General features: G+C 33.8%; 3 protein-coding genes and 1 long non-coding RNA gene across 9 annotated transcripts; 2 read left to right on the top strand and 2 right to left on the bottom strand.

Moving 5' to 3' along the window:
- Window positions 1-4658: 4658 nt before the first annotated feature.
- On the bottom strand, window positions 4659-14254 carry LOC131001090 (TNF receptor-associated factor homolog 1b-like). 4 transcript variants are annotated; one of them, XM_057927296.1, is made up of 13 exons: window positions 13915-14254; window positions 13018-13249; window positions 12167-12278; window positions 11344-11432; window positions 11191-11259; window positions 10985-11114; window positions 10264-10422; window positions 9049-9397; window positions 8729-8841; window positions 8023-8167; window positions 7151-7614; window positions 6861-7068; window positions 4659-6460 (listed from the first exon to the last, which is right to left on the bottom strand). In XM_057927296.1, exons 2-13 carry the CDS (start codon window positions 13205-13207, stop codon window positions 4892-4894), a joined length of 3597 nt encoding a protein of 1198 aa, XP_057783279.1. In that variant the 5' UTR covers window positions 13208-13249; window positions 13915-14254; the 3' UTR covers window positions 4659-4891. The 4 variants fall into 4 exon arrangements, with proteins under 4 accessions (XP_057783279.1, XP_057783282.1, XP_057783281.1 ...); XM_057927299.1 differs by having other exon boundaries at window positions 6897-7068; window positions 13915-14119; XM_057927298.1 differs by having other exon boundaries at window positions 7151-7605; window positions 13915-14119.
- Window positions 14255-17256: 3002 nt separating this feature from the next.
- Window positions 17257-17920, top strand: LOC131001089 (uncharacterized). Its single transcript, XR_009093858.1, has 2 exons — window positions 17257-17512; window positions 17637-17920. It is a non-coding gene; the product is annotated as an uncharacterized LOC131001089 (long non-coding RNA).
- Window positions 17921-24403: 6483 nt separating this feature from the next.
- LOC130998089 (uncharacterized) lies at window positions 24404-25966 on the bottom strand. The gene has a single exon (XM_057923522.1). The coding sequence runs from the start codon at window positions 25964-25966 to the stop codon at window positions 24404-24406; it is 1563 nt and encodes a 520-aa protein (XP_057779505.1).
- Window positions 25967-35105: 9139 nt separating this feature from the next.
- Window positions 35106-40325, top strand: LOC131001088 (enoyl-CoA delta isomerase 2, peroxisomal-like). 3 transcript variants are annotated; one of them, XM_057927293.1, is made up of 2 exons: window positions 35106-36133; window positions 39776-40325. In XM_057927293.1, exon 1 carries the CDS (start codon window positions 35386-35388, stop codon window positions 36127-36129), a length of 744 nt encoding a protein of 247 aa, XP_057783276.1. In that variant the 5' UTR covers window positions 35106-35385; the 3' UTR covers window positions 36130-36133; window positions 39776-40325. The 3 variants fall into 3 exon arrangements, with proteins under 3 accessions (XP_057783276.1, XP_057783277.1, XP_057783275.1); XM_057927294.1 differs by having other exon boundaries at window positions 39772-40325; XM_057927292.1 differs by lacking the exon at window positions 39776-40325 and adding an exon at window positions 37077-37416.
- The last annotated feature ends 15009 nt before the right edge of the window (window positions 40326-55334 follow it).

Here is a 55334-nt window from a genome sequence, read left to right as displayed (position 1 = left end):
TCGTCGAACTACAATAAAGAATATAAGTGAAAATTAAATAATTATATATATATATAATTAAAATTAATGAGATATATATATAGATCTAGAGAGAGAGAGAGTTACCTGGGCGGTGGCGGTCGGCGGGTGGAGACCGGAAGCAGCAGCAGCAGGGGGAAGGGGGGTTCTGTTGGTGCAGCGCAAAACTAAAAAAAGAAGGGAATATATTACCGACGGCAATTGCCGTCGCTAATTAGCGACAACAAAATTGTCGTCGATAATTGTGTAAAATTAAATATTTAATGCAAATTATTAAATTACCCGGCGGCGATTTTGCCGTCGGTAATTAGCCGGTAATTTCGAATGTGCGGGTCGCCTGAAATGCCGCCGCCGTGCCGCCGGTAATTACCGACGGCAATATCGCCGCGGTAATTTTCGCCGCTATTTTCGCGTTTTTTTATAGTGCGAATAGTTCGCGAGCGGCTTGGTTTGTTTACAGTCCTAGGTGGGACAAGGTCACATGGGAGTATATTTTATTTGAAAATAATTGAATTGACTAAAACACCCTTCAAATCTTTTTAAGTCAGAAATTGTAGTGTTTTAAACTTGACGTCCTCCCACCCCATATAGCTATTGCTTCTACTTTTATTACTATTTGAAAATAGACATGTAAATAAGCAAACATGAGATTTATGTTTTTCGTTCCTTTTTTTGTTCTATTCAGTTGTGTGCATTTTACTACTTGTTCTTCTGATTTTTATTTTTATTTTTATTTTTATAGTTCCTCTATTTCTATTTCTAACATTCTAATTGAAAAAAGAGATGCTATTACATAGTATATATAGGGAGTGGATTATTATTATTATTATTATTATTATTATTATTATTTTAAAAAAATTGTTACAATCAAAGAAAGGAAAAAACCCCACTCACACTCTCGCTCCTAGGGTGACTCGAACCCCCGACCTATTGGTTGGAGGAGAAGCGTCTTACTAACAGACTGCGCTTTTCTATCTATGTCTATTTTTTTTTTTTTTTGAGATAAATATCTCTGTCTATGTTGGTTCTGAAAATATAGCATTGTTGGTTTGGTGCCATTCAATGCACGACCGTTGACTAGCTAGATTTATAATTTGAGGCAAATTTGATCCCAAGCCCCAAAATTCTTCCAAAACGGCAGCAGCCAAAGTATTTTTGGAGAGAAAATTTGGACTCGCGAAATCAAATGCATAAGTTTCAAATAAAATAAAATGTGTCATTTGCCATTTACACCTTCGTTTTCTTTCCTAATTCTTTTATTTTTTTTACCACTGCAGCTTCCATTCTGCTGCTGCAACTTCAACTCCACCGTCAATAAATTTTGGAAGAAGTCAATTTTGAGACGAAAACATTCAAACAAGAGAATTGAGAATGACAAAAATTCAAGTTCATATATAATGCCAAAACCTTCACCCGCTCCAACCATACTTCCACAATCAAATTATGCAAGAAATGGTTTTTTAGCATAAACAACAAGATGCAAAATTTTGTCTTACATGGGCAGCTATAAAAATTTTCATTTTTTTTTTTTTTAATTTCACGTCTGATCAAGTAAGTCCAATCAGAAAGTATTGGCCGGAAAATTGATCGGATGTTATTTTATTACGTGATGAAGACATTGGGTAATATATATATCTGTTATAGCTTATAACACACAAACATTGATAGTAAAACTATATATAGTAGAAGAATTTTACATACTATAATACAAGAATTTTGGTACCGCATGTTTTTGGTGCCCTACATGCATGATGGATCATGCATGTGTGTATGTACATTACATATTTCGATTGCTTGATCTTGTTCACTTGTAAAAGAGTTGTATACTCTTTAGAATTGGGATTGGATAATGAGTGCAAGTACTTTGCTCACGTACGTCAAGTTCATGTGTGTGGTGCACACATATAGCATTTTATTGTGGGCAGAGGTTTGGAAAGTTCTTAGGCTCAGTAAGTTCATGTCTTATTGTGTAAATTATTTGTAACTTATCTCTAGGTAGTGAAACGTTCTCCTTGGGTGAGACTCCCAGACGTAAATATTTTATGACCGAAATAACCATATAGTGTGTGCTTTTAATTAGTTGCATTTTCGTTTGCTTACATGTTGGTGTTTTTATTGTTACTTGTTACAATATCAGTGCTACTGACATTTGGTATTGTACATTGCATGATTACAAGGTTTAGTATATTTTGGGAACATTTAGAATTGTATTGAATGCTATCATAAATGTACAATATAGAAATATTATATAAATCAAATTGTTTACCGTTTATTATAATAATGGAGTCAAGTTTCCATGTAGTGTCGTGATACACAAGTATGAAATACTACTTACTAAGTTACCCTTTGTCCCCAGAATGTCATTTTCAAAAATGGGGGAAAAAGTAAAGAATATGCACCAAGTTGGAATTTGGAAATTGTCAACCCACACAGTAACTAACTCAATAAAATAACCTAAATCAAACAATTCAAAATACTAATTGCCATTCTTCATATTTCCCGCAAGACTTACTACTTTCAGTTTTAATTCAGTGTATTTCGTTTTAAATTCCGTAGAAAGTAGTGTTATTTTAATATATTTAGACTAGATCTATCATATCCCCTATACGTGTGGATTACCTTAGTAATAAAGCCTAATTCAACGTAGAATTTAATTATTATTTTTTCAGAAATGGATGGTGGTAGGATTCGGCAAATAGCCATCTCATCAAAAAATTTAAATTCTATATTTACAGAAATATATTTCTAACACTTTTATAAACATGGACTCAAAAAAAAAAACACTTTTACAAACATAATACAAGATCATAAAAAAATTAAACACAAGATTAAAACCATGGCAAATATATAATTAATGTCTCGGATCGGATATGATTTAGGTTTCCATAGTTTCCCTAATTCCACCCCTGCCCTCTTGACCACGCAATCTACACAGAAGTTGGTAAAACACTATTCCGATCTTCTGCCAACTTTTTCTTAATGATTTAATAATTCAATTCCAGTCAAAATCCACGTTTTAAAAAAATCAAAATCAAGACCACATGATATTCAAAAGTATACCATGCTTATTTATGTCGTAAGGAACAACATCACATAAACTAGGCCAAGTCAAAAATCTGAAAAAATTCCAATACAACGTGAATAATTTTCTTTGAAAATAGGCCTATAAATACTGCACGCACCCTCTTTGCTCTTCTCATTCACATAATCACATAATTCTTTTGTAACATGGGTTCATTCAGACTCAATATTTTCCTGATATTTCATATTTTTTGCATTGTATCAATATCTTTGAGTGGAGCAAATGCTGCAAGAATTCTGCCTATGGAGCAATGGCTAAAGAGCCAATTCCCATTGCTGGAGTCTCTGCCACGTGGGCCGGTGCCGCCCTCGGGCCCCTCTTCATGCACGTACGTCCCCGGCCAAGGCGGCCCTCCGTGCCCGTTGAACGAGAAGCATTTTGCCGGCCGCCTCCATGCACCACCAGCTACCCCCATGGAGAAGGGCTCAATTTCTTGAGCATTTCTTGTTGGGATCCAAAACATTTTTTTTTGTAGCATATTTTCATTTTCCATATTTTTGTCGGGATTAATTTTCATATTTTATTTTGGTAGTGTAGGTTGTATGTATAATGATCGAGCTGCGCTCGTACTATACATATAGCATACGTCTGAAATAAAATACTGAGATGAAAAGTAGAGGATCCCGTCCAGAAAAAAGTTTTTTCATTGTTTTATTTTTATATATTCTCCTTATTCGGAGCAACCAGTGAAGATATTCTTCTTGTATGTCCATTGACAAAATGTACAGATCATATTTATATACTAAATAAACTTGTATCTTTTTCAACTTATATCGCCTCGATTATACTTTATTTTTGCGAATTTGGATGCAACTTATCCATTATTTTTGCCTTAACTTATTTCAAATACATAAAATAAAATCTGAAATTGCAAGGCTAATTAAACTAGGGGCCGGGGTATGAAGCAGTCATAGTTCAATTCAAATTGCAGGTCAATTCTGATGTGCTATTCAAATAACTTGAATTTGTTTGGAAGAGTAGGTCAATTTAACTTGTAAACCCCCTGCTTTGATTATTTATTAGTTTCAATATATTGGAAAGCATACTTATTATTTCAATTTCAAATTCATGTTCTCGGATAATTAAATAATGATTTTTTAACCTTGAACTAAATGTGCATGATATAAGAAATGAGAGATTAGTATTTATTTGACCAATATGCTGTAATTTTTTATTGTTATTCTTTATAAGAACAAATTTCAAGATATACTGCATGGACTAAAGCCAGTTAGATTTAATTGACCAGACTAACTCATGTTTCTTCTTATTTAGGGGGAATTTATTTCAAATTTTTTGAATGTACTACCTGACGTGTACATGAGCTAAATTAATTAATACACGTCACCATTACCAAACATTAACCATGCCAATTTTTCACAACTGCATATTCAAATCATCTGAAATTTAAAAAATAGAAAAATTCCAACGACATCACGACGCAAAGATAAACACACCATATGTAATATTGGAATCCGATCGATCTCCAAACGCTTCAAGCGTTTCTTTCTCTCCCCTCAAAGATAATAAAGGGAAATTATAGAGATGGAAGAGTTTCAAATTCGAGAAAATGCTAAAATTGAGACCAACATTATTCAGGAACCTCAACATTTCAGAAAATAAGAAGAAAAGAAAAGCAGAAAAAAACCCTTTACAAGATGTAATCTTTGCCATAAAGGTTACAACCTCAACTTCAAATCTAAAAATCATCACTTCTTTTTTCCTCCCCTTGGATAAATTATTTCGTAGCATAACCTGAGTTTTAGGCCATCATCACGTTCTATTTCAAGCTTTTCAAAGTCCATTTGAAGGTCTGAATACTGTATAGCCATTGATACCAACACTGAGGTTCTGATACTCTGGTAAATGATAAGGATACCCATCACTGTCCATGTTCCTCAACAACGGCGGATCCGAACCCGCCATCTGCCACTGGCTGGCCATGTAACTATCGACCTGCCCATTTGCATACGGCCGCGAACTCCCTGGCGGGACCATATCCCTGAGGGTGTCGTAACTTCTCCCGGGCGCGCCGTAACCGTGTTGGTATCCGTCCTCGTGATAACTTCGCGTTCTGTCGAACCTGCACGCGCTTGCTGATGGGCCGGCTCCGCCCGACATGTTGGGGTCGCCAGGGAAGGTATACTGCCTGTTAATGTGATGTGGCGCGCTGCTGAACATTTGATAGTCGGAGTTCACTCTGGACGCCATCCCGACTCCGTGCCCGTCATCGAGCAGGTCATTGATGATGTCGAGGTGTGGGAATTCATCCGGCAGTACATGATGGTTTAGACGACCCGACGTGCAGGCCGGATACTCGGATGGCAGGTGTTCCTGAGATCTGCTGTGCATTGGACCGTTCAATTCGAGACCATGAAGCTCATTCGCCAGCGAATTATGATCAGTGTGTAGATTTCTACTACCGTCCACCCCCCTTTGAGGGCGATCCATCCACAGAGACCCATTCTGCAACATATTATCATGATGATTCAACATCCCAAACGAGAGGCTCGGCTTGGTCGGATTAGTATCCATCCTATCAGAGCTGTGTGGCGAAAACAGTGGCGCAGATACATGTGTCTGTGCTTGTGAGTACGAATGTGATGGATTTACCACTGAACTGGCAGAATGGTTCTGAGAATAGGTAGACGAACTTCCAGCAACAGGACCACCCATCATTGCATTTCGATAGGATTGTGGAACGTAACTCTGTGTTCCATATGCAGTACTTTCGGGGCCCAGCCGACCAGCAGCACTAACTGAGCGTGCCAGCACAGGTGCTGTTTGCACCATTGAAACCATGGAAACCGCAGGCCTAGGACCAGCTACTAGAGGGGCACTCAAGGGTCTTGACATAACAGGTATAGACGGAATGGAGGGCTTGTCAGACGTGACTGGCACTTCATGTGAGGGAAGCTTTTCAGTTGCAACGGGTTTCTGATATCCAGAGGGTTTCTCAGCAGGTTTTGATGCTGCAAACTTCTGCGGGGCAGGTTCAATCCCTTCCTGTATCAGAATCTTCTCATTTGCACCGTGCTTTTGATATCCAGCGGGTTTCTCAGCAGGTCTTAAGGTCACAAATTTTTGAGGTACAGCTTTCGATGTGGGAATATTTTCAGATGAATTTGCTGGAAGCACCGAGTTACTAGATTGTTTAGGACTATCAGAAGATGGTTTCTTGACCACGGATTGACCAACTGGAGCATTGCTCTTCGTATCAACCTTCACTGGACCAACTAACAGTGTTCCATTTGAAGGGCTCTTTGGCGAGGAAGTTACACGTGCACCACTGTCCCCACATGCTTCAGCATCGATGGCATCTTTAGTTTTTGAAAATTTAAGCAGGGAACCAGTTTCTTCAACCTATAACAAACAAAACCGAAAGATCAATTATATTAAAAAAGGTGGCAGAGAACAACTGAGTGAGTAAGCCCCCTGACATGCTAACAATTTTCTGAGAAATCACTAATTGGAGCGTAAAATTGACACATCATGCATCTGACTGAAGTATGATGGTCCCTAAGTGTCAAAACGTGGGCTTGAGGCATGTAATAATGCACTTTAATATCGTGTGGAATTATTTTAATATCTACTCGCTTAGATAGAGCAGGCAGCTGGTTTTGGCAAAGCATGACCAAAGGTAGACTTAAAATCGAGTAGGAAATGTGATCCACAAGATTCCAGTGCAACCTTCAGATATAATTTAATCTTCGCCTACTTGAAATTTGAAAAGATATACAATACTATAATGTAAGAAATGCACCTTTTTTCCTGCTTTCTGCACATTCCCATTTCTCACCTTCTCCTGCAAAGACCGACCAGCAGCCTGAGACAGATGTTCAACTGCAATCGGACTTCGAGATGTGTCGTTTGTATGCCTTGCATCCTGAACAGATTCAAATGGTTGACTAGGTTCTTCATTAACCCATTCACATGTGCCAGAAGTCTTCTTGCTGTGGTTGTTCCTCCCTCTGGAAATTCGAATTGGAAGATTTCACATCTACGCAATGTAATAGCAGTAAATACAGAAACCGAGTAGACAGAAATATTTACCTGCTAGGAGATTTTTGGTTTTTATCATAACAAGAATTGCCTTTCTGTGGCCCACTTCTAACAGAAAGCACTGAGTCAGAGGAACAAGTTGAAGAGCTATCATCTACGGCAGATAATGTTCTTCCTTCTGTGCCATTCTGCACAGCAGAAAGACCTCTAGTTGCACTGCCACTCGCTCCTATGGGAGGGTGCACTTCAGAAGTATCTGTATCCCAATTGACAGGACTGACATCTCTGTCGTCAGAATCTGGTAGGAGTATTTCAGGAACACCATCTACAGAATCAGATGCATCAGAAGCATCTTCAATTGCCTCGGGTTTTTCAAGTACAATTTCTGGCTCAGCAGTTATCTCTATTCTGTCAGCTGTAGAACTATCTTGCTCGATCTTGTCATGGACAGTGCAGCTGGTTTTTTCATCCTTTACTTTATCCTTTCCTTTGCGATTATTCTTTTTCTGTTTTCCCTGAAAATGTGTTGATGAGACAGAGAGTATGTCACAGTTCCTAACCTCGTTCTTAAGTTAGAATAACTTCAACATTCTCCCTACAATCCCTTATTATCTACCAAAAAAATCAAAAACGAATCGAAACAACCTTTTCATATATTTTAGAGGGCAACAAAAACAGCAGAAATGAAAGTCTAGAGTATCATGAAAACATAATTAACCCAAAATGTAAATACAAGAACAGTTAGCACGGCATATATATGAAGCAAGCCATAGAGAGGCACAGTATGAAGATTCATCTCCACTTTAATCGTCAATAAAGAGAATTATCCATCATTGAGTTTTCAACAAAACCAAAATTACTTCATGCATGCATTTTTGCCCTGAACTTCCTCAACATTCATGTACAACTGACTCTTAACAAACCTGTTTCTTTTTAGACTTCTTTTCTTTATCGACTCCTCGCCTGGTTTTTTGCTCAATTTCAGCAAGCCAAGCTGCCTCCTCTTCACGAATGAGTTCTTCTTGCTTCTTCAAGGCAACGGCCTCTTGGTATGCCACTTCAATTTTACTGTTATAGCAACAAGAAGAGCAAACAATTATCAAATGAAATAACAATATTGCTTGGTATTAATGTAAACTAGGCTTGAACTTAAAGATAAAAGTAGGAGATGAAATGCAAACTATGGCAACTGGCAAGTAAAGTAATGAAATAGCAAACAATCTAATTTGGGGAAGAAAAAAGTACAAACTAGCAGAAAAATGGTGAACTTTCTACTTGGTGCAGGAAAAAATTCCTTCTGGTAAACTATCAAGATACAACCTCCCAAATCCCAATCACATATTTTCTTGTCAATGACACATTTTCATCTCCCTCATTCTTCTTATAAAGTAAGAAGAGGCAGGTATGTACAATCCCGAGACCACCATTAATATAAACAAAATAACAGCTTCTCCCATGTCAAGTAGTTGACAAGAGAAATCAACGTACTAAAATCTACTAGAGCATATACCTTCAACAAAATATCAGATATTATTAGAGCTTTAAGCTCCTAATCTTATGTGTGACATTAACAGCTTCACATCTTTAATTATGTAGAATGACCAGAATAGCATAATCAAAATCGCTTACCTGAAGATGTGGGCTAGGACAAATATCTCAATAGTTCGGCGACCCAATTCAGTAAGTCTCCTCTCATCACGTTCGATAGAATCTTTGTTGAACTCCTCTCCTGCAGTCCCATCCTATAAATAAAAGAACTGCAAATCAGAATATGCCCATAAAGAGAGGTTGCAGACAATGTTTATCCAAAACAATTCAAAACCAAATGGAAATTGGCATTCCCAACATTCAGAATAGCAGCAGAGCCCATTCATGCAATTTACTAAAAAGAATTAGGAAATGGCTACGGATCAGAAAAATCACAAAGAGTTGGACAAGGAAAACCAGACCTTAGTACGATTTTGGGGACCTTTCTCATCCTTTGGAGGCAAAGGTTCCATAGCAGCCCGCTCAAGCAATAGCAATACATCATCCACCAAAATGAATGTATCTTTCTCAATGCCAACTATAGGAACCGGTAGTTCTTCTGCCTCTAAATACTTGCCCCTACTCTTCTTACCCTTATTCTGGCCTTCAAGAGCTTTCAAACCACTATACAAAGAATCCATGACAAGTGTAGATGTCACTTCCTTTTCTATGAAAAAATGCTTCACAACAACTTTCAGAATGGACTCTGACTTCTCTCGGGACATACGGCGCCGGGAACTTTGGTCCATACCCAACCAGAAAGCACAGAAACTGAAAATTTATTGGAAGATGTAAATATTTAGTTGGTATAGCACCACCGGACAGTGATTATCTGAATAGAAACTAGCTTGCAGAAATTGTCAGGTTAAGAACAAAATGTGAGTTGTCAATTTCAAAACAAATTATTGCAAGGTTACTGAGGCTTTCGTTCATTCCAGGTCCAGGGGGAATAAGGAATATCCCCCCCCTCCTGAATAGGGGCTCTCCTTTCGAGCATTTCAGATAGATCCTATGTTCTCAAGTCATTGTATCAGTTTACCTTTGGCTTTGAGCTAAGAGAAGAGGCCCACTTATCAAGCAAGTATGGATTTGGCATGTTCACAGACCCACAGGTAGGGGCTGCTATAGCAGTATTTCCCACTGTTTCTTATTCCGCGTCAAGGAAAGACACTGCCTTACATGGAATTTTCGTTTGATCTTAATACAATACTTCTAGATCAATGTCTTTCAGGTAATATTTACTTACAAATGCTAAGGACATCCACTTGTTCTCAACAGCCAAATTTTCATTTGCGTACGAGGATATTTGTCATGCACAGAGGACATGATCTTGAATGAATGCACCTTTCAAACATCTACTTTGAAAGAATGAATGCTACACTTAATAATCTGCAAGTGTCCGATAATATATCTCAAGCCTGATTGAGTAAAGTATAAGATTTGACGAGAAATAATATTTTAAGATAGCAGTAAGGTATTCCACAAATCTATGATGCCATTACAGAATTATCAACATAAATGAAGCAAAATACGGCTCCTGAACTATAAAGAAGCTTAATTTGAGAATATTTAAAATAGTGTGCTCCCAGAAACGAAGATGATGGAGAATAGCAAAGTCAGAAATATGCACACAATACCTGGACCATCTAGCTTTATCCTCTAATAGCTTTCCTAGTTTTGCCCTACGTTCTTCCACAAAACGCCGACAAATCTGCTCGACATTCGTTAAATACACTCTTACAAGTTCCCTCCGATACTGACAGTCAAGGCAACGAAAAGGTCGATCTGCTCTCTCCCTGCAAGAAACATTTAAGGTTTACAGTGGAAATGATTAACATAAGAAAAGAAGATAAAAGCAACTAGGTAGTGATCATGTTTTTTACGCAAGTCCAAATTTTATTTGAAAGCTTTTTTGAATTATAAGAAAGTACTGACTTTAAACCATATCCTCTTCATTTGTTTTCTTTAGTATTGGGAAAAAACATATCTAGTAATATTAAACTGACAGCTAAACCAAGAAGCAAGCCAGATTGGCTAGCTTGTTTTCAAATATCAACCAAATCCAACTTAATATTAATATCGTACTTTTGGAGTGTGACATCAATCAAAGAAAATGCTCACGTAGATAGTGAGTTATGCATAGTGTTATATTATCTTCCACTTAGCCTGAATTGTTGAAGGAACTCAAATCCTTGTGCTTTCAGAGAAGCAAAGTTCAAGAAACTGATATATTAACTATTCACACAAAAGGTGCTTACCAACAGAAAATGAGCGGATGGACTTTCAGCTCTCTAATTCTTATTAATCAAAAAATCGAAAATGCAATAAATGTTGACAGACGAGATATCTAAATTATACCTAATAACCTGAACTTGAGCTTTAATTATCAAAGTATCAGCATCAATAAACCCATCTAGCACCTTTGATAGCTCCATAAATTTCTTCCATCCCCAGTCATGTTCCTTCTTCCAAAAACGATGCAATGTATCTTCGAGTTTTGATAAAATGTGTAAATGTCAGGGTTGTGGTGATAAAGATGTAAATGATAATAATTGAATGAATACCAGAATATTTGGATTTTTTTGGATCTTTATTCACTACAGCAATTGTGAACTGGGCAAAATGACTCCACCCTGTTCATAGATGAAACCAAGTCATACAAGTTGCAAAACAACAAACTAATATTCTACCTGAATCACCATTGCAATGTGTCATACCTGGAAGAAGCTTGTCATGATTTGCAACACAAAGAAATAAAGAGAGATGATTGCAGACATCACAGCCTTGTGGATAAATCAAAATATACCTATCAACCGAAGTTCACAAAATCTATTAATCATGAGCATCGGGTTCCAAACTTAACTATTTCATTGTTTTACTTTACATATGCAGTGCACATTACAAGAAGCCCATTGCATTACATGAAATTAACATAAGTAGTTTTAGAGAAAGCATAATAGATCAGTTTGCTGGACTGACATTCCAAATGAACAATAATTTACTACGAATAGTGCAAACTAAATGGGTTGATAGCAAAATATAGGGATAATTACTAAGGACCAAAATGTTCAAATTTAATTGCTTGAGTGAATATTCAATATTTGAAGAACAGAAGAGGCATTAGCGATGGAACAAGCCAAACACATACTCATATCTGCCAAAGACTCTGGAAACACATTTGAACTCTCAAAAAGGAGTTTAAAATTATATAAATCAAAGAACAATCCCACAAAGAATCAGGATATTTAGCTATCTTTTTATTTAATATACGAACCAGAGGTGCATGTCTATAAAGGACATCAATCAAGTTTACCGACATAAACGAAGGTTTAGATGCGCCAAAATGGATTACTATAATTCATGTTTCAGAAAATTAAATAGTTTATTTTGCACTAGAGGTTAAAATCTAACCTGGTAGATAAATCAGCTTAAATAATAATCTCATAATAATGACTCTGAAGTTAACAGGTCAGATAATACAGCTGACTGAGAATCTTTATGCACTGCAGTGGCAGAAGGAAAATTGATAGAAGACCATACCATTTGTAGCCTCCAACTTCAAATGCATTGCTGCGAAGTTCTCTTTTGTTAATTTGAGAAAACTTATCAATCTTCCATGTATACTTTCCATATAAGTCAGATGGCTTGGGTCCTGCAGCACAATGATAGCCAAAATGAATGGTGCAAGGATATTAGACTTTTTATTGAATGATAATGATAATATCAGCATGCAAAAATCAAAAGTTCAACAGATTGCAGAGATAAACAGCTCAAATGATGCTGATGCAAAATCCTAAAGGAATGCTACGTGCCTTATAGCAAGAGATTTTTCTCCACACATGGTTGAAGTTAAAGTTAGAAACCAAAAACATTTCAAAAGCAATTAGAGAAAGAACTACCACCTTAACTCGGATATAATGCTAATTGGAGAGGCAGTTAATAAATATATGTATATCCCCACATCCACAATGAGAATAGCCGCATCCCAACCCAAGGAAGTTCAGGTTATCTCTGTGGTTCTTTTCTCTCTTTTTCTCCATGGGATGAAAATAGGAAGTGGATAAAAATATAAATATGAAAAAATTCTCTTGTATAAAAAGCTGTATAAACTTTTGGATTCTTCTTCCTTACATCTATCATGTAGCTTTAGATTCAATATATTTTCTCTCAAGGATTCATTAACGGTCTCCTTCAATCCCTGAGCTGCATTAAATGAATAGACTTCTGAAGCAAGAAACAGGAGAAATATAGAGATGCTACACACAGATATCAAACAGAATCTGCAATCTTCGACCAATATCATGCATTTGCAATGCATCAATCGCCAAGATCACACAACAAAGTTGATGAAAGTAACCAGGAAATCTACAAAGGGAAAAAAAATGGCACACCTCCATCATCGTCGTCGTCGTCACTGTCCCAGTAAGGGGGAGAAGTGGATGGACTCCCATTTTCAACCTGCTCTGAAGACCGCCATTCAGCTAATGCTTCCCCAGACTGACATCGCAGCTGCTGTTGCCCAGTTGAAACACCTTCAAATGATCGTCCAGCTCCAGCCTCCTCAGTTGCAACTCCAGCCATTTTCCCCACTCCGTAATACCCGGCACACTTCCTCTACGTCACCTGCTTCAATATACATTAAACCTCATTTTAGACCAGATAAGAGCTGTGTGCAAGATAAAATATATCAATTGGCAAGTCAAACAGTGATGATACGAAATTAAATACTCATTATAGAAACATGGACTACATTGACAAATGAAGCTTTTGATAATGCAATAAATCTGACGTATCAGAAGTACAATAATCAAACAAATAAATACAAGAATCAAACCAAAATTGCAATGGGCAGCACGACAAATTCCAATCCATGATATCCTTCTAAACTCCAAAAAATAACAAAAAAACAAATCAGATGAGGCAAGTCCCAATAAACCCTAATTCCTACAATCCAAACCAGACCAAAAACATTAACCAGAAACAGGAGAATCACCCCAAAATCTTCCAAAACAATATCCATTGTTCAAGACCCTAGTGATTTTTACCAATCCAGAAAAAATCCAGCAATCCTCGACTTCTAACTGAATACCCGATAAACTCACAACCCACCTCAGAAACCCATTAACATCCGGTAATACCCATATCAGTACCCCAAACCCTAATTCCAAATCCCCAAAAATAAAAAATAAAAAACCAAATCAAAAAAATGAAAAAAATAAAAATCAGTAAAATACACGCGAAAGAAGATAATAAAATTGTGCAATTCAGATCGAGCGGCATAAACAGACCTTAATTAAGAAAGAACGAAGCTTTGTTCAATAATTAGGCGAATGAGTAGTCAAGAGAGATTAGAGAGGTCGCAGGGAAAAGAAAAAAGCAGCAGCAGAAAGAGCAGAAGCGGAGGAAATAAAATTCTCGCAATTTTTATTACTTATTTATATATAATTTCATGTGTGTGTGTGTTGTGTGTGTTGTAATATAGTTTTGGAATAGGGTTTCACTTTTCATTTTACTGATATTACTATTAATATAGCCAATTGATCCACACGCAATAAAAAATAAAAATATTAACTTCAACAATTTATATGCAGATATGTGTTTCCTCACACTCTCTTGTTATATCTCTCTGCAATTTTACAATAAATATTTTGGATATATAGTCACTTTTTGAAAAGGAATGGGCCTTTTTTGGTTGGATTAAATAATTTGTTAAATTTGGACTTGTGAAAGTGGGACTCACATTTTAGGGTTTGTTTGATAAGTAAATCTATATAATATATAAAACACCAGTTTAACGTAAACTTTTTCCCACCAAATTTTCTCTTTCTTCATCTTTCTTTTTCAATTTTGCTTCTTTTTTAAAAATCATCAATTTTAATTCATTAAAATACTCCCTCCTATCCTTTTTGTTTGTCATTTTAGCATTCTCAATTATTTATGTTTTAATTGTCGTTTTGAAAATTTATCTCAATCTTAACCTTATTTAATATCTTGCATTAATCACAAGTAAAATGACTCTTCCTATTTCTTCTAATTTTTGTGATGGATGATCGGCTCTTTTTTCACCAAATAAATATTGGATTAATTAATACTCCACTAAAATAAGTGATGTTTAATAAGGTTATGTTGGGTATAATATTTTTTTATTAAAAAATGTGCTTGAGCTTGGGATGACAAACAAAAAGGATATGAGGGAGTATATTCAATATGGATGTTAAACTAAAGATAACGAAAAGATCTTTAATTTGATGTAAAAATTACAAAAAATAAATTTAAAATAAATAAGTTATTATCATTTAAAGTCATAAATTTATTTCTTTTTCTCTCTCCTCTCTCATCTATCATCTTCTCTCTCCTAAATCCATTCTTTTGAATTTCACGGTTATATCTTTTCCCTATTTCATTCCCTTTTCTTTATTAATTTAATTTAATTTTTATAGTATTTTTATTAGACATCATTTTTAATATTTATGCGACTAAAAAGATTAAACTTATAATTTGTTCATTTTAGAACTCTTTAGCTTAAAAGTAAATTTTTAAAGGTGATATTTAGATTTGTATAAATTTATAGGAGTAAATCTTAGAATATTATATGATACATAATGATACTCATTATCATTTACTTGCTTTTGATATTTGATGATTTTTATATTTATACACAATATCAATTATATTTACTTACATTTAATATGTATATTTATTTATTTAAAATATCACTCACTTTTAATATTAGTCGTGCATCGCACGAGCGGACGTACTAGTTAAGATATGATAAGATAGTTTAAGTTAAATAGTAAATATATACACATATATTATAGCAAAATAAATCTTATCCTACATGGCATCGTATAATCACTTCATTCGAATTTTCCTCAATTCTCATTCATTCTTATTTATTTAAATATTTCTAATCAATTTTTTTACATTATAGCAAAATAAATCATATCCTACGTGACATCGTACAATTACTTTATTCTAATTTTCCTCAATTCTCATTCATTTTTATTTATTTATACATTTCTAATCAATTTTTACATTTAAAAACTATTAAATAATCATATAAATTTATAGATAAATTCTATACTATTAAATAATCGTATAAAACTATTAAATAAAGTCTGTACTATTAAATAATTGTATAAAACTATTAGATAAATCCAACATATCCATTTAATTATAAATCCTACATATCCATTTGATTATCGGAACCCAGCCAAATTAAAACACATTAGCACTTTGAGGGTCCATTCGTCTGTTTTCAAACGCCTGAAATCCCTCTCAACCTCATAACAACTCTTCTTATATATATAAACTCAATGACCAAGAAGAACTTCATCATGCCTCACAATCCACATTTTTTTCACCCGAAAATTTTAACTTAATAAAATGATGGCATAAATCTTATCTTACATGGCATCGTATAATCACTTCATTCTAATTTTCCTCAATTCTCATTCATTCTTATTATTTATATATTTCTAATCAATTTTTACATTATAGCAAAATAAATCATATCCTGCGTGGCATCATATAATCACTTTATTCTAATTTTTCTCAATTCTCATTCATTCTTATTTATTTATACATTTCTAATTAATTTTTACATTTAAAAATTATTAAATAATCATATAAATTTATAGATAAATTCTATACTATTAAATGATCGTATAAAACTATTAGATAAAATATGTACTATTAAATAATTGTATAAAACTATTAGATAAATCCAACATATAAATCCAACATATCCATTTGATTATCGGAACCCAGCCAAATTAGAACACATTAGCACTTTGAGGGTCCATTCGTCTGTTTTCAAACGCCTGAAATCCCTCACAACCTCATACCAACTTTTCTTATATATATAAACTCAATGACCAAGAAGAACTCATCATGCCTCACAATCCACCTTTTCTCACCCGAAAAATTTAACTTAATAAAATGATGACATTCAGAATAGGAATCCTTATACCTACTTAATTGAGATTGTTCCAAGTGTGACCAAGACTTAAATAAAGTATACCAATAAATTAATCCACGAAAAGCAATCAATTCAAATGTCAATTCATTTTTAAAAAAAAGATATTCTTCAACTAAACGTTATAAACAAATAAAATACATGCCTATGCCCAATATATGTATATATATATATATATATATATATATATATATAATAGCAAAATAAATCCTATCCTATGTGGCGCCGTATAATCACTCTATTTTAATTTTCTTCAATTTTCGTTCATTTTTTTTTTTAATTTTTAATCAATTTCCATATCTAAAAAAGATTTATATTTGTATTTTATTTTATTATATAATATTAGTTTAAGTTTATCACATCATACTCACAAATTGTATGTATATATATATAATACGTTTATATATAGATGTATTTACTTAAATAATTAACTATATATATATATATATATATATATATATAGGGTCAAGTTAAACAAAGAATGACCCTATGTATAGAGAATAAAGAATAAATCATAACCCCACATTTAATGGAGATTAACGGTTTTGATTCATTCCTAATTTCAATTTCTCAAATTCTAAATATTCATTATATATGAGTTTTAATTAATGAAAGGGCAAATCTATAATTTTCCAATCCCCCATATCTACCAAATCCCCCATTTACGTACTATTCAAAATCTCATATCACAATCTCTCTCTCTCTCTCTCACCAAAATCGAAAGTTTGCACCTTCTTGTCAAGAATTCTGCTGCGCCACTGCAACTCTGAAAATTCAGCGACGTCGTGTCTTCCTCTGGAATCGACATCCCTCACCAATCATCGTCACACACCGAGGTCTTCGCTTTCAAATGATCGCCTCTGCTTTTAGGATTTCTGGACCGAATTCGGCTTGCGACCGACCAAGAAGTACGACAAGAGGATGATTGTTGGGATCTACAAATTGATTGTTGATATTTTTTGTTGAGATCTGTTCATTTAGATATTATATTCTGTTCATTTATAAATTGTGCTCTGTTCATTTATGTCTCAGTGATCGGCGACCACTGCTCGATTTTGAGAATGAGGTTGTGTTCAACCATGACTTTGAGAAGATGGAGGGCATGGAACGGCGGCCAATCGCCGGTCTTCTAGAGGCGGCGATTGGACTGGCTGTGGACGGAGTTCTCGATCGAACTGGCTATGGACGGAGTTTTCGTCAAATTGAATGAGCAATTTTAGAATTTAGGGGATATTCATGCGTCCAGTAAATCTGAATATATCTGTTCATTTAGATATTGTGTCCTGTTCATTTATAAATTATTTTATGTTCATTTATGTTCACGGCGAATAGCTTTTATTTCCGTTTCTGCTATGAAATCTGAGTTTTTTTGTTTTTTTAACATACTAAAACATTTTGAACATTCTTTAAACAATTACGAACATCTAAATAAACTATTTGAATTTCTCTTAATAACATAAAATATTTAACATAAAGCATTTCGAACAAGCGTAAAAAAATTACGAACGCCTAAATAAACTATTTGAATGTTTCTTACTAACATAAAATATTTAACATAAAGTATTTCGAATAGGCGTAAAAAATTTACGAACAACTAAATAAAAATATTAAAAATTTTATGATGCTGGAGACGTTAATGGAGTTTATGTTTCTGGATATTTCAGAGACGTGAGTTCTGAAAAATTAATGTGATGAATGAATGAAAAGATATATAATATTGAAAGATATGGCAAAATCAAATCTTACTAAAATAAAGAAAGATAATTAAAGATACACACATCTTAATTAACGCATTATAAGATTAGTGAATGACATGATTATCCTTTTTGGCTATTAATATGGAAAAAGTCTACAAAAAATTCGGTCCATTAGATTAGTTTAATTGGAGAGTCTAGATTAATTCTCTTTTCTCTAAATACTTATCATTCTCTGTTTAACCTTTCTATATATATATATATATATATGATTGAATATGATTTCAAATTTGACGATGTTGTTCAAAGTTTGAGACGAGATTATTCTCATAACTTAATTATAGTTTCACAAATTCTAGATAAAATGATACTCACAAGTAAGTTATAATCTTCAAGCTCCATACAAGATGATGCTCAAAATTCAGATGTGGTATTTCAAACTCCAAAGAATATGGTTTTCAAAATCTTGACGTTCAAATGTCATATGTGGTCTTTAGAGCTTCATATGATTATCTTGTCTTATTAGGTCCATATGAGATGATACTCAGATGACATATGTTTAGTTAAATTATTTCTTATCCGTCAAATTTAAAGAATCTGAACAAACTTAATACTATCTCTGTCCCCCAAACATCTTCCTAAAAGAGGATGATACAGGTTTTAATAAAAGTTAGTTATGTATTTGATAAGTTGAGAATTGATCCCACAAAAAGTAAAATTATAAGAGTGATAGTTAGTGAAATTGGAGAACGAGTCCCACAAAAAGTGAAATTGTAAGGATAATAATTAGTGAAATTGTTTACAAAAATAGGTTAGAAAGATGTTTTGGGGACAAACCAAAATAGAAAAATATATATATATATATATATAGATATATATATATGAGGGACGAAGAGAGTAAATATTATCGATATACGACACATCATTTCATATTTTAAATTTACATATTTTTTTCTTCTAAAATCTTCAATCCCACGTCAACTTTTTATAAACTTCATCAAATGAATATTTATATAAAAATGTATTTCTATTATCACAACCTACATTTAATTGGCGAAAGTGATTAAGATTCTTTTTATATATAATACTGTTGAATTGGGTGTCAAAGTTGGTGATAGCATTTTAGTAACTTTGGGTTTTCAATGTCGTGGAATTATATGTAGTTAATGAGATGAATTTTTATAAAATTGAATGCATTTAGTCGTTATCGAAAACTTTCACTACTCAAGAGTTATGACTTTGATCCAATCCTCAAGCTTAGGTTATGTAGTTCCAATTATATCATGATTTCGGAATAAGGTGAAATATATGTGTATATTTTTTTGTTTTGCAGGATAGTGAAATATATAATTTATTCAATCATAATATCGATTATATTATCTATATAATATATAAAAAAAGAGTTTTTTCCTCTCTCTTCTTCCACCAATTTTTTCATTTTTGTCTCTTCCTATCAATTTTTTCTCTTCTCTTTTTTTTCTTCTAAATATCATCATATTTGATTAATGAAAAAATATTCAATATTCATCTTAAATTTAAGTTCGTGAAAAAATCTTTAATATGATATAAAAATCATCGAAATTAAATAAATTATGATTTTTTAAAAATATTATTTTATCTCTCCATTAAATTTATTTTTATAATATGAGATCTCCCAATCAAATACACCTATGCATATATTTGTTGATTAAGTAAATTTTAATTCGCACACTAATGTATTCATTGACCAAAAATATGTAAACACCGTTCTTAAATTTGTTGGGCTATAAAATGAGTCCAATATAAAGTTAATAGCCATGTTGGTTATCTATGATATGCACAAAAATAAGGTCAACATGGGACTTATTCTTGTTTTTATTTATTTTATTTTATTTTGCAACAAATTTGGGCTTGCTAGAATAGCTGAAATTTGGTCAACAATGTTGGGCTCATTGGAATTAAATAAATCCAACGGGTCGACTATGATAAAATAAAGGTGATTCTATTTTTTTTTTTGAAACAAGAGCTTAAATTAAGATAAATCCCGATGAAGAATATCTGAAAGCCAGCTCGGGAAAGTTGACCACCAAATCGTTACATCATCAGTAAAACAAGCGAAATTCGCAAGGCTATGGGCCGCCCCATTAGCCTCTCTCCGAACATGTCGGAAGTCAACAACACAGTGCTCCTTTGCATGAGCGAACACCTCAAACATGTCTTCACACAAAGAATCCAAACTTGTCTTCTCCTCTTTAACCACATGAACTGCAAGGATTGAATCCGAATACACAATCATGGGGCCAAGATCGTGTTGAAGGTTGAAACCGATACCTAGCAGCAGCGCGTGTAGTTCTCCCATGAGAATAGTATGGGTCTGCCCAATTCTTTGTGCCACCGCTGCGACAGGAGTCCCTCTGTGATCTCGAAAGATAAAACCAGCTCCCGTGCGGAGGCCATTCTCGTGGATAGAGATATCCACATCCATTCTAAGAACACCTTGCCGCGGAGGAATCCAAGAAACTGATCCTTCCTTGGGCAGGATCTGCTGCTGCACCGAAACACGAGCACGTGTCTCCTGAAATTGAACCAAAAACCTGCTACAAGTCGCGAAGAAATCCGGATCTGCAATGGGGGTGTTCCCGTGCTTGGCATCGCAAAGTCTCCTCCAAATCCACCATAAACAAACTGCAAAAAGGTCCACCCCCTCCGCATCAAAGCTCGCCCAAAACTTCCTACAAACTTCTTCAAAAGGAAGAGATCGCATCTCCTTAATGAAACTCCACCAGGGAGTTTGACTCCACAAACTTTTGACGGTCCTGCAAAAAAGAAGACAATGGGCAGTAACGCCCCACTCTTTATGACACCAAGAGCAAAGACCGTGAGTAGGGATGTGGTGACGTCGCAAATTAACATCCGTTGCAATCCAGTTGTGGATGGCTCTCCATAAAAAGATCTTCACTTTAGGCGGCACATTAGCATTCCAGATATAAGAAAAAGATTTGTCTCGAGGGCGAGAGGAAAGGTTGGGATTCGGCTTATAGAATCCAGTGGCTGCTAAATAACCCGTCTTAACAGTATATCTCCCTTTTTCATCAAACACCCAGAATCTAGAATCACAAGTATTATTTTCAGGGATGTTCAAACTCTCAATAGCCTCCACTTCATGGGGGTAGAAAGCAGCCTCTACCTTCAAATGATTCCAAGTGCCCTCCTCAGAAATGAAACTTGAAACCTTGGTTTCTCTATCATCCCGGGGCCTCGCCAATGCCACACCACTACAATTCCCCGGGATCCAAGCATCGGTAAAAGCTCGAATATGTTCACCTGTTCCGACCCTCCATCGTAAACCTTCCTTGAGAAGTTCTTTACCCCAACAAATTGATCTCCACGAGTAAGAGGCATTAGAATTAGGAGTTGCATGCATAAAGTTATCGTCCCTAAAATACCGTCCTCCCAAAACACGCGCAACCAAAGAATCCGGGAATTTTGCAAGGCGCCAAGCCTGTTTAGCTAAAAGGGCCTTGTTAAAATCCCCCAGAAGTCGAAAGCCCATGCCGCCTGCAGACTTCGGTCGACAGAGGGAGGCCCATGAGGTCCAGTGCATACGTTTTGAGTCCTCCGATTCTCCCCACCAAAAGTTGGCACAAGCCTTTTGAATATCACAGCAAATACCATCTGGAACTTTAAAACAGCTCATAGTGTAAGTAGGAATTGCTTGAATAACAGATTTAAGGAGTACCTCTTTGCCCCCAGCCGAGAAGAGTTTGTTATGCCATGAGCTCAATTTTTTGCAGACCCTCTCTCGGATGTAATCAAACTGGAGTTTCTTTTTCCGGATAATAAAAGTAGGCAGCCCAAGATACACGGCATGGCCCTGCGTTTCTTGAATCCCCAAAGATAGAACCACATCTTTAATATCTTGGCGAATAGTACAGGGGCTGAAACTGACGGCAGATTTTTCGAGGTTCACCACTTGTCCCGAAGCAACGGAGTATTTTTCCAGGATCTCACGGATAGCTTTAGCACCATTCTCTTTAGCCTTGAAGAACAAGAGACTGTCATCCGCAAAGAAGAGGTGGGAAACAGGTGGGCTAGCTTTCGCCACATGGAGACCAACAAAAAACTTCTCCCTTTCGTATTCTTGAAGCATAGCAGAGAGGCCTTGTGCACACAGAACAAAAAGAAAAGGAGAGAGAGGACAGCCCTGGCGAATGCCTCTAGAAGGAGAAACGGAGCCGAACACCTTGCTGTTAATCACAAAAGAGAATTCCACCGTGGAGATACAATCCATAATCACCCTAGTCATCAAAACCGGGAAGCCCATCGCCTCCATGATCTTGTGTAAAAAACCCCATTCAACCCGATCGTACGCTTTGCTCATATCAAGTTTTGCCGCTGCGAACCCGTGCTTACCCTTCTTTTGATTCCGTAACCAGTGCATACATTCATAGCCCACTAAAATATTGTCGGAAATCATTCTTCCCGGAACAAAAGCACTCTGCGTTTCATCGATGACCTCCCCAAGAACTCTTCGAAGTCTATTCGCAAGAGTTTTCGTCACAATTTTGTAAACGGTGTTACACAGGCTAATAGGCCGAAAATCTCTAACTTTATCCGGCTTCTTCACTTTTGGAATGAGGACAATAAGCGTTTTATTCCAATCTCGAACACTGACCCCTTCATTAAGAATCATGAGCACCTCCTTAGTTATAGAACTCCCAATCTCGGTCCAATACTTTTGGAAGAAGATTGGAGGGAATCCATCTGGGCCAGGAGCCTTATGTGGATTCATTTGATTGATAGCTTTCCTCACATCTTCACTAGTGAACGGGGCTGCCAGAATTTCTTTAGCCGCCTCATCAAAGGATCGCGAAATATGTTTGGTGATCATCGCAAAATCAGTCTCCGTAGGAGAGTTAGTGCGAAACAGTGTTTCAAAGAAATTCTGGACGATATCAGCTTTGTCCTTGTCGTGTTTCTTCTTTTCCCCAAACTGATCCACCAAAAAATCAATCTTATTCTTCCTTTTTCGATCCGAGGCAAAAGAGTGAAAATATTTAGTATTACGATCACCGAAACTTAGCCAATTCGCCCTTGATCTTTGTTTCCAGTGTATCTCCTCCGCTTCCGTCATTTGTTCAATCACTTTATTGATCTGAAGCAGCTCGTCTCGCACATCCATTGTTGCTTGTTTGTTAAGAAGGGCAACCCTTCTTTTTCGCAGCTCAGTAAGCTTCTTCGTCGGGTGTTTAAAATCAGATTCCACCCACTTTTTCAGAAACTCTCGACAGTGGCCAAGACGGTGGTGAACCAACTGTCCTCCGCTCATCTGCCAGTTCATCAAAAGGTCCGCCGAAAAAGAATCCTCGAGCATCCATTTTTGCTCAAAATGAAATCGCTTAGCTCCCCCAGCTGACGAACCACCCTCTTTATGTACCAAGTGGAGAAAAACAGCTCTATGATCAGAGCTGAAATTATCAAGCACTCGCGCTCTTCTCTCGCCGAACGCCAAAACTCCCGGTTCGTTAATGAAGAAACGATCGAGCAACTCTTGGACGTGCGCAGCCCCATCCCTCTTGTTGCTCCAAGTGAAAGGAGTGTCGTTCTTCAAGGTTTTCAGACCACAAAATTCCAAAGCCGAGCGAAAACGCATCATCTGAGCCCAAGGTTTCTTCGGTCCTCCTCTTTTCTCGTTCTGACACAAAATCTCGTTAAAATCTCCTCCAACAATCCAAGGGGTATTGGCCTGACTTTCATCATCGAGGCGTCTGAGCAAGTCCCAAGAATGTTGTCGTTGTGTGGAATCGGGGTTGCCATAAAACCCCGTGAATCTCCAAACTTTCGAATCCATAGTAACACGGCAGTCTATATGACCGCTAGAAAAACTCTTGATATCCACCTGAAGAGGGTGTTTCCAGAAGAGCATTAATCCCCCACTTGACCCCGAGGGATTGACAGTAAAATGTCCCTCAAAGTCTAAAATAAACTTCCATCGCTCACACTTCCGATCTCGAGTCTTTGTTTCCGAAATAAAAAGCAACCATGGGTTCTCGCCCGCCACTAGGCGGCGAAGCTCTTGGAATGCCCGGGGTGTACCCAACCCACGGGCATTCCACACAATGCAACTCATTGGACTCGGCGGGGCTGCTCGGCAGCCTCCGCCGTTGGTGTCAAGATGTAACTATTGTCGAGACGTGGTTGTTTGGAACAGGGGATCAGCACTTCCGTCTCAAACTCGGGATCCCCTTTTCTTTTCTTGCCCAGGTCCTCACTAGCAGTCTGACCAGTAGGCTCGCCTCCTCCCCTCCCTCTTCCTCCAACAGCTCCCCTTTCCACTCCCTCAGTGCTCGGGCTCATCCCTCGCCCACCCCGGCCTCCTCTTCCTCCTAATCCCCTCCTCGAAACATCCTCCTTCCTAGCCCGTTTCTTCCAGCCTCCCATTTTTGGGGGAGTCCCCTTCTTGCCTCCACTTTTTTCCCCTACTGTTGCCACGCCCTTTCCCTTAACTTCCACCCCTCCAATCCCTTCATAAGTATCATCCTTATGCACCTCCCCCTTCTCTCCCTCACCCTTCTTCACCCCATCCATTTTTTCCACTTTTCCCTCCTCCTTCTTATGACCCCTATGTCCCTCACCCTCTCCCTCTTTATTCCCTCTTTGTCCGCCTCTCCCCGAAACCAGAGCCTGTGTCATCTCTATCAGCATCTTCTCACAGTTCTGCGACTCATCCGGAGTCGAAATAGCAGGGCTCGAAACATGCTTTGGGTTTCTGTAGTTTCCTCCAAAGCATCCCTGAGCACTTGAAGCTGCCTCATCTTCATTCTCATCCCCCTTCTTGTGTGAGCTTGGGGATAATCGAGGGGAACTTTCATTGACAACCTTTCTCCGCTCGGTTTGAGACGACTCCCCAGTCATATAAACCATGTTATGTGTCGTCTTCTTTCGAGCCTCGTAGGCTCTAGGAGCCAAAATCCACATTCCAAACTTCAGTTCTTGATCGCCACAGCTCGCTTCCTCACAGAAATGAAGAAGGTGGCCAATTTTTCCGCAGCGAAAGCAAAAGTTTGGCAACTTTTCATAAAGCAGTAATATAATGGCACCCTCCATCTCACCATCAGGGAGGAGGCGCACACATCTTTTTAGCGGTAAATTTAGGGACCAGGAAACCCTAACTCTTGCAAATTTTCCCAAACAAAGGCCCCCTGCCCCCAAATCGATCTCTTTGACAGTACCAATTTGTTCTCCAATGCGTCTAATCACATCCGGGTGCATACAAGCCAGGGGCAGGTTATGGCACTGAATCCATCCTGTGAAAGATTCAAACTTGACTTCACAGGGGTGTTGAAAACCTTCAATTTCAGCGAACAATAGGAGATCCTGGAAGAAATGCCAAGGACCATCTAAAAAAGCATGTTTTTTATCCAAACCCGACGTAAATTGAGCAATAAATAGGTTTGGTCCCACAATCTCCACATCGACCCTTAACTGTGTCTGTAGAATAATTGGGAGTTGAGTGAGTAAAAGCTCCCTATTGACTTGTTTGCTAGCAAACACCTTTCCAACAAGGCAAAGTTTTGTCTGAAGGCGCAAATTATTCGTAAGGCTGGCGGAGAGGGCCACCGTAGAATCATCTGCTTCCTCTGACAGCTTGAGTTGATTCACCAATCTTTGTATTTCTTCTGGATCCATGATCAAAACTGAAGAAGGCACGCTCTCCTCTCAGTAGAAGGGAAAAACTATCGCTAGAAGCCGCGAAGACTCTTTTCTCAGAACCCTAGGGAGAAACCCAAGCAGCGTCTGGAAAAATTTATGGACAGAGGTCAACTATTACAATAAAGGTGATTCTATTGGTAGCCTCATTTTTACTTCTTATAGCCTATAATTTATTAAAATATTAAAAATATCAATAAAAACACTATTTCATTTTTATAGCCTCTGATTAAAAAGTCAGTAAAATTATAACTTTTTCTTCTCCAAAAGCTGGTGCCGCCGCCGTCGATTACTCCGCAATCTTCAGCTTATCTTTGGACGAGCAGAACAAGACCGCGATCGGGGTTTTGGGGACAGTACTACCGCTTCTTCATGCGTTGTGGTCTGGCTCGAAGCGGACTCGACCTTGGTGTTGTACCATCTAATCATGGGGCAGAACAATCGGGTGAAGATGATCAAGTTCAGGGCGGTGCAGATTCTACTGGGGATGGTCAAGTCGAGACATATGTCGGAGCGGTGCAAATTATGTTGGTTAAATTCCAGAGTGTTTTTTTTTTCTTTACCTAAAATTCAAACTCCACTACAAATTGAAGCATGTCTACACAAACACCCATATAATTCCCTAATTAAATTACAATCGCTCTATAAACACCACTCACTAATACACATACAGTAAAATTTTAGATCCTGAGCGCAGATTCGAACACTAGTGACACCACGACGAGAGTGTAGTCGACCGCGAATGATGTTGCCGCCACTCCCGCGAAGGATGCAGGAGTTGGCACTGGAGCCTCTTGTGCCACAACGTTTCCTACGACAGTCAAAATCGCCGCTGCGACCATGAGAGATCTAGCCTTAGACATTGCCATTGCCATTGCGCAGCTGGAGCGTAATTGAACGAATTGTGAAGCGGTGTGTGCTAAAGCAAGAGAGAAATGCAATTTGAGAGAGAGAGAATTTTAACAGCAGAGCTGCAATGCAGCGTGTGTTTTCTCTTAATATTTTAAAGGTTAGGGATTAAATTACATGTAAATTAAATTGGGGGTTATAAGGATAAAATAGTATATTATTAATCATTTTAATATTTTATTAAATGATATGCTACAAAGAGTAAAATGGGGGCTATGAATAGAATCTCCCTAAAATAAATGGTAATTTTAAATACAATCCTCAATTTTATCACTATAGCCCTTTATTTAAAAAATAATAGTAAAAAATAATTATAATTATACTATTTTACCCTTATAGACGCCATTAATAATACATACAATATTTTTCACAGGTAAATTATATAACTATAATCCTGATTTAATATTAAAAATACTGATAAATAACCCCAACAACTCCATCATTATAGCCCTCCCCCCCCCAAAAAAAATCAAGAACGTGAATTCACAGATAATTCATATAACTCCATCTCGATATAATAATAAAAATACTGATAAATAACCTTGATAACTCCATCAATATGCCCCCAACAAAATTTTAAGAACGTGATTTTGCAGAAGAAGCATTAATCTAAAATAGACGCATGAAGAGGAACATAAACATAAGGAAGAACAAAAAAAAAAGTTATTGTATTTTGGTTATTTTAATTTTCAGGTGCTAAGTTTAGGAAAATTAGACATCATTATTTGGGGGAAGATCCTAGACTATGCCCTGATCACTCTATGAAAGATATCTACTCCAACTTATGAAGATGAATTTAATAATAAAAAAATACCAGTTTACAATTTGACCTAGAATAAATAAAGGTCTTCATTTTGCTAGGGTTAGCCTTTTGGGAGGGGGGAGGGGTCTAACAACATGGGGATTTCTTATTTTGTCTTGCTAAACTTTTATGATGAGATAATAAAATAGTACGACTTTGCCTCAGGATCTCAAACGGCGCAAAATATATATAGTATTGTATATCATGATGGATGATAATGAATGAACAATACCTGAGATCCTAGGTTCGAGTCCACCTTTGTGCGGTCTTTAAATTTTTTGATCTGCTTGTTTAATTTATCAACAAAAAATGTACTCCCTCCGTCCACGAAATAAACTCCTACTTGCCCTTAAATATTTGTCCACGAAATAAACTCATACTCTGCTTTTTGGACAATTATATCATCCCTTGCTTTTAAATTTACTACACTTTTATCTATTGGGCCCACTTTATTCCACCATTAATTATGTAATTAGTCTCCTCTAAACTAAATATTATTATTATTATTATTATTATTATTATTATTATTATTATTATTGTTGTTGTTGTTGTTGTTGTTATTATTATTATTGTTATTATCCTTATTATTATTATTATCCTTACTATTTTTTTATTATTATTGTTATTTTTATTGTTGTTGTTATTATTATTATTATTATTATTATTATTACTTTTCTTCTTATTATTATTATTATTATTTTTGTTATTCCTTCTTAATATTCCTTATTCTTCTTCTTTTCTTATTCTTCTTTCTTCTTCTTCTTCTTCTTCTTCTTCTTCTTCTTTCTTCTTTCTTCTTCTTATTATTTTATTTTTATTTTTATTATTATTATTTTTTATTTTATTATTATTATTATTATATTATTATTATTATCCTTATTATTATATTATATTATTATTATCCTTATTATTATTATTATTATTGTGTTGTTATTGTTATTATTATTATTATTATTATTATTATTATTATTATTACTACTACTATTGTTATTATTCTTATTATTATTATGCGCGCTGTTGGGGTCGCTATGCGCGCTTAGGCAAATTGGGGTCGCTATGCGCGCTGTTTCGCCCCCTATGATGATTGAGGTTCACTGGTGGCCACCGGCGGGGCAGTGGATTAAAGTCAATACTGACGGTTCGGCACTTGGGAAACCTGGGAGCATTGCCGCGGGCGGTGTGTTCCGCGATAACTGGGGTGCGGTTCGCGGTTGTTATCACTATAAAGGGGGTTCGGGGTTCGCTTTTGAAGCGGAGCTTTTCGCGATCATCCATGCTGTTCGAATTGCGAATTCTCGTGGTTGGCATTGGCTTTGGATTGAAGCAGACTCGTCTTATGTTGTCCAGCTTCTTCAATCTCGTTCTCTGAATGTTCCATGGCGTTTTCTTCCGCTCTGGAAACAGACTTTAAATTGGCTTTCAACTTTTCGAATTCAGATCTCGCATATTTATAGAGAAGGAAATAGTGTGGCGGATATTATGGCTAACCATGCCCGGATCGAAGGGTGGTGGCCCTTTGCTATTGAGGATATTAAGATTGCGGTTTCTTTGGATATGGCGACTCATAGTCGCGTGCGTATGAAGAATTGATGACATGGGACAGGGGCGACCTTTCCGGCCTCTGTCTCGTCTGTCTTTTGATCTGTAGGGTTCTCAAAGAAGATCTCCAACTTGCTGCTGTTCGATCTCGTGTGTAGTCTCTGCTGAGAGATTTGGCGACGGCATATAACCGGAAAAAATCTCTTCTCACTTGGTGTTTTTGGGGACATGGGTTTGGTTTACTCAGCGACGGCGTCTAACCGGCTGAGGTTCAACTTTTTTTTCTGTTTCTTGGATGATGGCGACAGCGTCTCACCGGACATCATCTTTGTTGCTTTGCTTGTTCTTGTTTCGGTTGTGACTAGTTTGAGCCGGGATTGTTTTGAAACGATGGTTAGGCCGGAGTTTCAGAAACTTTCCTTTCCGCTCTTCTGGTCGTAGTTTTTGTCTTTTGACGAGAACTCTTTTTCCTTTCCTGGTTTTTCCCACGGGGTTTTCCATGAAAAAGTTTTAATGAGGCTCGGCCCTAAGTCTGCTTTTTTGTGCTTTCTAGGGTTTCTTTGTTCTTTTTTCCTTTTCCCTTTTTTATATAAAATCGCATTTTAATAATTCTTATTATTATTATTATCCTTATTATTATTATTATTATTATTATTATTATTATTATCCTTATTATCCTTATTATTATTATTATTATTATTATCAAATTGCTAGTTAAAGATTAGTAAAAGTAATAACAATACATAAACACTACCCTTTTAGTCTTTTACACCACCTTTACACCACATTTTTCAGCTTTCTTAGTCTCCGTGCCGAACCCCAACTGGGAGTTTATTTCGTGGACGGAGGAAGTATGTAGCAGATGTACCTAGTAGTAGTGTGATTAATGTCCAAGGTAGAGGTCCAGGGTTCGAGTCTATAATGGCGCGATCCTTATTATTTCTTTATTTACTTGTTAATTTATCAAAAAAAAAATGTAACATATGTAAAAAAGATACAATTGGAGAATGAAAAAAAAAGTTCTCTTAAAAAACTTTCAAAATAAAGTTACACCTAGTGAATAAAAGATTTCAAAATTTAGTTAGCACCTAATGAATTACAAGTAGCAGACATTTATCTTGGACATAGTGAAATCAGAATAGCAAATACTCACTCCGTCCCACGAATCTTGACACGTATTCCTTTTTTAGCCGTCCCACGAATCTTGACACATTTCTAAATAAGGTAATAATTATTACATTCTCTCTCCTACTTTATCACTTTTATTACATTTTCTTTCCTACTTTATCACTTTTATACTTTATTAATTGCACACTTAAAACATTAATCTACAACTCCTTAATTCTCGTGCCGAAACCAAACGTGTCAAGATTCGTGGGACGAATGGAGTATTTATGTGGACATGTGTGATCCGAGAAGGACATACAATTATTCCATGAACAAACTACGATCATACATTTAATTTTACAAGACCTACTACAAGAATCCACCGTTTCAAAGTGAAAATTTGGAAGCGAAAATTGAACTTGTTAACAAGTAAATTCATGAACAACCTTTTGGACATCACGCTTTGGTTTTGGGGAAGCTAATGTACCAGTGGCGTCATCTTACTCCTCACAAAGCCACAACAGCTTAGAAATATCAGACGAGAAGCTAAAGCTCCCTACCTACCATTGATCACCCATAGTGTAACATTCCAAATTATAACACAAAATGAACATTTCTATTCTGAAACACCAGCTTGCCTAGACATAATTATGCAAATAAAGCCTTAATGAAATACACTCGTTTAAAACGCTGCGAAAATGGAACATGGAAACTATCCAAACAAAATGACACACTCTTATTAAATATGAATCACTAATTAATTGAAGTTGCCAATAATCACCACTCAATGATTAGCCACGTGCAGTAAGTTCTCTCCAATTAGAAGTCCCCCAGATATCATAGAGTTGAAATACTATCATGTTGGAAAAATTCTATGTTTTGATGAAATGTCAAAACCCAATAATGGAACCTTGGTGATCACTAAAACATAGCTTATGAATGTCACAAGTATTCTAAGCTGATGAAGTTTACTAGAGAAGTCAAAGGCTACTAGACCTAGCTAAAGATCCAACTGGAGTCCCAGGCTGATGGGAAAATTCTAGCCTGAAGGATCAACAATGCGAATGAGGTGATCAGAGTTTGTGCCCTTGCCACAGAGCACAAGAACTTTGATGCACTCGATGCTAAGCTGATGGAAGCATCAATTTAACATAGCAAACTGACTGAAGGACAACATGCGTTCGTACTCAAATTCATTCATGTCACGTCAACCCTTTGATTAAAAGACTTAAAGCAATGTTAGGCCTTGTAACATATACTCTTTCGAACATTAAATGCCTCTGAATATGCATATACTATAGGGCCTCTGAATAAGGCCCTATAGTTTGGATCTAGATAAAAATTATATTACTAAATACTTCATTTGTCTCACTTATCTTGGCACATTTGCTTTGGGCACAACGATTAAAAATAAGGTGTTAAAAGTATAAAGTGGGTAAGGACCACTTATTTGATATATGTAGAAAAGGTATGGACCACACATACTCTCTTCATCTCAATTCAATAGGCTACATTTCCTCATTTAGATGCCTCAATTTAATAGGTCACTTCCCAAAATTGAAAGTTAATTAAAAGCCTTACATAACTCATTATTTACCCTATATTTCATTGTGGCCCACACATAATTACCTCAATATCCATTTAAAAAAGAATATCTTCATTTCTCTATCCTACTTTTTTGACAAATATATCCTCAAATCTCATGTTTTATTCTAAACTATTCGCTTCTTAACATATGTGGCCAAGTTTTATGACCTATTGAATTGGGACAGATGGAGTACTTTTTTTGAAAAGAGTCAATATAAATTGGACAAACTAAAAGGGAAGTATGGCAAGATAAGTCGGACGGAGAAAGTAACAAATTAATAAAGAAAAAAAATAAAAATACTTTCTTCGTCACATTAAAAGTGGCATGCATGTATTCCATTTTGAGTTATCCCACTATAAGTGGCATGTTTTCATAAATGAAAAATTTTAACCCTTAAAAAAGTGTAGACCCTATCACTTTCAACCTATTTACACATTCGTCTTAATTTCCGTGCCAAAAAAAAAATTGAACCACTTATAGTGGAACGAAGTAATAAAATATAATTATGGATTATAGAATTGAAATTGAAATTTTTCATATATAGATAATATGAATTATTGAAAAAGAAATTGAATTTTTGTTTTTTTTTATAAATAAATTATGTTTAATCATAATCAATAAATTACAATAATTATCTTAAATTTAATGACAAATGACTTAAATTTAATAACAAATGAGGTGACAGTGCCCCGTGCATGGCACGGTTGGATTGTAGTTTTTTATAAAAATAAATACTCCCTCTGACCCCTAAATAACTTTCTATTTTTCCTTTTTGAAACGTCCTTCAAATAACTTGATATCAATTTTGGGACATTACTCCACTAGTCCACTATTAATAATATTTTATTTATTCTTACTTTTCACCATTTTCAATACTAAGGGCATCCATAGTGGAGAGCCAACCTTTGCTCTTAAAAGTGGTCCTCACCACTTTTGAGCCAACACCCAACATTGGATAGCCAATCCCTTGGCTCTTAAAATTTTGATTTATAATTTGTATTTAATTTTAATATTTGTTTTCAATTAATTTTAACACTATATTTAATAACATAAATTTCATTAAATAAAAATCAAATACTACATTAAAAAATAAAAAATAAGAAAAAATACAATAATTTCAAAAAATTGAAATCAATTAGCTATGGACCAACGGGACCAAATCGCGCCCACACATGCTCGACTAGATCATCTCTGAGGCAAGCGTGCAAACAATTATCTCGCATGTTTGAACTTCGGGCCATATAGGCGGCGAATTCCAGCGGTGCTCCGGTATTGAACGTTGTTTGAGGCCCGCTACTTGATCCCTCGCCCCTTCATCCTCGATTATCATATTGTGCAATATGATGCACGCAAACATGATAGTCCACATGTGCTCATTCTTCCATAAACGAGCTTGACCTTTGATAATATGCCAACGAGCTTGAAGAAAACCAAAAGCTCATTCAACATCATTTCTTGCAGCTTCTTGCATCACTTTAAACCCTCGCTTCTTCTCATCACTCGGAAATGCGAAGGTCTTCACGAATACGGGTTACTCATGGTAGATGTCATCTGTTAAGTAGTGGCCTCTAGTATGATGGGCATTGTTTGCCACAAAGTGAACCGTTGGCTCATACCTCGAAAGAACGTCATTGAAAAGTGTCGATTGATTCAACATGTTGATGTCGTTGTTCGAGCTTGCGACTCTAAAGAAGGCGTGCGAGATCCAAAGATCTTGTGAAGCAACGACCTCAAGTATAATAGTGGGCTCACCGTGGTCTCCTCGAGTGTAAGCGCCATGCCAAGCCACTGGACAATTCTTCCAAGTCCAGTGCATGTAGTCGAGGCTCTCCAACATTCCTGGGACCCGTGTTTCGCCTCGTGTATTGCAAGCAATCTTTGAAGTCGGCGGTGGTCAGCCTCCTCAAATACATTGCGCCAAAAATGTGAACAACGGCTTTACAAAATTTCTTCAAACACTTCAACGCTGTAGTTTCTTCTATACGGAGATATTCATCGCAACAATCATCAACAGTACCGTAGGCCAGTTGTCGAATAGCTGTTGTGCACTTCTGGATCGACGAGAAACCCGGGCGCCCACAAACGTCGTCGCGTTGTTGGAAGTATGGATTGACCTCCAGCACATTCACAATGCGCAAAAAAAAACGTCTGGCTCATACGAAAACGACGTCGTAAAAATTGTGGGCTGTACACAACCTTGGGGAAAAAATAATCCCGATAAAGATGCTCACCACCGCTTTCACGATCACGATGGATATATCTACGCTTCTTCTTAGGTTGAGGCGGAGGATCAATTTGAAAGTACTCGCCACTTGCAATAAAATGGAAGCAAGATGCATGAAAATAATTTGGGATTGACATTTGGATCAGAAAATTGAAGATGATTTTGGTCGGGTACTTTTTCGTTGAATGGCGAAGAATTGTTGGAGGAATTGTTTGAGGATGACATACTGTTTGATTATTGAATATAGAAGAAATTGTAGAGAAAAAATGGTAGAGAAGTGAATGGACATGTAGTATTTATAGGGAGAGGAATTAACAGAAAAAAAAGAAAAAAAAAGGTAAAGTAACCGTTGAACGGCTGAAATGAAAAAAGGAAACCAAAAAAAAAATCTGACCTCAACGGTCGAAAAACGACAATTTTTTTTAATTAAATGGGCGAAAAATCTGTAATTAGGCTATGTATATAACGCTCTCAATCGTTCTGCACTATGCGCCAAGCGCGGAAGTGGGGGGTTGGGCGTAGAGGGAGATGGCGCGGCATTGGGGGAAGAGGGCATGCGGCCAGGCGTCAGCATCCCCACTGTGGATGCTCTAGTTATAATACATTTTCACCACTTTCAATATCAATTAGTATAATATTTCTTTTCACTATTAATATACTCCATCCGTCCCACGAATCTTGACACGTATGCCTTTTTGGGCCGTCCCACAAATCTTGACACATTTCCAAATAAGGTAATAATTATTACATTCTCTCTCCTATTTTATCACTTTTATTACATTCCTTCTCCTATTTTATCACTTTATACTTGATTACCTACACACTTAAAACACTAATCTACAAAACGTGTCAAGATTCGTGGGACGGAGAAAGTACTTAACAATTATTTTCTTAAATTCGCGCCGTTTTCATTTAGGAAGTTATTTAGGGGACGGAATGAGTAGTTTTTATATAGCCTTAATAAAAATAATTAATTTCAATTTCCACCTATGAATAAATCCTCAAGTGACATTTCAACTTGCAATATTTTGACATTTTCTTATTATAAGAGATTATTACATGACATCCACATGTCCAACTCTTTGATTTATTTATTCTAATTGGTCCCATCCACGTATATATTTGTACAAAATAAAACAGGTACGCTAGCTGTTTACCCTTCTCGAAATTCCTTGTTTTGCGCAACTTTTATTTCTATCTCCTCATCCTCCCTTATTCCTACGCTCACCATGTGCACGTTAGAGAAGCGCGGCAGTATCTTCTTCCTCACGCTAACCGGCGCCACCAAGAAAGACCAGGAGCACCGCCTAAACCCGCCACTCATCGCCGCCATCCGCGCGGCGCTAGCTGAAGTCAGATCGCAAGCCGTCCCGGGATCGGCGCTCATCACTCAAGCCGAAGGCCGATTCTTCTCCAACGGCTTCGACCTCCGCCACGCGCAGGCCGTCGGCGCGGCCGCCGGCTCTGCCGATGCTGCGGGGGCAGAGCTCCTCAACATGGTAGATCTGTTTCGAGGCGTCGTCGCCGACCTCCTCTCCCTCCCTATGCCGACGGTCGCGGCTGTCACGGGGCACGCGGCGGCGGCAGGGCTGATCCTCGCAATGAGTCACGACTACGTCGTGATGAAGAAATCGAGAGCGGTGCTGTACCTGAGCGAGCTCGATATCGGCATGAGCCTGCCGGATTACTTCACAGCTCTGATCAAGGAGAAAGTCGGCTCCAGCGCTGCGCGGCGGGAGCTGGCGCTCCGTGCGGCGAAGGTCGATGCAGAGGCGGCGGTGCGGATGGGGATTGTCGATGCGGCGTATGATAGCGCAGAGGACGTGGCGGCGGCAGCGGTGCGAACGGCGGAGGAGCTGGGGAAGAAGGAGTGGAGCGGCGAAGCGTACGCCGAGATCAGGAAGTCCCTGTATCCAGATGTATGCAGTTTGTTAGGGTTGGAAGAGAAGGCCGTCATGCCGTCTAAGCTTTGACCAGGTAAAACTTATTTAAAACTAAGAATTTCCTCAAACTGAATGCTTATTATATTTTTCAACTTATATATGATTATTATTGATTAGTTTGATTGGGTTTTTGATTTTTTGTTTTCGTCTTATTTCTGTGCACAACAGTCAGCACTGTTTTGGTTTTTCTTTTTCCTTTTTTGTGAGGAAAAGGAAAGTTATTTATTGATAAGTTATGGATTAAGTTAATAAATTTCAATGAAAGAAAAAAAAAATGATTCAAATTGGCGACGCCTAATTCCAAGTCTGACTACTGTGTCTGTGTTTGATAGGTTAATTTAAGCGTGTTTGTTTAATTAAGTAGCGTTTTTTCATAGCATATGCAATTTAACGATGGGGCCCGATGAAAAGGGAAAGCCCGCTGCTAAACTACTGTTCACCTCGATTGTGTACCCCACGGTGGGGGTCAGTCACATTTATGCTACAGTATTCTCGTTTAAAATTTTGGATTCCGAATTTGCCCTCCCAATTTTGTACATAAAATTCGGTTCCTCTTTTATTGACGGCGAATTTGTTCTTCATTCATCGCCGATCTGGTAAGCCGTTTTCTCTTCTCTCTACTTTTTTGTGCGATGGCATACATTCCGATGAAGGAACGATTCTAGTGGTAGCTCTGAAATTAGGGTTTTATGTTGAAAATTTGAAATAGTATGATGTGGGTTAATTTTTCAATTCGATTTCTCTCTGTCGTCTGTAATGAAACACAAAAGAGTATGAAAAACGCGTCGACATTACTGGTATCGACGGCTTCGTGTGCTCTTCGTTCGCCGGAAGTTTTGTAAAAAAAAATTAAAAACGATTCTTTTTTTGAATTGATGAAATTTCCCTATTTTTGCAATTTCTTGTATATTGGGTGTTGGAGGCGACGGGCTGCAGGCAACGAGAGGGCTGATAAATGAAGTTTTTCGATTTTTCAGTGGGCATAGAGGCATGTTCAAGAAGAGGACGATGGGATTGGGTTTCAGTGGGGTAGAAATAAGATAATAGTTGGGTGATAAAAGAGGGCATGGGGTGAGCGGTGCTTCCAGGCTTCAGCCTTCCAGTCAGAGAGAAAGACGAGGGGGTGGGGGCGGGTGGGGTGACTTTTTTAGTTTTTTAGTTAAAATAAGATAAGATACTATTATTTATATAATACCAAATTGATTTTATTATATATGAAAATAAGATTTTTTTTTAATTTAACAATTTAAATGTATATAAGGTTAGAATTGTAATTTGTATATTTAGTCTACATTTTCATCTAAATTATCAAACAACTAATTCATGTTATCTAGATTTTAATCTTAATCTATCAAACACTAAAATACATTACTAATCTCACCCAATCCATATTACTTTTTTTCTTTTTTCTTTTTCAGTATGTCCCTTAAATGTGCGAACTCTTCTTTTTCGGTATATCCATTAAATTTATAGACACTCTAGTTTGAATATTACTCCACCGTCCACACACACTAAACTTTAATATGAAATTTTTTATCCACTAAAATTCGTGATAAAAGCACATAAGCATACTTATTACGGACGGTGGGAGTATATTTTGTATTGATCTAACTGAAGTTAGTCATTTTACATCTTTATGTTTAATTATATGTTGTTACTAACAATAAACTTACATTTTTACATAAATATCTAATTAAATGTATATTAATATACCGACGTAGTATTACATTATTTATAATATTATACAAATCAAAATTTTGAATTGCATAATTTGAATCGAATTCAATAATTGAATAATTGAATAATCGAATAATTGAATGATATTCTTTCATTAAAAAAATAAATTAAATAATTAAATATTAGTTTTTCACTGTTATCACAAATACTTCGATAAGCGAATCAAATAGAATACAAGTAAGTACTCCCTCCGTCCCACTGTATGTGAGACTTTTTTTTTAACACGGAAATTAAGAAAAATGTATTTTGTTTGTAGGTGAAAAAGTGAAAATGTATTTAAAGGGTAAAATCTTTACCAAAAAAAAAAAGAGTCTCACTTATAATGGAACGTCTTAAATAGAAAGAGTCTCAGATACAGTGAGACGGAGAAAGTAGTATTCGACTAATAAACGAATACTAAATTGAAAAGTTCGATAGTTTCGTGAATACAAATTGATATCGTGATATTCGATTTGTGTATACATATCCAAAACAAAGTCAAGTCACTATTTAAATATTTTATGACACAATATATATTCACTATTTAAATCAAATCAAATCAATGTATCAAAAGCAAATCAATGCATATTACTAGTATTTAATTAATCAAATATAGTATAATTAATATATATATATATATATGTGCCCGCGCAAATCTTTAATTATTAAAGAAAGAGATGCATTTTAAAATTTGAAATTTAAAATTTAAAATTAATTTTAAAAATGTTGTCCAAAGTTGAATATATAAAATTATATTTCAATTAATAATGATTTAATAAAATATCGTATTATGTTTATACATAATAGGTATGTATAGAGTTATCATTTGAATTATTATGAAATAAACACGAATATATAGTAATTCCTCTTTTTCTAAAATTAGTGAAACTAATTTGGTATGGTTTATTTGCTTAAATCTTAGAATATCTTTTGCCTATTGAAATTAAAAACTTATTTTGCACACATTGGATAATAATAATATTAAATACGGTGGACCAGGATAATATCTTTTTCCGATCAGAGTTTCAAAGAGAGACGTTTGTGAAAACTGAAAACTATGGTCCAAAGTCCCTCTCAAAAAAGAAGAAAAAACAAAACTAAGGTCCATGCTGCTTTTTGATAACTTGCGCGGTTTTTAATTTTTTTTCTACGTAATTTATCAAGAAAATAAAAATAGAAATGCATTGAATTATATGTTGATAAACTAAACATTACACGCCGTTCTTATATAGTACAAATGAGGTAAATTATACCTCCTTCGTCCCATTGATAATGATTCATTTTCCTTTTTCGTCTGTTCCATTAATAATGATGTGTTCTAAAAAAGGAAATCACATTATCTCACAAAAAGTTGTGGGCTCCACCATTTTCTATCATTTTTTGTCATTTAATTTCTATTATTATTAATAATCGTGTAGAACTGTAATGAGCCATTATCAATAGGACGTGGGGAGTATTAGGGGTTGCTGAAGAATGAAATTGATAATTTTGCTATTAAAATATATATTCATACATTAAAAATTGCTCTTATTTCTTATTTTAAGATGTGCTCTCACGGTATATATGAGTGGGCTACCGTGAGAGCACATCTTAAAATAAGAAATAAGAGCAATTTTTAATGTATGAATTTTATGTAGAACACGTATGAATTCGCTGTATAAAGGTATGAATTGTGAAAAATAATTTTTTGCTACCTTTGAGATTCGAACTCAGAACCATACATTCATCCAACATGATTACGAATCAACCGTAGATCTTGATGATCTAAGGGCTAAAAATGATTCTTATTTTATATCTTAAGAAATGCTCATATTTTAGCCCTTACCTATTACTAGCATTTTTCTTCTTTTCAAAATGCAACTTTTGGCGGTTATCAATCATCAACAAATACCATAAGTTGTCACAACATAATTTATTCAAAGGAAGGCTACCAACGTGTGATAATCTCCTGAAAAGACAGGTTCCAATCCAAAACTTCGAGGCTTTGTGTGTGTGGTGTTACTGGTGTAAGTTGAAGGAAGAATCGATCAAACACACCTTCTTTGCTTGTCAAAATTCGGACGATCTCTGGAAAAAGATCATTCTTTGGCTTGGTAAGCAGACGGCTTTGCATCGTAAGGTGAAAGATCATTACAATGCCTTCACAAATCTGGGGAAAAAGGAGGATAAGCGCTTCCTGCGTGGAGTTTGGATCTGCACGACTTGGGTCTTATGGAAAGAGAGAAACGAATGCAAATTCAATCAAGGCAAGTGGAATGGAGAGAAGTTGTTTGCAGAGATTAAATCGAGGCTTTGGGGATGGAAGACGACTTACAAGTTGTCGATATCTACTTCGGATTTTAGGAGCTGGTTCATGACAGCTTTTTCTTAGGCTTTCTTTTGCTGGTTTTCGGGTGTCTTTTGAAACTTGAGTTGTTACTATTGTTTCCTGCCTGTATTCCAGTACTTCTGTTACCTCATTCTGTTTTATTTGTCTTATTTCTGATAAAAAAAAATATTGATAATCAAAACTATAAACGATAAGCTAATATCATAAAATGACATCCAATAAAAATGGGAGGGAGTATATTATAGCCATATTTCATAAAAACATAAGCTTTATAACGCTACTTTATAATAGATAAGGTATATAGGCATTTTAAGTTTAAAAGACTATAATGCCCTTTGACTTTTTTGTAAATCATTTACTCGATGGTATACTCGATGGCACATCTTCATTTTTTTTCATTACTTGATGGTGTACTCGATGGCACCATCGTGTACACGATCGAGTACTTTGAGTACTCAATGGTGTCATGGAGTACACCATTGAGTACGACAACGACGACTGTAACGGCGCGGTGGCGGCGACTCGTCGGAGGCAATTTTGATGTAGAGAGATAATATGTAGAGAAGAAAATGTTAAATACAATGTAAAATGTTAAATAAAAATATAATGTAAAATGTTAAATAAAGATACAAAAAGCCAAAAGATGTTATAGTTTTTTAAACATAAAATGCCTATATAACTTATTTATTATAAATTAGGGTTATAAAACTTATATTTTTAACAAAGATGGGTATATGTGATAATTGCCACTATATATAATGCCACCCAATTCTTGGCTTTATATATAGTGGCTATATGTGATAATTGCCACTATATATAAAGCCAAAAGATGTATTTAGAATTTTAGTTCCGATTGAATTTCAAAAGGTTTAAAGTTTATGTATTAATTGATCAAAATAATAGTGTTGGTCAAAAGTCAAAATTCGATTATACTATAATTTAAAAATAATACTCCCTCCGTCCAACGAAGCATGATACAAGTTCCTTTTTGGTCTGTCCCACGAAGCATGACACGTTTCTAAAAATGGCAAAAAAATTATCATTTATTCACATTTTCATTTTTTCTCCTACCACACTTCACACACAAAATACCAATTTCTTAATTCCCGTGCTGAAAAGAAGTGTGTCATGCTTCATGGGACGGAGGGAGTATAATTACATGTTAATGACTATCAATTTTTTTTTTTGGCTTTTTGCTCATATATATATATAGAGTAACAAATTGAGATATCGGTCACTTTTGTCGTTTTTGTGGGTTTCGACTTAGGGGTTCAATTTTTTTAAAATAAAATTAATAATTAAATAAAAAATAAAAAATAAATTAAATTAAATGAAAGATAAAAAAATAATCATCAACACAATTATAATATTATTTAAATTACAAAAATTACATTTCAAATAGATTTTCAATTCATACAAAACAACTTCAAAAAATCAACGTGACTTTTGAAATGTGGCAAATTAAATCACCGTATTTTCAATTTTTACAATTTCGTCCCCTCGATTTTTTACGATCATCGGATTATTGACTTGAAGTTTATGTGGATTAGTTCTCCACGTAATATTCATGTTACGATGTAGTTTGCTAATCCACGTAAGCTCCAATTTAATACTCTGGCGTTCGAAAAAAAAAATGGGGAATGAAATTGCAAAAATTGAAGAAAATAGTGATTAATTCATCACACTCAAAAGTCACGTTAAAATTACAAATTCGAAATAGTTCGTGATTTTATTTGCCAAAATCTCATAAAACTTTTTAAGGTAAAGTAACTTTTAATATCAAATTCAAAAAATAAATCTCTATAATCCAATTCAAGCATGATATGCATAAATTAATTATTTGTTCATTTTTTTTAAAACGTCTTAATACAAAAACTAATTATAGTATAAAATAATAGCTCAATACAATAATGAAGAAGTTAAAATCATAGTATTTCTTTTAATATAAAATTATAAAAATATTCTTACTATTTTTGAAAATTTACCGTCCTTGCTTGATAGATGCGGTTTTTGGTCTCAAACCTAAATGGACCACATCGATTTGCCATTTTTGTTAATCACAAATTACGATTACTTTTTTTTTTGGTTGGGGTGGTGGGGGGAATCCATTTGTTTATACGGATTTGTTATTTGACGACATCATAACTTCAATGACGACATCATCACTTTTTAATTTTGTTTTTATCTTTTGAAACTAACACATTTTTTATCCATCCTTTCAAAAAAAAAACACATTTTTTATCCATAATTTTTTATACAAAATACATAATATAACACACAAAAATACATTACATTATGTATAAAAATGCATTGCATTTTACGATCGATTAGACATTTTTTTCCCGCTGACCCCCCATCCATCCCACCTCCACCCACCCCCATCATTTTTTTTTCCGTAACTTTACACACAAAATTACATAATTTTGTCTAATAAAATGCATAACATCGTACATAAAAATACATTGCATTTTGCAATTGATTAAGTATTTCTCGCCACCCACCCTCTCAACCCCCGGTCGAATTTTTTGTATGCAATATTATGCATATTTATATTTATACATATGAATTTTTGTGTGCAATTTTTTTTTACAAAATTAAGAAAAATGATCGGGAGAGGGTGGGTGGGGTCGTGGCGAGAAATACATGATCGATAGCAAAATGCATTGCATTTTTGGGTACAATGTTATGCATATTTGTTTGAAAACGTATGCACTAAAACATGTCATTTTCAGAAAATCCAAAAAATTTAACTTTTTTTTATATATTTGAAAATTTTATTCCGATTTACCCCTGCACGGATTTTTCCTTAGAAACCCTCTGCCACGTGTCACAATATTGGTGAGCCACATGGACAAAATGTGTGGTCCAAAATTGGTAATACATACTACCTAAAGCTTGGGTGGGTACTATATGATGTCATTCCTATATATATATATATATATATATATATATATATATGGGAGAGCTACAGTAAAAACACTTCTTAAAATATAAATATAAACGTTTTTTAATGTACGAATTTTATCTAACAAGGTTACGAATTCATCCAACATGGTTACGAATTGTGAAAAATAAATTTTTGCTACCTTTGGGATTCGAACCCAGGACCACGAATTCATCCAAAAGGGTTACGAATCAACCGTAGATCTTGATGATCTAAGGGCTAAAAATCATTTATATTTTATACACTTAAGAGTGTTTTTATTCTAGCCCTCCCATATATATATATATATATATATATATATATATATATATATATATATATGTGTGTGTGTGTGTGTGTGGGGGGGGGGGGGGTTAATTGCATATAAATTACTGAACTTTCAATAAATTCTCATTTTGTGCACAATCTTTAAAATCTTTATTAAAATTAGTAAACTATTAATTCTATATCACTTTGCATACTCGTTCATTTTTCGACCAAACTTTAGGCCTACAACGGCGTTGTTTCCATCCAACTGTACAATATGACGTTGGTTCTTTTTTTCCACATGATCATATTTATGACATGTGAGCATATTTATGCAAAGTGAGTATAATTATATCATTTCGCCATGACGAAAATTAGGTAAATATGCAAAACGAGAAAAAATTAATAGTTCAGTAGTTTAATAAAGATTTTAAAGTTCGTTTGCAAAATGAGAATTTGTCGAAAGTTTATCTATATATTTATATATATATATATATATATATATATATATATATATATATAACCAGGGAAGGGCTAAAATAAGAACATTTCTTAAGATATAAAATAAGAATCATTTTCAGCTCTTAGATCATCAAGATTTATGGTTGATTTGTAATCCTGTTTGATAGATTTATGGTCCTGAGTTCGAATCCCAAAGGTAGTAAAAATTTATTTTTCACAATTCATACCTTTATACAACGAATTCATACGTGTTTTATAAAATTCGTACATTAAAAATTGCTTTTATTTCTTATTTTAAGATGTGCTCTCACGGTAGCCCACCCCTATATAACCATATATATATAGCGGTGGACTAAACTAAAAACACATTTTAAAATATAAAATAGGGACCATTTTCAACCTTTAGATCATCAAGATCTACGGTTGATTCATCACCTTGTTGGATGAATTCATGGTCCCGAGTTCGAATCCCATAGGTAGCAAAAAAATTATTTTTCGCAATTCATACATTTACACAACAAATTCATTCGTGTTCTACATAGAATTCACACATTTTAGCTAGTTCATATTTTATATGTTAAGAAGTGTTTATACCGTAGCCCTCCTATATATATAAACAAACCAAGACGCTCGCAAACTATTTAGAACTCGTTTAAGTTCGTTTAGAGAAGTTCGATAAATAATGAAACCAAACTTGACCTTGGTAGTATTCGTCTCGTTAACTCGTGAACAAATTCGTTAAATGATTTAGATTGAAAAATGTAAATTATTAGTTTGTACTACTTATATTTATATACCAAAATTAATAATAATTGTATTAAATATCTAATTAACTATGTTTGTTATACGAAAATAATTAATATATTTATTATTTTGAACGAAATAATTTATTTTTAAAAAATAATAAATATTTTGAATATAAATATAAATTTAGAAAGTTCGTATAGACTCAATTAAGCTTGTGAGCCTTAAAGTATTCGAGAAACAAAGCTCGGGATTCGACTTGATACTAAACAAATCAAATTTGAATATATCATTATTTGATTCGGCCCAATTCAATTGCACCCCTAGTCATAAACTGCGAGGTGTGTGATTATTTGTATGATCTTTATTAAACTAGCTTGTAATTGAATTAATAGATTAATTTTGTAGATTTAATTAACATAATTGTTTTCCCTAGGACGAGATTAGTTATGTGTATCACTGACAATAGTCGAATTGTACTCTATTTTGTTATCAGAACTTTTAAAGTACTCTCTGTTTATTTGTTGAGGTTGAGTTGTGACTTGTGAGTGCCAGTACTCACGTCCAAGTAGGATGTGGTATATATGTTATTTGTATGATTTTTAAAAGTTGATTCTTTTGTAAGTCCTTTTAACTTATTTTTAAGTAGTGATAAATTTCTTTTGACGAGGCTTTCAGATATAGGTGTATTTACACCAAATTTGGCAACCACTTTGTGTATTGATTTACTATACTTTTTAATTTATTATGTGTCTTACTGCATAGTCGTTACTATGTTGTGTGACATTATGAGTCCCTTACCATTGATTTATTCTTGATGTGCATCAAGCAGGGATTGATCTTTTTGAATTAATGATTGTAGTTTTAATTAACAGTAGCACCAATTATAAACATACGCGCGTCACAAAATCAACATGCATTGTCTAGCAAAATGAAGCTCACATTAGTCATTACATGCATCGAAAGAAGGGACATAATGGATTGGGTCTCCTTGCCCCACTTTTGTTGGCTAGGAGCTCCATTCATTTCTCAACTCTTTTTGGCGATAACAACGGCTCGGCGGGAGAGATACGAAGAGGGTGTCTCGTTATGTTTATTTTAAAGAGCTTATTATAAGCTTTTAAATGTTATAAGATAATTTAAAAATTTATAAAATATAAATTTTTAAGAATTTATAAATTATCAAAGTATTTAGATAGTTGAGCTTATAAGTTAGAGAGATAATTTTTAGTTAGAGAAAGAAAAAAGAAGAAAAATGAAATTAGAATGATATAGGATGAAATAAAAAATTATAATTGAGTTATTCTTATAAAATGAGTGTTGTTTATAAGATAATGAGACCATAAATTGAGGTAGATGAACTTATTTTTTGGGAGCTTATAAGCTCTTAGAACTTATTTTTACAGTTTATAAATTCTTTAGGAATTTATTTTGTCAAACACGTGACACTTTAAAGGAGCTTATAGACTTTTAAACAACTTATAAACTCAGTCAAACACCCTCAAAGTTGGTGATGCTACTGTAAGACCAAAAGTAAGATGTTTACCATGTATTTAATTAATACGAAAAAATAGATCAATACTCCCTCCGTTCAACTAAGCATGACTCCTTACTTTTGACACAATTATTAAAGAAGACAGATTAAAGGACAAAAGTAATAAAAAGTGATGGAGCCCATAATTTTCTGTAAGATAAAAAGATTTTTTTTTTAAAATAACTATTTATAATGTGACAACTCAAAATGACAAGGGGCCATATTAAATGAGACGGATGGAGTATAATTATATAACTGTTGATGTTGAAGACAAAGTCTTGACATAAATATATCAGATTGTTTTTAGGTTTATTGACCAGACTTCTTATTTCTTGGATTCCGGACTTTATATTATATATACTATTATTGAGACTTCATACTACGTTAATTATGTATCTTTGTTGTTTCCATTTAAATAATTCCTACATGAAAAAACAAGGAAAAATTAGGTATTAATTAATTCTTTATTTTTCTGTGGTAGGTAACCAGACCGCCCATCTGCAACATTTACAATCGCGTTTACGTATATATAAGTTTCCTAGTTTGTTATTGTTGTTGAGTTTTTAATTATCTGAATAGTGAAAACATATGACACGAGAAATTAGTATAAATATTAACTAGGTTTCATAACCTCATAATGATTTTTTTATTTTTATAATAAATATATTTTATTTCATTTTTTAATTAAAAATAGGTGGATTGAGATTCATATCAGGATCAAGTATTCTTATAAAGGGAAAGAATACTAATAAGTTAGAATACACTGATTATAACCAAAATAGTAAATTTAATAATGAAATATACACCCTCTAAAAAAAATAGTAAAAAATAATAATGAAATATACACGTGACACAAAAATTGTACTTATCCTGTCCCTCAAAGGTTTGCTCCAAGGAAAACGATGCCGATTTTAATATAAATTGGTATAAAGTTATTTGATTGTGGGATCATATACAAAAATATTATTTAAAAAATTTTAATTATAAAATTGATAATGGGATAATGTATAAAAAATAGAAAATAAATAGATTAATTGGGGTAAATTTAATTTTTGGAGATATCAAAAAAAAAAATTAGAGCAATTTTTTAGACGGAAGGAGTATGACATTAGATCCTAATCGGTAAATTAACACAAATAAAGTCAGTGTGCCACGAATGTTTATCTTTGCCATCTCCGTGGATCGAATGAGATTCAGTGTACCACACTTTATGTCCCACTCTGTGTCCCACTTTCAATTTTATTTATTTTCTTATATATTTTTGCTTCAATTTCAATTTTATATGCTTTAGTTTAATTTTGTGATTATTAACTAGGGTTTATTCCATCAATTTAGGGTATATAATTATTTTTTATCATTTAATTTCACTTTTATTAGCTAATAATAGGTTGATAAATTCAAAGTCATGGTATATACTTTTTAAAAAATCTAATTTTTTAAAATAAAAATTAAATATAATTCATAGTATCATAATAAATTTTATTTTTATAAAAAATATTTTTAAAATAATAGATATAAGCATGGGACACAGTGGCACACATAAAATTGTGGGACACCGGATCTCATCTCGTATTGGATAACGCCATAAATAACATTATAGTATAACGTATAATGTACTGTACTGTAGTGTATTGTGTGTGTGACTATGTTTCTGTATGATTTATTTAAATATATAAGTTTATATATATGTAACTTATTAGATCCTTGAATATATATATATATATATATATATATATATATATATATATATATATATAGGGGGCCGCTCCAATGAGACCCCCTATTTTTCGTGTAACATGAGTACAATGAATAAGACATATAATACTAATGAACAAAACGTATATCTAATGAACAAGATGTATATACTGATAAAAAATAAAATTTAAAAAATTCGTAATGAATAAAACATATAAACTGATGAACAAGGCCGTATATACTGATGCACAATGCAGTATATACTGATGAATAACAAAATTTAAAATATTCTGCTCCCTCCAGGATTCGAACCCTGCGAAAAAAAAAATCACCCTCCAGATACAATATCAGTCATAGGATTGATAAAATAAACGCACCAGATCGTGCCCTAGATCTCACTAAAATTAGGGGGTCTCATTGGAGCGGCCCCCTATATATATATATCATCTTGAATCCAAATCTATGAAATGGTCTCATAAAAGACACTATATCTCGTTTGGTTTAAGGCGATACGTCAATTCATAAATAAGTCTTTCGGGAAAATTATGGTAGAAAACAATCAAATCAATTAATAAACAATGGCATATACACCAAGAATACTAAGTCATGGACCTTTAATTTGTTTTTTCGAAAGAGTTTTGTTTGGGCAAGACTCAACATAGATTTGATCCGGTAATTTCAATAGTTCATCAATGCTTGACCTAGTAATTATAAGTTTTTTAGATGCTTTTTTTAATCAATTGTCTGCTTAGTAGAAGTTTTTTAGTTTTAATTATAATTTTTTAGGAGTCTTCAGCTTGAGTTATTTCCTTTCACTTTGTTTTTGTATATAATAATAATAATAATAATAATTGATGTGGAATGAATTCGAGAGCTCAATGTTGTGTAGTATAAGGCTGAATTATGGGTATTATAAACATTTCTCTAGTAGGGATGAGGGCTCGGATATATTTTATTATTGATATTATTGTTTCGTATATCTGTAGTAGAGCGTTGCCTATCACATGGCCGGTGATGAACATAAGAGCCAGGCTTACGTGACTTAATTGGACAAAGTTGATAATAATAGCGGAAATGCAGAAGAAGACGAGTCGTCTGTGAGATAAGCTCTACGTGGCATCTGGGACTTAAGTCCTCTCTCTCATCATAAGGAGTATGCAACCTTGGGGTCTCACTGTTGGCAACATTTCACGGAGAATACGTGGTCCAAATTTGACAGCCCTAAAGCAGAAGCCAGCGAAATTGTTATCTATATATTAGTGAGGTTTAGTTAGATTCTCAATGTAATAGCAATCGATTCATGTTGTGTACGTGAATATTGAGAAAGATAATTATACCCTCATTTCTTAGAGTAGTATAAATAAATGATCTTTGTTCAATGTAAAGTTGTGTTCATTTGATGATACATAAAAGCTTTCTATACCATTTGTCATTTAATTTCCAGAAGTTTAGTGTTCATACTGAAAATCTAATGTAAGTTGGATAAAAACTTCAATCGTTCGTGATTATCTCATCATATAATTTTAACACCAGATTCCTAATATTCTCTTAATTTGGATTTTGAGGAATTACAATTTATGAATTCACCAATAATAATAATACTAATAATGCACAACAAGAAAACAAGAGATTAATGATGTATTAACGATGGAAAACAGAGCTGTCGTTAAACTTTCGGCCTAACGGGTAACGACATATCAATGACGGGAATTTTTTATTCATTATCCTTTTTTTTTTTGAGAAAATTCATTATCTTTTCAAATGATACAAATCATCAATCCGTTGTTAAAAATAAAAATTTATCTTTTAAAAAATTAATAATCCATCATTAATCCGTTGTTAAAAATAAAACGGAAAAATGATATTCTTAAATTAATTAACATTTACGCAATGAATTCATACATGTTCTACACATAATTCATACATTTTAGATAGTTCGTATTTTATATATTAAGTTGTGTTTATACTGTAGCTCTTCCCTATATCTAAAAATATATACATTTTTTTTAGAATTACAAGAATTATCTAATATATAATCAAATAAACAACCACAGGCGGGACCACTACCCACACAAAGGTGAGAACACTACTCATACAAAATTGAAAAAACTATTCACACAAAAGCGAGATTGAACCCAAAACCTCTAAAAAAGAGTGTTTCAACTTTATTATTTGAGCTATGCCTCATTGAAAAGTGCACCGTATTTTTCCAAAATTTAAAAGATTATTCGATGCTAAATGTTGGCAAAATTAGGGGCATATAGCGCTGATGAACAATGTGATTTCTTAGTTTTAATCATCATGTTATATGCACATTTTGACTACTTTCTCTCTTAGTTTGACAAGGTATATTCGTATTTTTAGTCTTTGGAAAATTTCAAAAGTTTTTATTTGATACGAATTTTTTACGCTTAGGTCATTTATGATTCTTTTTCAACGGTCGAAACATGCGATCAGCTTCTTTCCTGTTGTGATAATCAAAATAATTGTAATTCACTTTTCGTTTTCAAAAGTACTGCTTTTGATAATAATAATAATAATAATAATAATAATAATAATAATAATAATAATAATAATAATAATAATAATAATAATAATAATAATATAGATCTAAACTATTATTCCTATCTTTATTGATTGGTAGGACTAATATCTTCGTATGAACTTTGTTTATAATTTTCAATATCTATACTATATTAAAAAGAGAGTTTTCAATTTGAAATCAATTTTACATTAATTTCAAAATTGAGTGACAATTTTGTAGTTATAATAAAATTGAAGGTTTATGTTTAAACTATATGTTTTTCTTTTTATTTTCATTTTCTTTAACTCCTTATTTGCTGTTACATTTCTTTCCAAATTTGTGAAATTCGATTAATTATAAAATATTTAATATGCATATCAAATTAAAGATCACGATAAGAACTTTAATATGATATATTTTATGAAAATATTTGATTTAAAATGTAAAAATTAAATTTGTTTAAATATTAAAGTTTTATAAATTTCTCTCTCCTCTCTCATCTTTTTTGAATAAATATATTTTAAATTCTTTTTAATTAGTATTTTATTTTTAATTTTTTTAACTTATTTTTTTGTTTTTCATAATATCAAATTTTATAATTGTGATTTTTTTTTAATTTATTCAATATTCAATTCAAATAGATTCAATTAAAATTAATTTTTTATTATATTTATAAGTATAATAATTGAATTAGTATTAATTTTAAAGAAATATAAAAATTAAAAATGTTTTTCCGTGCATTGCACGGGATGCAAATGCTAGTGGTTTTCTACAACTGATGTGACACGATCTCTTGTTAAACTTTTGAAAATGGGTACCTCAATAATATTATTGGAAACTGATAATTAACATATGATACTTCATTTGTTGCAATGGTCATTTGAATATAAGGATGTTTTTTTTTCAATAAAAATTTCATAAAATTCTAAAATCAGATAAACATATATAAGAAATACTAATATTACTTAAAATTTTATTCATATACCACTTTTTTTTCTTATAATAATACCTCTTTTCTATTCACAAAAGTAAAATTAATACGAGTAACATTTTGTTTGAGTTCTGATAGCCAATACAAATCTTATGCGATAGTCTTTGTCGTTAGTAATGTGTGTGCTGAGTAACTCACTATAAATTTTATTAAATATTAAAGCTTTTATTTTGATTGCTCAAAAAAAACTTTTATTTTATTTATGCACTAATCTATTTATTTTGTAATACAACTATAAATCTTATACTATAAAATTAAATATTTATGTGTTATATATATATATATATATATATATATATATAGGAAAAGGTTTCAATCTGGAATAAGTACGCTGATTATTTTATAGTAAAAAATATAACACGACCAATGCAATATATAGTATTTTGCATGCTATATACTAAACCAAAGATAATCGTCCCTTATATTTAATTATAACTAATCATTTTAATTGAAAATTATAATAAATTAAATATACGTAGCAAAAGGTTAAATATTACAAAATAATAAAAGAGCTAAATGCCCCTAAATATCTTTAACTATGTTAGTTATCGTATTTTGAATTTGTTTTTTAAAAAAATGCCTCAATATACCTAAACTATGTTATTAATCTGTTTTTGCATCCCATGTTGATTTACTCCCGAATTCTCTCTGACTTGGCATCCGAAATAGTTGATGTGTCACAATCGGCCGATGAAGCGAACGACAATAATTTTTTTAAATAAAACATCGTTGTTTTAACTTAGTTTACGGTATTTAGTTTGAATTAGGATTGTAATGTTCTTAATTGATTTAAATTTTAAGGTTCAAAGAAATATATAGACGTGCGTTCACATTTTTTTGCATGTCCATTACGAATTGACGTGCGTTCACATTTTTTTGCTAACATTAATGGAGTAACTCGTCTGTCGTTCTCTTCTTGCCCTCTACGATTTTTCTTGGGTTTGAATTTGCTGGTGTAAAATGATGGGATATATTTTATTTGAGGTATTCCAATTTTAGCTTCCTTTGAAATGATTGAGTGAGTGTTCGATCAATTTTGTTGGAGATTTTTTATAACTGAGTTCGAGTTTTGGCTTGGGCTTGGTTAGTGTATCATTCCCCCTTAAATTTTTTTCACTTATTTCTTTAGAGATTTTGAAGTTTGCTCGCTGTGTTGAGCTTCGATTGAACTTCGGTGTGAATCTTCGACCACAATTTGCTAAAATTTGTGTGTTATGTGTTAATTCTACAAATTATGGAGTTGAATGTTGAAGTGGTTCAACTGCAATTTAGATTCAGAATATTCGGACCCAAACCTGGAAGAATGGGGTTCGTGTTTGATAACATCCATGGTCTGATCCCTGGCCCGATCCGTCGGATATGGATGGCACGTCTTTCACGACGGCGCTTCTAGAGCTTCCACTGCCGCAAGCTGTGGAGCTCTTGATCAAGGAAGATTTTTCCGTAAAAATGACGTCGTCTTGTTCCAGTAGCATTTTAAAATTAATTAAATTGTCACGTTTTTTGATATTAGAGTCACGTCATAAATTAAATTGCCACGTCCAAGTTAGTTCACTTGAACTTTTCGCTAGATGCAAAATTGAATTATTTTGAGATAATTTTTTGAAACAAATGTAAAATGCGATAACTAACATAATTAAGGTATCTAGGGGCATTTAGCCCATAATAAATTATCGTGATATTTTTTTAACTGTCTTTTTCAATTTTTCTTTAATTAATATCTTGAAATGATCAACAGCTGAAAAGGTATCATTTCCGTGAGAGGATATGAAACTACCACAACCACAAGGGCATACACTTGAACAACAATATACATAAGCGTTTTTCACACTCTAGCGTGTTACCCTGAAATTGTGAAGAACATTTATTTGTTTGAACCCAGAATTTTAAATTTTTGATTATCAAATAACTAAAATTATTCAAGTTTTTAAATCTGACAATAGATCATGAAAAGGCTTACTGTCAATGAGCCACATCATGTAAAACTTTCTCAATCATTAGCCCACAAACTCTTCTTTGTGTGAGAGGTTTTCGGTTCAATTTCACCTGCGTGCGGTGATGTTTTCCCACCTGCGTGCGTAATTAATTATATTCGGATACCTTTTGTAATTCTAATTAAAATAAAAAAAGATATTAGTTGCAATGCCACATTATCAACTAACTAGATCAAATATTAAATTGTCAAATAATTTAGAATTTTCTTTTTGTGATACGTCAAATTAAGCGTCTCTATAACTGCTTTGAAATTTAAACGCCTAAGTTTAATTATTCGCTCCCAAAATAATAGTAATACAATTTAAAGTCAGTAAAAAATGGTAATGTTTCGTAGTTCATATGAATATAAGCTTAAAAGTTAGACCCATATGAACTTAAAAGCTTCGAAACTATATGGGTATTTTATAATTTGAAGCTTCGAAATTACATTCAAAGTTTAAAACTCAAACACATCCATTAAAAGAAAATAAGCCTATATAATTGGATTGGGATGAGCGGAGTATTTATTTAACAATAATGATATTTGAACACCAGGTGTACGTTACACCTGGCAAAAAACCGGTTTTTTACTTAGTTAGAGTGTGGGCCGGTTTTATGGATTTAGTATATTTACTGATTTATCCTTGATTTATTCTATCCATTTTCTTTCTTTTTTTTCTACCATTTTATCTACATTTTTTCGGCCATTTAGTTTCCATTGTTTTCGGTTAATTAGTTTGATTCCTTACGTGTTTTTTAAGCCTTTGTTTGTTTATTTTTATGTTTTTATTTTGGGAAATTTTATAATTTATATAATTCGATTTTTTTTAATTTTTATTCGGTTTTAATTTTGATTTATTTGTTTTTAAATTTAATCATTGATTTGTTACCAATAATTTAGTGTTTCTTGTTATAATAATTCTAGGTTTGTTTCTAGCTATTTTTTTTTCTAAATTAATATTATTATTTTTTTCAAAAATTATTTCTCCTAAATTTTGTGTTTATTTGTTTTTTATTAATTTGTTTCAACTAATTTTGTGTTTCTCCTTAAAATAATACTAGATTTGTTTTTGGATATTATTTTTTAATTTTTTCAAAAATTAGATTTTTTTTATAAGATAAAAATAATATTATTTATTCTTATCTAATATAAAATTATGTTATTATTTCGGATATTTATATTGCTAAAATTTTGTTATTTTTATTTGTTTCCACTAATTTGTTTCCTATTATTAATTAATTAATTAAATTTTAGGATTTGTTAGGATTTGTTTTAATTAGTTGAAATTATATAACAATATACTTGAAGACCATATATTATAATATAATATTAAAGTCGAAATAATTAAACTCAACATTCATCAAATTTAATTATATAATTGAAATATTATTTAAGTTGGAATAAAAAATAATATAATTATTATAAAAAATTTAATCGATAAGAATTAGTGATTTTGAAAGAAAAGAAAAAAAAAAGCAATACGTGAGGAGGTTGCGCGGTAAACTTTATAACATACACTTGAAGACAAAGTAGTATGTTATAGTATTATAATTGATACAATAACAAAAAAAATTGACTACCATAGTGTGAATAGCAAAATTCAAATAGTTAATCTAAAAAAATCATATACTTGAATAATAATTTAGTATGAAACGCGATATAATAATAATAAATAATTATGGATTGCGCAATAAAGTTGAATTAATTAATTGAAATAAATTAGTTAATTTGAAAATTAAAAATTAAATAAAATCAATCATGAGTCATGAAAAAAATGAGCTTATATGTCTTGCTTAATCGTAAAAAAAATAAAAATGAACCATGATTGTGTGAGTAAGGAAGTCAAAATAACTAAACTCAATGCAAACAAGTTTAATTGATAGTTGAAATTAATTAGTGAATTTGTAATAAAAAAGAATGAATCATATGATGGGATTTTGCTCGAAAAAAGTATATAACATATACTTTATTAAAATCCATATAATAATAAGAAAATGAAATGCTATAGGGTGAGTAATGAGAAAAAATTAAATTAGATGAATCATATGCAGGGATTTTGATCGTAAACCTATATA

The sequence above is a fragment of the Salvia miltiorrhiza genome, chromosome 8, assembly GCF_028751815.1.
Source record: "Salvia miltiorrhiza cultivar Shanhuang (shh) chromosome 8, IMPLAD_Smil_shh, whole genome shotgun sequence".
In the NCBI taxonomy this organism is placed as follows: domain Eukaryota; kingdom Viridiplantae; phylum Streptophyta; class Magnoliopsida; order Lamiales; family Lamiaceae; genus Salvia; species Salvia miltiorrhiza.
This window is presented reverse-complemented; position numbering and strand designations above follow the sequence as displayed.

Coding starts and splice junctions, on each gene's coding strand:
- LOC131001090 (XM_057927296.1), bottom strand. CDS start 13,207: ATGGCTGGAGTTGCAACTGAGGAGGCTGGAGCTGGACGATCATTTGAA. Junction 11,260..11,343: donor TCATGACAAGCTTCTTCCAG/GTATGACACATT, acceptor ATCTATGAACAG/GGTGGAGTCATTTTGCCCAG. Junction 10,423..10,984: donor GCTCAAGTTCAGGTTATTAG/GTATAATTTAGA, acceptor TGTTTCTTGCAG/GGAGAGAGCAGATCGACCTT.
- LOC130998089 (XM_057923522.1), bottom strand. CDS start 25,966: ATGGATCCAGAAGAAATACAAAGATTGGTGAATCAACTCAAGCTGTCA.
- LOC131001088 (XM_057927293.1), top strand. CDS start 35,386: ATGTGCACGTTAGAGAAGCGCGGCAGTATCTTCTTCCTCACGCTAACC.